Source organism: Oryzias latipes, chromosome 5 (assembly GCF_053564925.1).
Source record: "Oryzias latipes strain Hd-rR chromosome 5, Olatipes_Hd-rR_3.1".
In the NCBI taxonomy this organism is placed as follows: domain Eukaryota; kingdom Metazoa; phylum Chordata; class Actinopteri; order Beloniformes; family Adrianichthyidae; genus Oryzias; species Oryzias latipes.
In genome coordinates, this window is record NC_136241.1 from 19289703 (window position 1) to 19361220 (window position 71518).

Below are 71518 nucleotides of genomic sequence, written 5' to 3' on the forward strand. Positions count from 1 at the left end.
ACAAATCTTTAAACTAACAGTGGAAAAACAAGCACTCAGTGAAAACTTTCTAATTTTAAAATAGGAAAATCTGATTAGTGATAATAATCTTGATACAAAACATTAAGATTTGTGTTATGAAATGCAATATATAGAAACTGAAGGAAAACATTTTTTCTCTTTGTTTTGGCTTTTTTCATAAATACTTTTTTGTTTAATTTTAATCAAAAATAAAGATATGTAAAATTGTGTTGTTTTTCTCTCACAGGATTGTAATCATTTGTTGGCTCCACCCCTTCAGTTCCTTTTTTCCCAGCTTATCACAGTACAAAAGAAGTGAACAACAAGTTGTTGAAAATGGAGCTTTAACAACCATATTGAATGCTTGGATTAGGTTTAAACTAAAATCCATTTTCAAATTCATTCATTTAACAAATGGGTTTAGTGATGATGGATCTAAACTATAACTAAGATTAAGATCAACTTTATTAATCCCCGTAGGGAAATTCAGTTGTAGTAGCAGCACCATAAAATTTACAGGGAAGAAAAACTCTTGTATACATGTACACACATGGCTACCAGTTATTTGTAGAGTCTAATGGCTGATGATAGGAATGACTTCCTGTACCGTTCCTTAGCACAGCGGGGGTGAATGAGTCTACTGCTAAAGCTGCATCTCAGTTTGTCCACCACTTAGTAGAGAGGATGGGAGGGATTGTCAATGATCGTCCGCAGTGTAGCCAGCAGTCTGTCCCACACCACCTCATTCAGATTGGCAAGATAACAGACCCTGCCTTTTTAATGAGTTTATCCAGTCTGCTGGCATCCTTTGCTGGTAGACGGACTGGTAAAACATGTGGAGCCTCCTGCTGCAAACACTGAAGTCTACTCATGCACTTCTTGTAAACAGCCTCAGCCTCTTATCGAAAATGAAACAATATATTTGTTCTCAAAGAAAATAAATTGCAACTCAATGGACCATTCTTTCGTTGAGCCTAAACTCACTAAAAGCATATGATAGAATTCTAAAACAGAAGGGTCAAAGATGAGGGTGCATTCTGCAACAGCGATCCATACAAAACTTTTTCCAATGCATAAATAATCCTTATGTTAAACAATGTTTAATTTATTTTTCTTATTTAGTCGTGAACCTTAATTTTATTTACGTTTTTCTTACATTTTCAGCTGGATGATTTAGATGTGTGGTTTCAAAAGTCTGGCATCTTGGTCATTAAAAAACATTTTGCGCTGCTCTATTTTGTTTATTTATGAAAAAATATAGGATGATCATTCCACCATGCAGGACTTTAATTAGCATACAAATGTGGGCTACAGATTTGTAATAAGTGGCTTATTTGACAAAAAGGAAGATACATTTCTTTTCATAGTTTATACTCCCTTATGACTTTTCATTGTTATTGATGACTTTTTATTTAAAAACTCTATTCTCCAAGCGTGTGTGATGAGGAGCTCCTGCCATGTCTTTGAATTTGCTGATATCCAGCAAATAAACTGAAATTACCTGAGGGGACCCAAATGCAGCCAATCAAATCTCAATTTGTATGTTGTTCCACGCTGCTCGCAACAAGTTTACAGGAATGTAACTGGTGCAACAAGAAACAAGAACATCGATTTGAATGAATAACAACGTTCTGTCTTTGGTGTTAGGCTTAACTGTATCTGTTGGAACATCCAGATTTCCTTGCTTGAGGGCGGATCACCTGTCAAGGATGCTGACAGGTGTCGAATCGGATCCTAGGAAACGAAGTGCAGTGCAGACCTAGACACAAAATGCACCTGGGTACAGTAGCTAAAGGCCAGGCTTTGTGTGTGTGTGTGTTTATCTCCGAGTGAGATAGAACCAGATAGAAAAGAATTGAGGCAGAAAATAGACAGTGAATGAGATGCAGGCTGCAGTTGTCATACACTGGAATTTATCATCATTTGACATATTAACAACCCGTTGATAATTTCCTCAGTTGAAAGCTTCTATGCAAAAACAATGTCTTTGAATTTTAAGGAAAACTACATTCATCTAAATGGATGCATTTAATCAGCTACAAAAAAAGAAGACAGTGAGAAACACATCACCGAGATTACGGCACAGCAACAGTAGGAACAGTCATTTGTTCTCCTGCTCTTCTTAAGCCTCTTTTATATTGTGACACACTGAGGAATTCTAGCATAAAGTCTAGGTCAACCTCTTATCCATCTCATCCAGCACCAACAAGCCTCTGCTCCACAGCAATTATAGCTCAACAGGAACCTCTGCCAGATCCTGTGCACATCATCAGCGCTGCAGGAGTCTCAACTGCAATAACCAAGTCCCAAGAGGTTCCTGTGTTGAATAATTGTCTGAATTAAAAAGGGACTAAAAACAATGCTAATATTTGAAAAGGGGGCCAGTCATTTGAAGACATAAAAGCCATAAGGGATGTTAAAAAGTCATCAACAGCCTTTGCATGGGGCAAAAGTTATTTGGCGTTCAACTGTTCGGCAAGTTGTTCCAGTAAAAAGATGTGAGGTCTGTAATGTTCATCATAGATACACTTCAACTGTGAAAGACAGAATGTATAAAAAAATCATGAAATTACAATAAATTATTTAAAAATGCATAATGTTGCAGAATCTACGTACTAACAAGCAAAACTTCTGTCCTTCACAGATATGTTACTTCTTTAAGAAGACATTTTATCCTCCACTCTTTATGTGTGTTAATGGCACCTGTTTGAACTCGTAATATATAACAGACACATGTCCACTACCTTTAACAGTCAGACTGTAATGAGTTAAACAAATCTGTGTAAATTCTTTATTACTTTGACTAAAATGCTTGAAATAAATCAATATATCAAATCAAATCAAATCAACCTCTCCAACATTGCTAAGACCAAAGAGCTGTCCAAGGACTCCAGGGACAAGGTAGTACACCTGCACAAGACTGGGATGAACCACTCGACAATAAGCAAGATAATGAGAATTGATCAGCTGTTGGAGCAGGAATATGACAACAAAAGAAAATCTGATATCACTGACTACCTGAGGGCTCCATGCAAGTTCTCACCTCATGGGGTTCAAATGATGTTGAGGAAAGTGAAGAAACAGTCCAGAACTTCATGGGGGAACTGGTCAAAGAGCTGGGACCACAGTTACAAAGGTTACTAGTAAAACACTAAGTTGTCATGGATTCAAATTCTGCAGTGCTCCAAAGGTCACCGTACTTAAGCCAACACATGTCCAAGTGTGTCCAAACCTTGTCAGAGAACATCTGGATGATCCAGAGGAGGATTGGTAGAATGACATGTGGTCGGATGAGACCAAGATTTAGTTTAATAGCCACATGCTGTGTTTGGCAATACAAGGATGCTGAGTTGCATCTCAAGAACACTGTGAAGCATGGGGGTGGAAACATCATGGTTTGGGGTTGCTTGTCTCCAAACAGGACAGGATGACTGAACTGTATTAAGGAAAGGATTAATGGAGCCATGTATTGGTTTGATTCTGTACAAAAACCTCTTTCCATCAGTGATAGCACCGAGTATGAAACACAGCTGGATCTTCCAGCATGAAAATGATCCCAAACACATCACCTGGGCAAAGAAGAAGTGGCTACGTAATACATTTTTCAAGGTTCTTGAGTTTTCTAGTCAGTCTCCAGATTTCAACCCCATAGAAAACCTGTGTAGGGAGTTGAAAGTTTGTGTTGCCCAGCCCTAAAACATTGCAGCTCTTAAGAAAATCTGCATGGAAGAATGTGCCAAAATAGCAGCTGATTTGTGTGCAAACCTGTTGAAGACCTTCAAGAAACATTTAACCTCTGTCATTGACAGTAAGGTTTTATTGTAAAATATTGAGGAGAATTTTAGTTTTTGTGCAAATACTTATTTTTGCATCATTATACTGATTAATTCTTTAGAAGTTAGACTATGTAATTTCCTGGATTCTTTTTCTATATTTAGTGTCTCACAGTTAAAGAGTACCTATGATAAACATTATAGGCTTCTCTGCCAAATACTTTTTTGCCTCAGTGAATAGTTACAGTACATTGCCCAACTTTCAAATTGGCTGCTTGATTTCTGTAGTCTTATAATGTCACAGTCAACCAGGTTTGGGTGGATTCACACATTTCATAGTCACATCCTAATTAAACCTATCCTCACATGCCTTCACCAACACAAAGCAGTGAAACGTGATTAGATATTGGAACAAAAGCCAGGCTTTTGGAAACGTTTCTGCGTAAAATGGCATTAGGCAGGGTTTCATTTTGCACCATTTAGACGCTGCACATAATCAGGATTAACTTCAGCATGATGGAGGAGGAGAGGGAGCAGCACAGAAAAAGGCAGAGAGGGTCGTGGGGGTAGATGATTCCCAATCAAATATGCCCTTTTTTTTTACTGTGGAAAAAGATTGACACTTTCTATACATCATAACATGCTTCTGTTTCATCCATTATGTGGATCATTGTAAATGTAATCAGATCATTTATAATTTTATTCTAGAATATACTCCCCAATAAGTGAAGGGACCGCAGGATCAAAAGTAGCAGCGGCTCTAAAAATGATAAATCAGTTAATTTCCATTTTTATAATTATTTTTTTATGTCTCCGTTAGAGCTTTGCTTATGAAATACAGAAAATAATTATTTTTTTGCTTCCTTCATTAAAATGACCTTTTTATCTTGGATTAGTGTTTAAAACTCTATAGAGAAAAGATGCTTTTTACCCAGCTCAAGCAAATGATTCATTCTGGATAAACTCTTTTCTGTAAACTATTAGCTTCATTATTTCCTACTAGAAACATGTAAAATTCACCCTCAATGGAATAGTGTAACCCTTGTGCTATCCAAGGCACTTTAACATTGGGAGTTGGGTCATCTAGACCCACTGGACGGTGCGGTGTGTCCATGGATTACATAAATTTCTCTTCACCATTATCCACCTTTGTCATAGTAGGGAGAACACATCAATGTAAGGGAGGGGGGGGGGGGGTCATCTGGACCCCATAAGATAGCACAAGGAAACTTTAATGATGATTTTAATTGTTTTTATTGCTTGAGTTTTTCTTGTATTGATATGGTTTATGGATATTAAAAACAAATAAACTCCATTATACTATTTGTGCAAAGAAAATGCAATGCAGTTACATTAAAGCCCACGCCAATAAAAATTGAGGGTTTTGTTTTTTTAACATTCTTGTGGCATATTCGCATGAAGGACGTCATATATGAAGAAATTAAGATTGATGTAGCATTTCTGAGTATTTCTTCATTTAATTTGTCTTGAATCAGGAGCAAACAAAACAAAAGGTGTTTAAAGACATTTGTAGCAGTGATGTAGGCCCCTACAATCAGCAGGCCACAAGCTCCCTGCTCTGCTGCATTCCGATGCATCCACTTGCAGACAAACAGATTCATGTTCCTCTTTATTATTCTCGTCCGAGCTGGTATCTGGCTCAAAACTGTACGTTTGAACAGCTTCAATATTGCTCGCCATTTTTGTTGCATTACTAATGTTAGGTTGGAGTTGTGAGGGGCTGTAAGCTAGACAGTCCTGCACACAACTCAGATGTGAATTTTTAACAAACTCTGCAGAAACTATGTCCTAAAAAACAGCACAGGTTTTTTGAGTTGTGCAAAAACAGCATTATCATAATTAAAAGAGCACTAGGAATACTTTTAAAATACATGAAGAGATGATTGGAGTGGGGCTGTAAGACTTAAACAATTAATAATCCAGAGATCAAAACAATTATGTTACAGTTCTATGAAGTATGAAGACACATACTTGCAAACTAAGTTGTGCCTCGTTGGAGAAAAGGATGAACAGAAGGGTTTTTTTCACACTTTCAGTCTATGCTGTTTGTGTAAAGTGAGAATTTGCACAAGAAGGCTTTGCATAACATTGCATGTGCTGAAGTCCTTTTTGCTTTGCAGAATGTCCTCAAAAATTATGAATGAAATTCTCACTATACATTTAAAAACAAATGTGTTAGAGCACAGAGAGTTTTGCCAGTTACAGGTTCACTTTCCACAAAAGTCTTTATATCATCATAGTTGAGAGAACTGATTTAAGAGCTAATGAAGGACAAGAAATACAGTGATGACAGCCCTATAATGTGTTGCTAGGCAACTAATCTTGCAGGCATGGGATGACTAGGCCTTTATGTTATGACAATTATGGCCAATCATTGGACGACAATCTTTGAGCAAACGCTGTCCACTGAGCGCAGTGTTTACATGTTCCACATCCTGCAGTGGGATTGCACAATGTTTACTGGTGCATAGTGCACACTGAATGTGAAGTAAAAGTGATTCTCACTTCTGACAGCTACATTTCCCAAAAGCACACATAATATCGACTCACTCTTATAAGCAATGTTCGTATCTTGAGGCACATGGCTGACTGACAGGCCTTGTGTTACACTCTACTGCGTTCTTCACAAGCGACTGATGGGAAAAATGTTTCGGAATGGCTTTCAAAACAAGCTTGACTGATGCGGTGAGATACAGTGTAGGTTTTGGATGCTTCTGCTGACCTTTAGATATCCATCAATCAATTTTCTACACTCACTTTAGTTTGTTTACGACCGCAGTAAGGCTTGAGTCCTTCTCCAATGTCATCTGACAAGGAGCAATGAGCACTACAGACAGCTTGGTTTATTCATCACAGAGTAAAAAAGAAAAACAATCAGTCCATTCACAATCATTTTTTTATTTTCAGATGCCTTAAAATAACTAGTTTTAAGGATGGATTGACGCTTCCAGACTGTGGAAAGAAGCTGGACGTTATCTCTAATCTAGCTCCCTCTGTAGGATGTTTGACCGCATAGCATTAACTAAATCAACCAATTACATTCGAAGCAGAAAAAGTAAAGCTGACACTGAAAAAAAATGTATTAGAAAGTTGTTTTTAATCTCAAAATAAATAGGAGATTTCTTCATTTTTTGAATAATACACTTTTCTAACATTTAAAATAAATGACCAAGGATGTAAAAACTTTTTGAACACATATGTAAGAGAATAAGCCCAATAAAAATATGCTCAACAAGCAGCTGAAGAAACATTCTTCCCTGAGGATCACACCTCAGCAGGTGACTGTCTTCAGATAAAATCTGTCAAACAGTTGATATGGAAAAAAACTGGCTGCAATTTTAACAGAAAGAAAAATTAGTAACTGTACTTGTGAAATCAGTAAGCATTTTTTTTTTTACAATTAAATGACTTTTTTTTTATCTCACCTCAACAAAAGCAACCATTCTAAAATGTGGAATTAAAAAGATTATCTGTAAATTGTTTTTTTAAAGCAATAATTCCATTAATTTATTAATTCTATGAACTTTGCATTTTACTGCTCCATTTCATTATCATTCTGCAGGGTTTTCATAGCCAGACCCCACAGAGTTACACTAGAGATAAACTGTCCTTCACCTGATCTATACTGCCTGCTGGAGTTGGAGCTAGTGTCTGCAGGAGGCAGGTACGGTTTCCCCGGTGCGTCTTTGTCTAAAGACATACTACCATTTTCCACATAGGGAACATACAGAGCCTCTTGAGGCCCGTGATGTTTGACAAGTTTTATGCGGTCTGTGCCAGGAAGAGCTGAACTTCTCTCCTGGGGGTTAGATGACAGAAGGTGATGGGGAACCAGTGAGCGAAGCTCAGGAAGAGGGTTGGATGCTGGGCTGAGGTGCGCGCTGGAGCGTGGAGTTTGTATGTGTGGAGCTGCCAATGGGGGTGAGGAAGAAGGTGATGAGGGTTTCTCTAACGCCTGATTTGGCATCATGATAGAGAAGTGCGGCTCCTGTGTGACCACTGCTGCTCTATTGTGGCGGTCGGGTTTGGAAACTGAAGTGGCTCCGTCCGTATTTTGTGGTCGCTCAGGACTCACTGTTGCCAAGTTATCGACAGAGGGTCCCTTGCAGTGCATATTTCTGTGTCGCCTCAACATGGCTGATCGGGTGAAGCTCTTTCCACAAGTGCTGCAGATGTAGGGCTTCTCTCCAGTGTGTGATCGTATGTGCCGCTGCAGATCTCCTGAGCCAACAAAGCATTTGCCTGGACAAAACAGCTGAATGAGCAACTAAATCAACTACAACTGAGAAAAATTAGACTTATTTTGGAATACAATACAAGACCAACAATACTATTTTAAATTATATACACACACACATATATACTGACCATTTCCAAAAAGTTAGAATATCATGGGAAAGTGTGTTCATTTTCATAACTTCGTTCAAAATTTTTAACTCGGAATGTGATGGTTTTGGAAGCTCTTCCTCCACCTCATTCTACTCTTTCTGGATGTCTGCAGGTTCTTGAATTTTATCCTTTTGATAATCCACTGAAGCCCACGGTCATCTCTTTGCTGCTGCATCTTCTCCTGCTACATTTGGTCCTTCCTTTAGACTCTCCGTTGATCTGCGTACAGCGTTCTGTGAACAACCAGCCTCCTTAGCTAGGAGCTTTAGTGGCTAACCCATAACTATGGAGGGGATCAATAATGGTTTTCTGGGGAGTGGTCAGGTCTGAAGTCTTCTCCATATTGAACCAAATTAGGACAATTGAACCAAACTGAACCAATTTAAATACATTTGGATAACCTGTGATTTGAGGTTTGCACGTGAATAGTTGGTGAAATTCAGTTTAAACTAAAGTATTCTGTTTTTTTTTTTTTGCTTTTATGAGCTGGAACCCAAATCTATGTCAAAATTAACTAAATAAATACTTGTAATCAATAAATGAATCTATACTCAATGAAAGTTTAATTGTTTTTTCATGAAATTATGGTATTCTCATAGTATATTCTAATGGTATTATCATTCATTCATTCATCTTCTTCCGTTTGTTCCCTTTCGGGGTCACTGGGCTGCTGGAGCCTATACTGGCCACTAATGGGCGAAGGCAGGGGACACCCTGGACAGGTCGCCAGTCTGTCGCAGGGTAGAGTGTCCACAATCACACACCCACGCACACTCACACCTAGGGACAATTTAGATAAAATCTTTTGGACGGTGCAAAACCCATGCATGCACGGGGAGAACATGCAAACTCCACACAGAAAGGTCCCCCGTTCTGGTTCAGGTCCCCCAGCAGGGATTTGAACCTGGGGGCAAGAGGGCTAACCGCTGCTCCACCGTGCAGCCTATGATATTCTCATTTGTTGGAAAGTCTATGTGCATATGTGTGCATTTAAAAAGTCAAAATAGTTGGTTAACTAGTAAAAATGTTTGGTGATAAAAGCTAAACTGGGGCCAGACTTTGAACTTGAGCATATCTGGCTGGCAGAGCCAGTGTCAAACTGTTTTTTTTTTTTTTTTACTCTCCAAGTTCAGAAGTATCCCAAATGATCAATAAAAGTTTCTGCCATTGACAAACTAACTGTGAAAGAATTATAGAAATATAGACTTTTTTTTGTAAAAAGAAAGTATAATTGGCAATCAAATATTGATTTGACATGCAATCAATGCTGGTGTCCAATGATCTCAAAAGGTTAGGGATCTAAAGTTAGCCCAGAAATGCAACAAAACTAACTGTGCGTCATTGTCTGTTTTCAAAACTGATTAGAATACGGAATCATCAAACTATCTTACCACAGGTGACACAGCAGTGTGTTTTTTCCCCGGTATGACGGACCCTGTGCTTCAGAAGCTTTCTCTGGGTGTTGAAGGACTTGCCACACTGGTCACAGGTGTAAATCTTGTCCATTGTATGAGTCCTCTTGTGTTCCTTCAGATTGCCCAAATTGTTAAATCCTGAACAGAAAATCTAAAATTAAAAAACGGTACAGCTTTTAGAGCTCAGATTAAGTTGATTGATAATCCATCGGAACAAGTTTTAAGTGAAGCCTTTGACTGATAGAGATCACATACCTCGACCACATATGTCACACAGATGTGGCTTCTCTCCTGTGTGAACTACTTTGTGACGATTAACATCCCCCGCTGCAGTAAAGCTAAAAAAAAACAAACATTTGATTTTGTGCGAAAATCATAAAATGGCTAAAAAAAAAGGTATTTTATCTCCTTTTTCATAGAATTTTCTTTTAAACAATTTAGGATTCCTTTAGTTAGTTAGATTAAACCATCAAAAACAAATTTGTCTTCAAAATGAAAACAATTATATATGTAAAAAAAGCTTTTCAGTTGAAAAAAGGCAGCGTGAATTTAATATGCATTATAAAAGAAGTTTACTACCTTTTACCACATAATTCACAAATGTATGGCTTCTCTCCAGAGTGGCGCCTCAAATGAGTCTGTAAATTCCCTGCCTGCAACAGAAATGTAAATAATAATAATAACAATTTAAAAAAAAAACAGGCTGAGATTTGAAAAATAAAACACAATTACCTGTGAGAAGTTTTTCCCACAAATGCTGCACTGGAAAGGCTTTTCACCTGCAACAGATTAAGAAAAAAAGAACTATATCTCAAAAAATTGACTATTTATTTTAAGAGACTTCATGTAATAACAGGTCATTGGTGTCCAAATTCAGCAGAAACAGGTTATACCAGTATGTGAGCGCTTGTGCAGCTCCAGGTTACTTGGATGTTTGAAGATCTTCCCACAGACCCCACAGCAATACTGCTTGTGTCCTGGCTGCTGTGGAGGCTCTGGCAGAGACTTCAGATTTGGCTCATCTTGGCTTCCAGGCAGATTGGAGAGCTGGACCTCTGCTGACTCTGAAACCTCCTCTCTCCTTGCGCTGCTGATTTCAACGGGAGCTTCTGAGGTTTCTGTCTGCACCACTGATTCACCTTGATGGTGTTCTATGGGGCTGCTGATAACAGGTTCATTGACTGACTTGTTGCACATTTCCTCAAGAGCCTTTTGAGAGCGGAGGTAATTATATTTCTTCAGATACACCGCTTTCTTTGGGCGAACTGGCTTATTGCTCAGAGAATCAGCTAAATCTGTGTTAGGAGTGTTTAAATTGTCTGAGGGCATTAAAGAACGGACATCCTTTCCTGCCGATGCAGATGGTGGCTGAGAACTTAGTGGGTTTCCTGAAGTCACAGAGGTATCACTAGCTCTGGGGGTAATTCCGAGCTGACACGCTTGTTCCTCTGCCATCATCAAAGGGCCTGGGACTTGATTTGAAGCAGCATTGTTAGTCTGAATTGCACTTAGCTTGAAGTACTGCTTACTGTAGAAATTACGGAGCTTGTATCCATGGTGCAGAGGCTTTTCTGCAGACTGGGAGCTGCTAGACATGTCACAGTTAGAGCTGCTGTTGGGTAAAGAAACCGGCATTCTTCTAGTGTGTTCCGTATCACTGTATAAGTTAGGCCGTGGAGGTTCTGTGGGACAGTGCAGGTTAACATCGTGAGTCAGGCTGCTTCCCAGAAGGCAATCGTGCTCTGAGCCTAGCATTCCTGGGAGAGTGAAGGAATGCATTTCCACGGGTGGGGGGCAAGGTTTGAGGAAAGCATTACACAAATTCTGAACGTTTGGAACTTGTAAGTTCTGTGCTATGTCTAGAAGTGCCTGTACATTCTCTTGGTTAATGTCCAGGTGGGATGTATACATGTAGTCCAATATTTGGCCAATGCCACTGACATCTTGGATAACCAAGTTAAAGACGTCATTCTTCTGACTGGGAGAATTTTGGAACAAAGACCTGAAAAACAAATGTAAAAAATGGTCATATCTCTTAGGGTTCACAGCAACACCTCATGTGGATATTCTGTTGTCAAATAAATGCATAAAAGTACCTAAAGTAGGAACTAAAAGCAGCCAGAACGTTTTTGTGAGCTTTAAAACAGACTCCTTTAACCACCAGCATGCAGTCACAAAGCAGCCCTTGGATTCTTTGCTCCTGGAGCTGCTGTAGGAGGTAGGAGCTGTGGCTGGACAGGGTCTCCATTTATGATCACTCAGCTTCCCCCCTTTTCAAAGCGAAACACACAAAAATCACATTTAAAACAACAACAACAGCCTGAGTTTACACGACTCAAAAGTAAAAGTTGATTACGAGTCAAAAGTAAAAGTTGATTAAAGGGTTGAACTCTAGTAGTGAGCCACACACCGCAGTCCATGTATAAATATATATATATATTTTTTCAAAAATAACTGTCATGTAGCTCAAGAATCGCTACAAGACCGTCCATGCAAAAATTTGACCTGCTACTAAGCTAACAGCGTGGCTATTCGAGCCATTTACAATGACAACTAATAAATAAACAGCTGACCTGTCTTAATTATAAAGGTGTTTATTTATATATATTATTTTACTATTGTCGATATCCATTCAGAGGGGTCCCAAAATCATTGTGAAGTGTTTCGTCTTTTATTGGGATGACGGGTCACTCGCGCTTAATAACATTACGTAACTTCCTGGTACAACGCTTATTTTGTACCCCTCGTGGGAAAGAAATACATCTTATACTAAACCCCCAAACAGTGGGACTATATACATTTCTAAAGTGCTGTTGAAATCGTAAATATACCTCTTTGTAGTATAATTATTTTGTGTTATGAAATGTAAAAAAAGGTTTTCAGGAAGAAAAAAAAAGGTCTGCGGAACTGGTGTCTAGTTAAAATTTCTATACGGAGAATCAAGACTGTAGCTTCAAGGAATGTAATCACGTGTCTGTTCAAAAGTTTAGACGGGAGAAACTCAACCCGCACGTTTACGCTCAAATTAAAATTTTAAAGAGGTTAATTTAACGGGCTCTAATTTTTGGGTATTTTTAAAGACAATGAAGGTTTTGTTCTTTGTCATGCGTTTTTTATAACTTACTAGAAAAAACGTTAGCTTGCCGTAGGCAGGTCTCTAGTCAGTGCATTAATTGATGGTGTTTAAAGTGGTTTAACTTTCTGTCGTTTTGCTGGTTTAATCTACATATTGTCTTTATTAATTTAGAGAAAGGTTGCTTCTGTGGATAAAATTGATCAAAATGGTGTTCTTCACCTGCAATGCGTGTGGCGAGTCTCTGAAAAAAGCCCAGGTCGATAAACACGTGAACATCTGCCGTGGGTGTCAGGTGTTGTCCTGCATTGACTGCGGAAAAGATTTCTGGTAAGACCAATTGGGTTATTTCTAAACATTACAAAATATCGTCGGGAACAAGTTTGTTTTTCCTCCAACCGGTGCCATGGTACTAGGCTGCAGGTTACCGTAGTGCCCTGTAGGCTTACTTGATTTGTTTCTTTCTCTAAACTGATTTTGATTGCCTTGGGCTTCTTTTGCGTTGTCACGTGCCTGCTAGCCCTAATTTGACTATTTCCCACCACTTCTGGGTCTGAAGTGGGATACGGGTGCATCGATCAGCTGTTGTTGCTTGGCAACAACAAAATTCCACCAGAGAAGTGACCGGAGATCGAAGGAGAGGCTGAGGAGACTGGGGTCTCTTCAGAGTTTACAGGACTCTTAAGATTTTTTTTTATTGTGGCGAAGTCCTGGGGCGGTGGCGGATGCACTAACTGACATAGGAAGAGGATCAACAAACTGGTATGGAGATACGACTCCATTCTGGATGTCCCTTATAGAGTCTGTGACTGTGGAGGGTCACAGGACGATGTTACAGAAACTGAAATGCATCATGGACAATCCTCTTCATCATCATCCTCAGCATGAAACCATGGACTTCAACACCTTGTCACAGAATTTTCTTTCTGTTAGCTACTAGACTCTACAACACCTCATAGACACTGGATGTTGGAGCCAAATTCACAGTTTATATTTAATAGTTATTTTTGGAGCCAAATGCACTGTTTTGATTTAATAGTTAATTTAAATAATTATTGTTTGAACTTCCAATTAAAAACCCTACGTCACAGAGATGCTGTTAGTGAGACTCATTGTTGATTGAAGCCGGAGAAAGTTGGAAGCGATATCGTTTTTTGACTAAATTGTAGTGGCACTCTCTCTGCGTGTCTCACTCGCGTTTCAAATAACAGTTGCCGGACAGACGTCAAACGGTGGAACAAGAGAAAGACACAGAGAGAGTGCCACTACACTGGGGAATAATCACTGTTCTTCATTTTTAAGTGTATTTTTTAGTATTAGTTATTATCTATCTGCTGTTTTTTAATAGAGCTATGGTAACACGGAAATTTCCTTTTTGTGGGATCAATAAAGATTTATTCTCTTATACTCTATTCTAACGCATAATGAGCTCTGTGACTGACCAAGTAACGCATTCAATGTGACTCTTTTCTGCGTATTACCTAGGGACGACGACTATAAAAATCACACTAAGTGTATCAGTGAAGACCAGAAGTATGGGGGGAAAGGCTTCGAGGCCAAGGCAAACAAAGGCGATGTCAAACAACAGCAGTGGTTACAGGTAAACATCTTCCCAAGTTCGATTATATGTGAACATTTGTTTTTCTTTTGGATCCTGACTTGTGTCTTTTCCTGAAGAGAATCCATGAAGCCCTGAACAAATCAAGCATCAGTCCCAAGCTGAGAGATGTGCTCAGGCAAGTCAGTGCATACGACAATGTCCCCAGGAAGAAAGCCAAGTTTCAGGTTGGTGTTACCAAAACTTGTAAGAAGGGTTTAGGCTTTTACCAGGAAGATTATTAAAATGTGTATTTACTTATTACTGTTAATGTTTTTTCTTCTTTCAGAACTGGATGAAAAACAGTCTAAAAATATCCAACACAAGCCTACACGAGGAAGTGTGGAACATAATTGCTGCTGCCGTCGATGTAAGTAGCTGTTTTGTTTGTTAAAGTAAATATTACACTAAATTATTAGCTGGGGAGCCTAAGCTTTAATGGAAATCAATGGAAAATAATATTAATGTGATATTTAAGGGCTGGAAATGTATTAAGTGTTGTGTAATACCGTTCATTCTTTCACTGTACTGTTGTTTTGCTTATCTGTAATCTTTTGCACCCCAGGTTCCAGAAGATACACAGCAGCACATGGAGAAAGAAGCTGAAGTCCAAGCAAACACTAATGGAACTCAAACTCCGTTTGGCCACGAAGATGTGAAGAAAAACAAAAAGATGAACAAAAGAGAACGCAAAGAGGCCCGGCAGCAGAACAACGGAAAAGCTCCAAAACTATATGACGAACAAGTCACACAAGAGCAGAAAGAAAGCCAAACAGGGAAAAGGAAAAAGGATGGAAAAAGAAAACACAAAGAAGCAGAAGATGAAGAGCAAAACTGTGATGAAAATGAGATATCTGCCAAGAAAAGGAGTAAATAACATTTTTTTTTCTTATTACAACACTTTTTTGTTTGTTTGATAAAAAGGATGGTTTTTGTGTTTAAGGCCTGTGTTCCTGTTTTCTTTCAACCTTTTTTCCAGTTAAGGTTGCAGCAGAGGCTAATGATGCTGAGATGTCAAATGAGGCTGAAGATCAAGCTGTTCCTCTGGGTAAGTTAACTCTAGACTGACTTAACCCAGTGGGTTATGGTCCTTAAATGATTGTATTTTATTGGGAGTCCAGTAGAGGTCAGTCTTGTTCTTCATTATATGAAAATGTTAATTTGGTTGCTCATTTCTTTGGTTTTCCTTACAGGGAAATTCCACTGGAAGGAAACCATCATGGCGGTTCTCCGTAAAACACCTGACCAGGAACTGCCCATCAAAAGGCTCAAGAAGAAAGTGAGGCTTATAGATGATAGAGTTGTTTGTTTGCTGTTAGATTCCTGATCTAAAATATTTTCTTGCTAGTTGAATCTTGATTTTTGGTTAATCCCGGCTTTCTTTACATTTTAGGTTTTGGCAGCTTATTACTCTTTCACTGGCGAGAGGAATTTTAAAACAGAGGAACAACTGATTTCTACATTCAACAAAAAGATCAGCAAAAATCCGAAGTTTAGAGTTCTGAAAGACCAAGTGAAACTTGTCAATTAGATGCTCGTGTATTTTGTAAGATTTTAAAAATAAAATCATTGCAACTGTCGATAATTATTTTTTTTTTTTTACAGTAATGGCAAAGGTTCAAATTAGGGATGTCCAAATTCTGGCCTCGAGGGCCGGTGTCCCACATGTTTTCCAACCATCTTGCCATTAAAGCTCCTTTTTGGCTAAACTCACCTGATCTAGGTAATCAGCAGCAGATGAGGCAGGATTTCTGGAAAACTAGCAGGAGGCTGGCCCTGGAGGCCTGTATTAGGGGACCCTTGGTTTAAATGCTTCATAGTTCTTTGCTGAATGAATTGTTTTGCCCTGAGATATTTTTTAGTTATTTATTTGTTTTAGATTTACTCTGGTGCGTCATTTATACAAGTTTCCATACACCGTGCCAGTTATAGAAGACTGCCCCGTTGCACATTCTGAGCTATTGGGGATGCTGGGAAATGGCACCTTATCTGTGGGATTGGATGTTGAGAGTTTGGGTGGGAAGGAAACGGGAGAGGTCCTCCTGAGGTGAATCTGACTCTTACCCAAGATGAAGCTAATGCGCATTCCTCTGCAGCCACAATGGGGTTCACTTGGCCCGACACACACAAGCTCCATAGAAGCAGGACGCTTGGTGTCAGCCTCAGGTGAAATTTGAATGCTTTCTGATTTTCCACATCTCGAAAGAGCAGTCTCTTTCCTCGATACAAACAAACACACACACAAAACAAGGAAATCTGTGCACCTTTATGAAGCTCTGCTTATCCTAGAAGGCCTAACACTGATGCTATTTCCTTGAGCTGCTCACCTGTAAGAGGAAATTGCACACTCTGAGCTTAAGTCATTCTGTTACTCAGGTTTGCTTGCATTAAAATATTTTTTTTTTGTCCATTGGGTCAGCGTTGAATTTTCTTTTTCTATTATATTACAAAGTGCATAAGGTAGTAAATGTCCCTACTATGTCAAGTTAATATAAAAACTTAAAATGTTTATTATTAGAAGCTTTTAAATTAACTGTTGCTAAAATATTTTTAAACACAGTAATCTACCTTACTCGCTTGATTAGCTTCATATCATTCTTCAAAAAAGCTTGATCGCATGTTATAGATAATATTCAACTTTAATGGTATTTTCACACTTTTCATGTCAAAATGTAATTTTTGTAATTAATATTATTGCATCTATTTCGTTTGAGTATTTTGAATTGACTTCTAAATTGAGTTGCAAATTGGTTTAGTTATCTAGAAATTATTGACACAATTTTAATGGCCTATTGGCATATTAACTCCATAAACATTTAAATGATAAAACATGTTCTTTTTCTGTGTATATAACAACGACCTTTCTCTCAGAAGCAGAGCAGAGGTATAAAAAACGTTCAAATCTCACTTTTAAGTGAACATTTGCAATAAATTCAAACTAAGTTCTGACAGCTTAATTTTTTGGACACTAAATCTGCCTTGAATGCATTAAAAAAAAGGTTAAATACTACAAAAATATAATAATTCATTGTGTTGAAATGTTTATATGCTTATGTGCTAAAAACCTGAATCTTGATTTTGTAATGGCCAGTTTTATCTGCTACCATAGCTTTTGTTATATGTTCAACATCGATTGAAAAAACATTTAAAATAATCTGTTTTACACAACTTTTACGCTAAATGTGTTTCTATTTTTTATTTTAAGTGAAACGATAGCTGTCTTGTGTAACTTAGTAAAGATGTTACAGTGATCAAATGTGCTGACACATTTTCTGCAGGTTCTGTTGTTTAGAAACTACACTCGTCGCTCGGGATTACGTCACAAAAGTGCGACTTGGAGTGTTTCAGCAAGGGACGCTAGGACTCGTAGCTCGCAGTGCTAATCTGAATTGATTAGCATCAAAATGATCGATGCCAATGAGCTGTCAACCCTGAGGAACAGGTTCAAGAGAGATGCAGACCTTTTTATGCAAAGAACAGCATCAAGTGTCGAAGACGAAAAGAGTAAGTTATAGAAACGTTAACGGCAAACTTGACAGCTAAGTTTTCTGTCAGACTCAGAGAAGTCGACGCTTTTCCTCCGCACATATCTAATTGTTTTAGTCCTCGCTCTTTGTGTTTTGTATTTTAGAAAGTTGCCAATTTTTTACTGGTACCGTTAGTTGGGTAGAATTATGACTATAGAAGAAGCAGTCTAAAAAAAGGTCGTGTCTTATTCCACCTGACCTGGTAGCAATATTTACTAAGCGAGGAAAGTCTTCAGGCCTGCAGTGGCAGAAATCCAACAGTTCTCGAGTGTTTTGACAGAACAAACGTTTGCTCAGCTTAGAATCATCACAAACTGCTTTATGCCAACACACATTATTACACTGACTGTGTGCAGCTGCTGGGCAAAGTATTGTCCTAAAACAAGACATTAAAAATAAATATTATTACAGGCCTTTACAATGAAGAAGATCATTAATAGTACAAAATAATCCAACTATGATATATTTTTTATACTCCCAGTAATCAGGAATTATGAGATTTTGCTCGTGACACACTTTTAAAAAATCATAAGCAAATGAGGCATGCTTTGTAAATGTGATGTATGTTTGTGGGCTCCATGATAAGTGTGTTAACATTGTAATTCTTTTTTTTTTTCACTTGAATGATTGAATTTGACAAAACATGGCTTAGTATACAGTAAATTGATAAATAAAAAGAAATAAATAATTGCAGCCAGAAGGAACAAATACAGAACAACAAATAATGGTAAAACAAAATAATCACAGATTTAGTAATGCAAGGCTAATTTTTTGAAGGTTATATCGGTAGAGTTTTATCTTAAATAACTTTTATTCCAACTGTTAAAGAATTAAAAGGAAAATAAAATTACATAAAACAAAAGTAAAAAAAAAAAAACATATAACGTAATGCTTAAGGGTCAAATTAACTATAACATTTGAATATACATTTATATATACCACATATGTTTTAACTCCCATCAATTGGTAATTCTGCACTTTTTTCACAAGTGTTTTGATATATTTGAAGGATTTAATGTACATTTCCCGTTTGTTTAGACTTTAAATTGATGCATGTGGATTGCAGGAATCCCATCAGTGATTAAAGTGCATGTTTTAAGGCTCCATTGTCAGACAATGCATTTTGCAACTGGACAACGAAACCCAAAAGTTGCAGAAAGGGTTGATGAGGACTTATTATTGTCCTGGAATGTGCAACAAACTGCCCTTTTCTGGGGCTTTATTGTGTCATCAGAGACTTACTAGTTTTTCTAGGGTCATTCATCTGTATGAAAACAAATTTTGGAAAAGCAGAAAAACTGTCCAGCAAAACATTTGAGTCCACTTTTGGACATGCATTTTTCTTATTTTCCCTACATGGCTTTGGAAATGAGGACGTTTCTGCAAAATCAGCCCACACCATCACACAGATATGCATTACTATGTATAGCTTTCATTGCATTTGTCTAAGGCGCCGAGTTCACGCTGAACTCAGAGCAGGGTAGTCCAGCACGCTGAGCCACTTCGGCAGCCAATAACAGCTTCTGATACGTTTAATCAACCGGAAAATGATAGAGATTAATAGCTTTTCGAAGGGGAAGCTTATCTCAGAGAAACTATTAAATTCACCTGTAAAGCAGCTTAAATCTGCAAGGATGAGGTCTGCTCATTAAGGCCAGAATAATCTCCCGTGCGGATGTGAATGTGTGTGTGCGAGGGGTGGGACCGGACTTGGCAACTGGGAAGCCAGGTAACCGTTCCTGTCATGCTATTCCCCCTTTGTTGTTTTTGTGTTATTGTTAAGATTATTGCTGTTTTTTTTTTTGGTGTTGTGTGTTAGATTATAATAGTCAAATGTTTCATAGGCTTGACACTTTTTTTGAATTTCTAATGTAAATACCTTTCTCTTAAATACACAAAATCTTTTAGAGACTGTGATTTGTTTGAACTTTTCAGGCCAGGAGGAGAAAGATTGGAAACCCCTTCCCCGCATCAACAAACACTCCGTTTTCTGGATTGCGGCATCTGCCGGTGTGACTTACTATGTAGATTTCTTCCGTGTCGTTTTGGAAAGTGATGAAATCAAAAGGTGAGTGCTTAAAGAAGTAGACATTACAAAGAAAAGAAGCTAGAACTGTGCTCAGCTCTTACTTGGGTGTACAATAAACCCATTGTGGGTTTATAAAGCTTCATTGTCACTGTTGTCTAACCCTCTGTGACGTAAGCCCTTTTTGTGTTATTCAATAGACAGTCAACAATTGTTGTATAAATGGCTCTCACCTTGTGTTTCCCAGCTGGTGGTTCAATGTTGGCTTGACACTCCTTGGGATCTGCTTGACTCTAGCAATGTTCTGCATTGTGTACTTGGAGTGGTTCAAAGGCATCCAGCACTACGACCAAGAATACCCCGCCATTCCCCCCATCACCACTGCAGCCTTTATCGCTGCATCGTGCAGGTAAACCTGAGGGATAAAACCAAAAAACCCAAACAAATCGACTGCACACGAGTTTAATGTTTTATCATCAGAATCATTTGATAAAGAACTTAAAGTGCAGACGTCACTCAAGTTCTCCAGTTAGCACATACTGATTGTACAGCATGTTTCTTTTACTCTAAATGTGTTCACAGTTACTGTTATCTTTTTTAAGATGAAACAAAAATCCCTGATTCTGAAGCAACAAACAAAAATAACTAAAAAAGGATTTGCATCTATTGCTTCTATTTGAGAGTTAGGTCTTTTGCAAATGAACCAACATTAAAACCAAAGCAGTAGTGAGGATGAAGGTCTGCTTTCAATATCACCATCATTTAATTACTTTATTTTTAGGAATATAAATTGTTAATTTGAATTTTAATTTAATTTATTTTTTTCATAGTTTGGCCAGGGATGTGACAAATTTAGGAAAAACTTTTATAAATAGGCTTATAAATTTGTTATTTTTCCACTAACGACCACTAGAGGGCAGTGTAGGTTTGTTATTTGCTACTGACAGCTACACAGAAGAAGAAGCGCCATTCAAAACAAACATGGAGGAGAATCTGAACTTTATAAAATTTTTCTTATTTGCATAAAGGTATTATTATTCTCGTTTTTATTTTTTCCGTCTTTGTACTAATGCGGGACAGCAAGTCATCAAACTGGATCACAGAGAGGCGGAATGTTGCTGAATGTACCGTCATTCAAACAGTACAGCTCCTGCAGTAGAAGATGGACCTCACTGAAAAAAAGATCTTAATGAAAGGATGTCATGGACCCAGACATGGAGACGTGATTACCGATGCTTTTGTAGAGCTCTTCAAAATAAAAAAACTTTTATTTCTCACAGTTTTCCGTGTCTTCCGAGCATCGTAAATGAGATACAGGCTTAAGAACGGTAGCATCTCCTACACGGGACGGGAGCATCTAGTTTATAAAGACATTTAAAAAAAACAAAACAATCAGCAGCGAATTTAACACGCGTCGAAAGAGAGGTGGTGGATGTGCATTGGATGCCTGAATTGTGCTCGGTGGGAACACAGCATTACTTGATGGACACATCAGACTTTTCTCCCAAAAGTGACATTTTTTACATGATTTTTTTTCTTCTTTATTATTTCTTTCTTTTATATATATATAATAAAGAAAGAAATAATATATATTTTAAATACATATATATAAATATATATAATAAAATGTCTTCTTTTCGTTTTGCTTTTGTAATCAGAATGAAAAGGTAACATAATATATCAGCTCTCTCTCTTTTTTTTTTTTAAATAAAAGATCTTGTAGAGAAAAAAAAGCTGACTCTGATAAAGCCCTCAGCTCAAACAAGGATAGAATCTGAGCCTTGAGTCATGTAACAGCAGTTCCTGTTTGATGTGTTCCTTCTGTTCTGTGAAGAGATGCTTAACAGAAACAAAAAAATTACATGACCTTTTTCATGGAAAATTTAAAAATGTGATCATATAGAGATCATCTTTACTGCCACTATGTAAATCTCCATCAGTGTCCACACACCTGGGTTTTTGACAATAAATTGGCCCATCCCCTGAGGGGAGTGCTGGACTACAGTCACGGCCGCTCTCAGGGAACCAGTTGGGGGTTTAACCCTCCAATGAAGCATGTGAAGCATTCAGGGAAATTAGATAAGTCTTTATATCTGAATTGTTTCGCAGAGAAGACAAAGTAGGTACTGCATGGTGGAGGTGGAATTTAAATTCAACCAATTAGATTTATTTTTTTACATTATTGTTCATTGTACTTTTTTTTTGGTATTCTTTATTTGATTGTTGTGCTAAAGAACTTTAAAAAAACGTTTTCGTTCTGCAAGTAATGACAGAGTGGAGCATCTTCAGTTAGATATGATCTTTGTTATTAGAATTGGTAAATGAACTACTGTCATTTACCACAAACTGAAATGCCTTAGCCTGCATAACAAGAGGTTGTTAGTCATTTAAAAAAAGTAGATTTTTTCCTTTATTTTGTACTCATGCAAGACAAACGGTTTCCATACGGCAATATTTAAAAAATGACAAATATGGACAAAAATCTATTGTGTCACAGTAAATGTAATGTTGCTTTTTCCCCCCCCACTCCTGACATTAATGCTTCTTTTTTTTTTTTTTTTTTTTTTTTTTATCTTGCAGCTTTAACATTGCACTGTGGCCTGTGTGGTCCTTCTTCACTCCCGTCATTCTCTTCACACAGTTCATGGGTGTAGTCATGTTCATCTCTTTGCTTGGATGAATGGAAAAGGAGGGCTTCCAGTGGATTCGATTGTTTTTTATGTGCCTTTTTATTTATTGAATTGGCTGTAAATGTTTTGGTTAATTACACCAAATATTTTACCCAAAAAAAGTTAACAATTACTCAGAAAGTAGGTTAAAAAGGGGATTTTTGTAATTTATAACAATAATTCAAATTTTTATACATGTAAAAATCCTTTGAAACATTGTTTTAACTGCTTTTTTTTTATTTTACAATTTTAAATTTCCATAAGTGATCTTTATTTCAGTAAATTGTATTTGTCAGCAGGAAATAAAAAGACTTAAGGCTAAGATATTAAACACATTTCTGTTTTTAGAAAAAGGGGTTTGTTTTAATAGATTCAGCTGTGTCAAAACCAAATTCCTCCAACTATTTTTTGCTTTGTTACTACGTTTTCTTTAACATCTACACTGTCCCAATCGAGGGGAAGTTTAAATAAAGAATTTTCCAGCATCATGTCTGACCTCCATAAAGTCCTTGTGTCAATTTCTCAGAAACCTTTGGAGTTTGTAAACTCAAGAGCATAAGGACGGTGTGACGCTCAGGTGTTGCAAAACTGAACTAGCTTGGATACCTTTGAGCAAGGCATGTCTACGCAGCAACTCTCTGGGGGTTGTGTCCATAATTGCTTGGTTTTTTTACAACTTTTTTTCCACACCTCCATAAGTCCGAGTGTTGACAGGAGTTAAGACGGAGTCAATGTTCCTACCTGTGTAATCCTGTTCTTGTAATGAAAATGTTGTAACATTTTTCTGAATTTGTGTTGAAGTTGTTCCGATCATAGATTTCAGTCAACGATGAAATGTTTGTTACAAAAATTTGTTTTGACTGTCGTGCTCTCCTTTAAAGTATAGATAACTATACTGTACAGACACTTTATTTACAGAGTCATAGTCCAAACACAAGACTAAAAACTGAATAGATAAGCAAAGAGAGAAAAATATGAATTAAACAAATGTTTGTAATTCTCAACAAATACTAGTGTTAAAAGCAAACTTAGTAGGACAAAAAGTTCTTTAAGCAAAAACGTCACTATGAAACAACAAAAAGGTAAGATTTCTATTCATTCACTCTCTTGAATCCAGAAGTGATGGAGGCAGCATAAAGGTTTAGAAAATCTCACTTTTATGGGCCGGAAACTGAATCTTTGTGAACTATCTCATTTACTCTGTTCCTGTTCAAGTTATCTGCAGATTTGGCTGAAGTTGGGCCTCGATTGTTCTAGTTGGAAAGATTGCCATCAATACAGTAAACCATTGCCTCGTGTCTTACTTGTAACAGATTTACACATGTGGCAGTCATGCTCTCGCAGGAAACTTCTATAGAAGCAGCTAACCCTTCCAGGACGCTAACTTTTTTCTCTCCATATCCTTGTCTGCTCCGATAGTCTTTAACTCCTTCACACCACATGCCACTAATTTGCAACGTACCATTTAATCCACTCAAGCATCACCTTGAATGGAAAAAAAACACTTTTTTAAAAATTGGAAATGAGTTCAGGCATGAAGGGGTTAATATTCTCCATACTTGAGCAACATGTTACTTTTTGTTGTGTATCGTTACCTCTTTAAGTACAAGCTGTCCATCACCATCTTTAGATAAGTTAAAATTTTCTCTAAGATTTCTGGTAAATCGCCTGTCCGTCCTGGGGGAGGATCCCTCCTTCATGTGGGCACCCCTGAGGTTTCTTCGTTTTTTCCGGAATCCGGTTTTTTTGGGAGTTTTTCCTTACCGCGAAGGGGGGTCTAAGGGCAGGGATGCCAGTATAGCTTAGTCAGTTTGTTAGTTCATTTTAGTATTTTTCTTTTGAACTCTTTGTATTCGTGATCCTTTTGATTTCATGTTTTACTTCGAAGCCCATCGAGACGACTGTTGTTGTGATTTTGGGCTATACAAATAAAATTGAATTGAATTGAATTGAATTCAGGATTTCAGAGCAATATTCTTTTTTTTATTTTTGAAGGTGGTTTCCCACCTTGAATGTGGGACTTTCAACCCATACTTATAGACTATCCCCGTGGTTCAAATGTGGGGCTCTCTTTGTTTTAAATGTCACGGTCATGTTCTTTGTTCTTCCGCTGAAATCCTGTCTGTGTTTATGGGGGCATCTTTTCACACCTATAAACCTAAGATCCCGTCTGATGTTGGACATTCTCTGTCATTAACACCAACATACCTTGATGTGTATTATTTTTTTCTGTATCAGAAAGGTTTTTGTAATGGATGAATGAATTAAAAACCCACTTTGTTAAAAATCGTGTTTTTAGTATTTTTAAAATGTTCTTGTGGCATTTTTCTGATGATGATAAAATATATACAGAATATATACAAATATACAGAAAATTAAGAATAAAATTGCATTTCTAAGTATGTCTTTGTGTAAATTGTTGTGACTCCGAAGCAGACACAAAAAAGTTGTTGGAAAAGCTCGAAGGTTTAACAAAGAAGCTATTCTGATGAATCCACTTGCAGACAAATAGATCCATGTACCTCTTTTTCCCCCCTCATTTGGCTCAAAACTGCATGGCTGGATAGCTTCAATATTGCTCGCCATTTTTGTTGCAGCAGTAATTTAGGTTGGGGGTGAGAGGGCTGTAAGCTAGTGGTGGAGAGTGTAAATGGGTGGATGGTTGGAGAAGGGTTTTCTCCACGCCAACAGTCCCGTCCTAAACTCGGAGGCGACTTTCTGAGTTTGACTTTCTGAACTTTTTACTGCTACTCTGCAGAAACTATGTCGTAGAACACAACAGTTTTTTTTTTAAGTTTAGGCTAAAAACTGCATAATCACGATTAAAAGACCACTGGGAACGCTTTGAAAATAGATCAAAAGATAAACAAAGCAAGAATCTTCATGTTAAAACTGTAGACAAACTCTACAAATAAAGTAGGAAACTATGAAAATATGGAAACTCTTCACTTTTTTGCTGACATTTTGAAAATGAACTGGCTTACTGGACTTGTATCTTACGAGGTTTCTTTCCACAAAAAGGTGTTGGATCCAGTTTTAGCGAATAAAGCAACTCATTGTCTCTCAGTGAGTCACTCCAAACACACCTGCTGAATGAAACCTGCATGCGGTTTACAAATCCGCTGTTGGATTCGGTGGATTTTTCTCTCCACCGGTTTACGTCACGGCAAACTACTCCATCTATTAAGGGCATCCATCTCTACAGCAGCCCTTTTCTATCATGCCACAATGTTTCTGAGCTTTAGACATGAGACGACTTCAAAAACTAAATAAACTGGGTTTCAACCTTGATGGTATATAGGTCTTTTTTAGACCTTAAATCAAGACTGCCCAATCCTGATCCTGACAACTTCCACCTGGTTGTTCACAGCTCTGCTCTCTTTGATGATAGCTGGTACATTACTTTTTACAATTTGATTGAAGGAACACACCTTTTTACAGGTAATCAGTTAGCAATAGGGCAGCCTGGTAAAGGAAAAAAAAAAAGCAGGGTGGTAGCTCTTTCAGACATGGGATGGGCAGACTGGTCCTAGAGGTGATTAATGGGTTAGCTTAAAGAAGTTAAACAACAAAGCTTTCATTTGCAAAAAAAAGATCAGACAAGAACTACACTGAACTTATATAATGCATGCATTATCTGCCTTATGTAAGGTTTTCCAGAAAGTATTTTACAATGAACTGCTCAGAATTTTTTTTACATTATAATAAGCCTTAATCAAAAAGTAGAACACATTAGAAGAGTAGTTGCATTTATATGTGTGAGCTGTGAATGGCTCTTAAGGACAAACAGTAGAGATAAAATGAGAAAAGTGTCACAACTGTTATTGATGAATTAATCGAAATGAGTTATAAATGACAGTGTGTACAGTTTCAACTTAATTTTTATCAAAATGATGAATTTTCACATTTTTATAATAGTAATACATGTTTTAAAACCGTCATGATTTTTTATTTCAGAGATAAAAATGTGTAGTGTCTTTGGGTTTGTGTTGTTTTCTGGATGTTTTCAATCAACGCGCACTTTCAAATTCGATCAAGGCGTTCAAACGTAACCCATTAACCACATTGATAATGAATGGATCTCCTCCTTTTGTTATCACTGCAGTTACAGGTGATTAGGAAATCAATAGCGTGCTGATTGATGTGGAGAGTTGATCATCTTTGCAGTCCTCGTGACGTTTTTTTAAGGTGAGTTTGGTTCAAAAGATGCAGACAGAAAAAAAAAGATGCAGACAGAGGGAAGTGAGGTTTTTCCACATCCAGAGCGCATTTTGGCCCATGCGTCACATTGCAAATTAACACGCCAAGCCAGATCTGAGGATTTCATCGTCGGAAATGTATAAAATGAGCTGAGGCGGAAGTTGGGGGATGAATGTTATCACTTGGATCAGATAAAATCCACAGGTCAAGAAGGGGAAGAAAATTTACACACGAGAACACTGGTTTCCTTTCCTCTTCTTTTTTTTGTCATGTGGTCACAGCTGGCTGTGAAGACGTTTTTCAAATGACTGCTGCAGTTCAAGACTGCCGTTCATATCTGATTACTGTCCTTAAGAAGTCATGTTTGTTCTCTAAATGGACCTCAGTGATTAGATTGTTCTTTAAAAACGTTACTCAGCCGCTTTCCAGTTTGAGTCTTCATTATTACTCTACAAGCTCATTGTTACCTCTTTGTAAGTTAAACGTTCTAATTTCTAAAATGATGTTCAAATGTTAGAACTGCTCATTCTGTATAAACATATGAGCTAGCGGTCTTCAGGTTTCTTGTATTTGTTTTTGGAGTTAGAGCCATTTGTGGTCACAGGACTAATGTCTGTCTGTTAAATTGTTTAGTTTGTGACCCCCCCCCCCCCCCCCCTATGTTTTATCTCACTCAGGGGTGAACCTTAACTCTCGATAACAGGCTGAAAACGATCTCAGCAAACCCTCTCGGAGCGCATGGAGGGGTAAGGTTGAGCGCCGTTGCTGTTGTTGTGGATATTCCTCGCTTTGAGATCCCGTTCGTTTCCAGGGTGACTGGCTGGCACAATCAAAGCCCCACCAATTTCTCTTTTACGCATGTTAACTCAAAGAGGGCGGAGGCCTGGGATCACAGACGTGTGAAACGCGATCGTGTTCCCTCCCTGTGACTCAGCTCGACCAGATATTTCAGTTCCATGGATACAGGTGAACGTTGGCATGCGTCAAGCCCATCCGCAGCGGGACTGGAACTCTAAAACTCTGCAGAGCCACTGAGCCAGATCCTGAAGATTAAATTCATGTTTGGCACACTACCTGTCCGTCTGAATCACCACCTTATACCAGGTTACGGAATTAACATTCCTCAAATGCACTTATAGCGCACCGCGTTGACTTGTTTCGCAGCTTTGCAATTACTGCCAAGAAGAGCGCAGAATGGAAGGAGACGGCGGCCTGGACGTTAGCTGTCTGAACAAGTACTGCAACAGCTCCTCGTCCTCCTCATCCAGTTCGGAGCAAGACAGAAAGATTTTTATGAAACTGAAGCTCAACTTGTCCGGGGATTATCCGAGAAAGAACGCAGAGTTTCTCAGCGGGCAGTATGGGATCAATTTGTTTCTGATCGGGGTGGCTGTGATGCTGGCCGTTGCGGGTGATAAGCCCTCTGTGGAGGAGTCACACCTGCTGGCCTTCGTCACCTGCCTGATGGTTCTCCAGCTGATCTGGATGATGTGGTACATCCTGCTCCGAGAAAGGCGCAAGAACACCCGAACTGAGAGGGATGTCAACGCTACCACTTCTTGGATAAGAGGTGAGCTTCCCATGGAACTAATGCGTAAAAACGCACGTGCGTAAAATTAGTTTGCCGGTGTTTTGCAAAGTTCTGGCTTTCCAAAGTCAAAACCTAACCATCAGTTAGTTACACCGTTGGGTTGCAGTTTAATTTAGAACATCTTTAAAGGATCTAACTTGATGATAACTCCTTATTTTGCCCTGTAGGTGCTTTGACTGTTCTCGCAGTCCTCTCACTTGTCATGGACTCCTTCAGAATCGGGTATTTTGTGGGCTTCTCGTCTTGTTTGTCGGCTGCTTACGCGATATATCCTGTCGTCCACGCAACCCACACCATAGCACAGGTAAGCGGACAGACAGTTTTATTTCAACAAAGTGATAATCTTTAATCAGTGCAGGGACCGGGGTCATTATTAGCACTGGACCATCAAATTACCATGAATGTGAATGTGCTCCTTGTTGAAGCAACAACATAATCCTATTATTGACCTTAAATCCAAATTTATATGGCACGAAAATATCAGTGATAAACAATCAAGTTCGGATTAGGTAATAAAATAATGAAAGGTGTGTGTTTTAAGGCATTTATACATTTATTTTATTTATTCTTTTTCTGGTTTGTTTCTAGGTACATTTTCTCTGGTTTCACATCAAGGATGTTGTTAAAAGTTTGGAAACATTTGAAAGGTATGTACAGTTCTGTTTATGTCCTATAATCAAAATTCATGGATCTGAATATCAATTTTCTCTACTTCCTCTCTTCTCAGATTTGGCGTAATCCATGCAGTTTTTACTAACGTCCTGTTGTGGTGCAACGGGGTGATGTCTGAGGCAGAGCACTTCATGAAAAACCACGTCAGACGACTTTCCTCCCTGGATTCTGAAAATATCACCATAGGTAAGAGCCAAAAGGGTCTATCGCTAATTTGTAGCTGAAAAAAGCACAATAGTCCACTTGAGAGCTGGTTTCTGTGGATGAAAGAAAAACGAAAGTGGGGGAAGCTTTTCTGAAGGGTTGGGGGTGAGGTATAGGCCTCCCTTGTTTGTTTCAAGGGATTCTATTGGGTTTCAACAGACTCACAAATCTTTTGGTGGTCTTCCTGGCCCTTTAAGCACATTTCAGACATAACCGCCCTCCCTGCATGACCTCAAGACAACTTTGTCACTGAGCTACTCAGTCTCAAAGGTGCTGCAGTTACAGTCACTGAGACATCTAAGCCTGAGGTTGGGGTTGAGGTTCAGCAGCAGCGCTTCATATCCAGCCAACTGTCGGGGTAGCTGCACCCTAACTTTTGCTTGAATTAAAAGGTGTCGTGGCATAATGGTGGCCTAATGGGGGTAGAACTTAGATGAAAGGGAAATGACCTATGGTGGGATTTCAAGGAGTTGTTCTTAACATAACCAAAGCACTCTTTTTTTCCGAGGGTGACCACCAACAATGTCAGCAAAACCATAAAACAATACTTTTTTTTTAAACTACTTCGCAGACTGTTTATTAGGCACGTGACACAATAAGAGACAAGACATAGTTCTACCTGAACTGTCACAGGGCACCTAAAATCCAAATTATGGTTTAATACACAAATCTTCACATTTAATATGCAATTCCATCCATTAGTGACCTGAGGAACACAGGAAGTGGGACTTTTGACATACTTTTTCTTCTATGAAGTGCAGCAACCCTTCAAAATGAGACTTTTGACATTTAAGCTGCTCTCAGGTGACCATTTATGCTATTAGAAATCCAGATAAAAATACATTTATAGGTTGGTTTTGAGTCCTATTTTTTAAGTGTAAGAATTTAAATCTCAAGCTAAATAAATGGCGGTGAAGTCCCGTGTGAAAATTCTTTACTGGAACGAACCAGTACTGTCATTAACAACATGCAATTATGTATGTGACACCGTCAGGCTAGTGAGGCATCAGTGTGGACACACTGTTCTCGCTGCTGCAGGTGGAGCTTGCTGGAAAACTTGATCCGCTCTTTTATCTGGATGAACACTAGATGAATCTGAATGCTAAACAAAGTCTTTATCCACCTGTGAGTTATTCAGTTACTTATTCTTGTTTTGACAAAATTTAGTTCAAAGATTTTTTGAAACTCAACCATATTACTATTTAGTGAAGTTATAAGCAGTTATTAAAGTACTACATTTCTGATTGTTAAATATTGAAAAAAAAAAACCTCCACAAAATGCTGAAATTCGCAGTTGTTTGAACAATTTTAAATGTATCTTCTCAAGAGGAAATTGCCTGTTACTATTTTCATTTTAAAGAGCTTTAGTTTAATTTTTATTAAATTAGATTATTTGTGTAGATTTGCCTTGTATATAAGGAAAACCTTTTTAATATTTTTCGAAATTCTTTCAGAGCTGTCCAAAGGAAAATGGTTCTTTTTTGTTTACAGTTTAAGTTATTATTTTCTCTAAAAGATGCAAATATCTGTATTTGTTTTATTGATTTGTTAATGAATAACATAAAACAGCTTGGCACAAAACATTGTGCTGATTTTTTTTCTAAATGAAGGATGTTTTATTTAGGATCTCATAAAGTGCAGCAGTTTTCCTGCATTACCTACTGTCTTTATGTCTAATACTGACACCTACTAAACGACAGGCAGACAAAGAAAACATTGATGGAAAATAAAGACACGTCATCAAAATGTCTACAATAGTTCATAAAGAATGACATTATTAGCATGAGCTGAGTCATCTAAAGGCACGGTGATCCTGGTGTTGGGCAACAGGCAGCGCTTGCAGTGCTCCGCGTGCCCCGTTTCACCTGGCAGCCTGAGCCCACACTACCCCTCCCCTTTCGTTCTCACACACCCCGCCGCGTGTGACAGGAGACGGGAACGGGCAGCTGCAGGGACGTGAATTCACAGGTTTCAGGCTGTTACAAACTCTGTGATTTAACAGACCAGAGGAACCGAATAGTGGCGCAGCTGCACTGAGCTGCTGTCACCACCGCCCCCACGTTAAATTTGTGCACCGGACAATTGCCCGTATTACCTGTGCCTAAAACCACCACTACCGCCCCCCCTGGCATCGCATCGCGCGCCCCACTATTTGAGAAGCACTTGTCATGGTTTCAGTTTGTTGTGTCTTGTTTTTCGCTTTAGTTCTTGTCCTGTCTTGTTTGGTTCTGTTTCCTGTTTTATTTTGAAAGGTTTCCTGTCTTGTCATGTCTTGAGTTTTACTTCCTTTGGTCCCCATCTGCCCTGATCGTGTTCACCTGTGTCTTGTCTGCCCTGTCTGTATATAAGTCTTGTCTCTGCCTTCCTCCTGTGTTGGTCCATTATTCCTGTCTGGTGTTCATGTCATGCCATGTTCCTCGTTCCTTGTTCCTTGTCTCATGCCACGTCACAGTGAGTTTTGTTTTTTGGTTTTGTCATCCTGCTCGGCAGCGCCTTTTGTTTGTAATTAAACCCCTTGCCCTGGAACTGTGTGCCTCCGCCTCTGCATTCTGGGTCCTACCGGCTCTCGAGCCACCCCACCATGACAGCACTGGGTTAAAACAACCTGCAACATCAGAATAACATCATAAAAAAAAAAAAAAAAAAATAGAATAACATCATAAAGAATGAAAGACAACAGACCAAAGGTACCTTTAAACGAGGAGAGCGAACAGAGATAATCCCCAGCAACAATCTCTCTCCACTCTGGCGTATGTTCTGTCGCTTCCTCCTTTATTAAGTTTGTTGGGTTTTTCCTAAGTTAAACATGCAAAGGGAGGGGGAAACAGAAAAGCACAGTTGCAGGGCGATCAGAAAACATTAATTGCGACATGTCTGTCTTTTCACAGCCATCACACATCATCTTCGGACCAGCAAAGCCTTTTCTCACGGATAACTAACACAGAGCGTCCTTCGATTCAGGTCTAGACACAGCTAACACGCAAGTTCTCATGCTAATGCTGGGAAGACGCAAAGATAGTTGGTTTACCCCCAAGGGTTTCACCTCCACCTTTCTGTGAAACAGAGTTGGACACACACACTTCTGCAAACATGATTATATCACCTACATGTAGCTAGGTAATGCATAAAAGCAAATATGAGATAACTTGTATACATTATTCCAACAATTTGTCCCTAGCAATCATCAAGACTAGAGATGTTCAACTCCAGGCTTGTCCTGCTTTTTTTCTGGATATTCACCTGCTGCAGATTACCTGGATCAGGCGTTTCCCACCAATAAAATGCTAAAGGTTTGCAGCCTTCAAGGCCTATTTGGACACCACTGACCAAACCCATGAAGCAGTAAGCATCACAATGACAGATATCCAAGGAAAACCCCTTAGACAGGAAGAGTTGAACTGGATGTTTTATTTAACTAACACACTTTGCTTAGCTGCACAACTGAACCGTAGGTATCTGCTATTTGTGACTGTAGCAAAAACCATGAGGGTTATTTAAGAAAAACTTGTGAACTAGTTAGTCTGGGAGGCAGCAGTGACCCAATGAGGATAGAAAATGAGAAAGATGACCACCCATTTTGGAGGGAAAGTGTTGACATGACATGTACTTCTTACAGATTGGAGGAGAGGATGTTGAGAAGACCTATTACAAAAGAGCTACCCATGTAAAAATAAAAAAGATACAATACAATACAAAGACCCAAAATAAGAAGAGCACTTTTTCAATCAAAATGTGCTTTGGTGCAACAGAACAGCCCTACCACTTTCCATTATTATTATCATTTTTAAAGTTATAAACTGGAAAACAAAAATAGAAGAAAATACAACCCAGTCTCTTTTTAAAACGCACAACTCAACTGCTGCTCTGGATTGCATTGTATGTCTTACAAAGCCTGGGAAAGTGGCTGAAGAGACATGAAAACAAAATGGATTTAAAATAAAAAATAAAAAAACTTGAGTTTTACAGAATCCCATCTTTTCTCGAAAACTTGATCTATTTTTTGTGGTTATTTTATCCTCTGCAAAAGCTAAAACTATTTTGTTTTGTCCTAATTCTTTATCAACTAATTCCATTAAAAATGATCATGATGCACTGGATTAATTTGGTCTCAGATGCTAACACTAAAAAATTAAATTTTTATTTCTTTTTTGTAGCCATCTGATTGCAAAACGGTAAACATTTTTTAAAGAAAAACACAATACAGTTTAATGCATGTGTGTATCTAAACAATGACTTCTTCCGTTTGCAGGTTTTAAATGTATTGTGTAATAATTGCTTTTGTTAATTGCTTAAAAAATATTTGAAATTATTTTTTTGCACAGAAAAATAAATAAACTACCAACATTCTGATGAACTCACATGCTTTAATAACTCTCAAAGTAAGAGCAGTTCTTCATATACAATATTTTGCACACAAAAATATTAATTTTTCAAGGTGCTTGAGACAAAATCCTATAAATATGTACATGTAAAAGGTTTCATCTGTAACATGGTTAGAAAAAAAGTTGTCATTTGAGGCATATCTCAGATTTGTTCCTGAACACCACCCTGAATCAATGGTTACATCACATCCAATGTCCAGAACTCAGAGTTCACACAGTGAACGTTGAGAAAAAGATATAATTTTGTCACAAACGACAGTCAGTCTGTCTATAGGCAGCATACCCCCCCCCCCCATGCTGACCCTCTCTCTTCTCTCTTACATCTGCAAAGTAAAAAGGTTCAATATACATTTTTGTAAACAGTCACCAGTTTTCATTCTTTTGCACATTGTACTGAAGCCGTTTCCAGAGGAATCTCTTTGATTGTGTAAATAAGATTGTGCTGCAGAAACAAATCTAATCTGCATTCCTAAATTGTCTATTTTAAATATTGCTGAAAGTGCAAAAGCAACATCTTGTTTTTTAGGTTAAGCAGTTTAGCTTCAGTGCTTACCTAACTCTCCAGTTTGACACCTAAAGATCTGTTCAGATATACTACATTCATTCGCTTGCTCCAGTCAGCAGTACCAAAAATGACAACCTGTACACTATTTTGTAATTCAAAAGTTCAATTTGTTTTAGACATTTTGTTGATTTCTCAAGTTTGTTCTTCTTAGTTCTCATATCCTAAATCATGGAAGTTGGTTTTTGAATCCTCTTAAAAGAGCGGATCAAACAACATTTTTTGTTAAGTGTAAAATTAACTCACATTTATGCCTTCAAACAATTTACTACTTTTGTTGTTGTTTTGTTGCCCAGTGTCCTCAGAGCCGGAGTGTAACAGCAGCACAACCTCAAGCACAAGCTCCCTCTTCTCCAGGGGCCTCGTCTATCTCTTCCCCTTCAACATTGAGTACCACATCTTTGTCTCCGTTTTGCTTTTCGTCATGTGGAAGAACATCGGACGCACTATTTCTTCAAACAAGAAAAGTTTGGTTACGAAAACCCAGGGCTTGACCTTAGGACCCATTTTGGGTCTTCTTACAGTGGCCAGCACAATTGCAGTGTTGGTGGTCTACATTACCCGAATAGAAGGGGTCCTTGAGATGCGCCAGTCAGCTGTTTCTATGTTCTACATTTATGGGATTGTCATGTTGGCAGTTATGTGTTTTTCTTGTGCTTCAGGTCTGCTCATATACCGAGCAGACCACATGCCTCTGGACACCTCCAAAAACACTTCCAGACAGCTGGACACGGAGCTGCTCTTTGGATCCTCTTTAGGCTCCTGGTTCCTGTCCTGGTGCAGCGTTGTAGCTGTGTTATGCACTGACAGCAAGGTTTCTTATCGCTGGACCAACTTAGTCTACTCCATATTCATTGTGTTGGAAAAGTATCTCCAGAACCTCTTTATTATTGAGTCTCTTTATCGCAAGCAAGAGCGAGTTGAGAGGTCTGACCCAGAGCTGCCGGCTGTGTCGGAAATTTTCTCAGTGACTTCCTCCATGGCTCCACCGTTCAGCGGTATCATCAATCGAGCTTACGAGACTCCAGACAAGACCCCGGAGATGGAGCAGGAGGAGAGTAGAGAGATGTACAGATGTGAAGAGCAGCCAGAGGAGCCACTGAACATGAAGAGGCTGATTCTGAAGAACATTGCTGTTTTTCTGATAATGTGCAACATTTCGGTGGGTGTTTTTGTTTTCATCATCAAGAGAACATATCGTTCATTTGTCAAAAATTCACCTGAGTCAAATCGGTCCTTTCTTTCTTTCAGCTGTGGCTCCTCCCTGCATTTGGCTGCAGACCACAGTACGACAATGGGTTGGAGCAGGACATTTATGGCTTCTCTGCGTGGACCACGGTTCTCAATTTTGCTATTCCTTTGAACCTTTTCTACCGCATGCACTCCGTTGCCTCCCTCTTTGAGGTGTTCCGCCGAGTTTGACGGAACCGACGGACACGGGTCACGCACATGGGAACACCTTAGCAGCTCTGGAGGCGTCTCACAGCACAGGTCGGCCCAGTCTGTGACAGACTTTTTGCAGCGGGCAACACAGACAAACACAATGCTCCTTGCTGTAGAGACACCATGAAAAAGATGAACCTTTTACCCTGCATTCCTTGAAGCGGTCATGTGTAACAAAGCTTCCAAAAAGGATTCATCCGTGATGCGCATGTTTTTCTGTTTCATAGTAGAGACAATATATTGAAACAGACTTTAACGAATCTGATTATACAGCAAAGCCACTAAAACTGATCAGTAATCATGTCACATGTTTGCATTTTTAAAACCACCTGTGCTGTGGCAGCAGAAACCATAGGAACACTGTTGTAACACTCCATTTTATAAACGTAAATATGCATACCATCTATAGATAAAGTTCTCATCTCGTAGAATGGGAGTTCAGTTAGATAATGGGGACAGTAAAACACTTGACATTCAAGCTGATTACAATGCTATAACTTTGATATCTTAGTTGGAATTTAGTTCTCAGACCCAGTTAATTTCTTTCTTAGCCACCACAGATTCATCAGTGGCTATATAAATGTTGGTCTTCTTCTTTTCATAGCTAACTGAAAGTTATATTCAGTGATTTATCTGAACAAGGTTCTTTTCTTGAGTCACGGACCGTTTATGTTGCTTAACATGTCAAAACAGACACAACCAGTGATCTATGTGAAAGCACACACTTCTATCATAACAGCTCACTGCAGTTTTTTTTTGTTTGTTTTTCTGAGGACAAGTTTGCACTACATAGTTTTAAGATCAAATCTACAGACTTTTTATCCGTTGTCCAGCAAGTTCTCAGCCGCGTGGCATCTTCTCTGGGTTTTCTATGTGCCAAGTTGAAGGAAACAAAAAATCCTTTTAATTTTTCCCTCTTGTATTGTTTTTCTATCTCTTTATATATAACTATCCCAATCATAACTATTGTAATGATTGAATAAATATTCAGATAAATATTTTGCTGATGCAACCTTGTATGCATTCGACATGGATGCGGATTATTGTACCTATTGAAATAAAAATTAGATGAGTTTTTTAAAACTCTCGACCAGTGACTGTTCATGAGTGCAGTAAAAACGTATTCCACTTGATGGAGCCATGCATTTATTTATGTTTCAGCAATTTTTAAAGTTCTTGCAGCTCTAAGTCAAGGAGCCATGGTTACTTTTTTCTTTCAGACCTGCCTCCAACAAAGCTGGCAGCAGTGCCACAGCAGTGACAAATTTACCTATCTACACACACACACACACACACACACACACACACACACACACACACACACACACACACACACACATCCACACACAATGAATGTAGTGACAGCCAACACGCCACAACCAAAATATTAGGAGATATAAAGCCCAAGTTTCAGTTGTAACTTATGTTTATAGATAAAAACTAATTTAAGTGAACTTCATAGAGGATATTTAGCATATTATCCATTAAAAATGGCTTTATTTGCGTCCCTGATGACCCTGATTCTGAAACATCTGCGTACATCTGCAAGTGAAGGAGGAGCGTAAACGCTGCACCGCACTAATGCGACATGATGCCAAGATTATGGTTCAGGCTACTCCAGAGAATTTGGTGTTTGGAGTCAGGGGATTATTACAACGTAGTGTCAGAACGATTTGACAGGCATGCGGACACATCTAAAAATAGCCATGACGTTTCATAGGCAGAGACCATGCTGCTGTTGCTGCTGCTGAGGAGCACGATGACGGGGAGCTCCTGGCTCTACATGCCCAGCGAGAGTGTGAGTATGACTCACCTGCTCGAGATCGCCACCAAGGGGATGAGCTTTGACCCCAAAATGGTCATGTTGGAGGGCAAAGAACCACCTGTGTTCACTGCGATTCAGAGGAAAGCTCTTTATTTTTGAGGATGGAACAAACAAACAAAATAGATAGATAGATAGATAGATAGATAGATAGATAGATAGATAGATAGATAGATAGATAAGCTTTAAACTGACTTCAGCACCACGGACAGCCGCAAGAGTCTTTCCTGAGCTGTCCCTGGTGCTGATATTGTTTCTCTGTCTTGGCGCTCAAGAAGGAACACAAAACACAAGTGGTTGTTTTTTCCACAGAAAAAAAATAGGAAAAAAACAACATAACATATAATAATATGATATAATATAATGTAATATAATATAATATAATATAATATACAAATAAAAAATGCACTTTTAATGAACTCCAAACTCTCCACGACCCCCTTTCACTGCATGGCAGACGCAAACACGCATTCCACGTGTGCTAAAAGTGTCTATGGAATCTATATGAGATCCTCAACTTTCTCAGAGTTTCTATCTTACGCAATAAAGCAACATTCCAATGAGGTTTCCTCCCAATGTCGTGCGTAATAGCGAGAGGAAATAATGCGTAATGCCTGCCGCGTGCGCTCAGCCACGTTTGTGCGTGTTAGGCTGCAGGTACTCCCTCACCCACACTGCGCTCTGGATATCTTGGTCTGAGATATCCACAGAGGCAGCCAGGTCAGACGACCAGACCGACACGGTTTCAATATGCGCTCGCTAATGCGTGCTGCGTTTCAGTCCCCGAGCGCATCCGGCACAACGCTCGATTTTGGTTTGACGCACTCGGTCCTCTGTTCTCGGCTTTTTTGTACTACACAAGCTGACAACCCAGCGGGTCACTGGAGACAATTCGGTGGCTGGCTGATGACCAAACCCGTCCAGGCGCACGCAGAGATGGACTGCAGTTGTACTTGAAGAGGAGGATGGAGAATCCAGCCAAGTATCTCTCTTCGGTGCAGGGGGTTGATTCTGCGCCGGCACCCCTCGGAGAGATTATGTGGAACAGCACTGGAGCGGAGGCAACAAGCGATGCGGGGAAGGATATGGTGGTGCGCACGGTGACGGGCTGTCTGTTGTCCCTGCTCATCCTCTGGACCCTGCTGGGGAACATCCTGGTGTGCTCCGCGGTGCTGCGCTTTCGGCACTTGCGGACCAAAGTCACTAACATTTTTATCGTGTCCCTGGCTCTGTCGGATTTATTTGTCGCCGTCCTGGTGATGCCATGGAAAGCAGTGGCAGAGGTGGCAGGGTACTGGCCGTTTGGCACTTTTTGTAATGTCTGGGTTGCTTTTGATATCATGTGTTCCACTGCCTCCATCCTTAACCTCTGCATCATTAGTGTGGATAGATACTGGGCAATATCGAGCCCTTTCCGTTACGAGAGGAAAATGACCCAGCGAGTTGCCTTTGTTATGATAAGCATCACTTGGACGTTGTCAGTGCTCATTTCATTCATACCGGTCCAGCTAAACTGGCACAAAGCCAGCGCTGAGGATAGGGCGCACAACTCCACAAGTTGGCAGTTTGAGGAAAACTGCGACTCCAGCCTCAGTAGAGAGTATGCTATATCCTCCTCCCTGATAAGTTTCTACATTCCTGTAGCAATTATGATTGTAACATACACGAGAATCTACCGGATTGCACAAATTCAAATTAGGAGAATAGCCTCTCTGGAGAGAGCGGCAGAGCACGCGCAAAGTTGCAGGACCAACCGAATCGAGTGCCAACACCACACCACGTTAAAAACGTCCATAAAACGGGAAACCAAAGTGTTTAAAACTTTGTCGGTGATTATGGGCGTCTTTGTTTGTTGCTGGTTACCTTTCTTCGTTCTGAACTGCATGGTTCCTTTCTGCGAGAGGCGCGCCACAGACCGGGACGCGGGTCTGCCGTGCGTTAGCGAGACCACCTTCGACGTGTTCGTGTGGTTCGGCTGGACCAACTCCTCCCTGAACCCCATTATTTACGCCTTCAACGCCGAGTTCCGGAAGGCCTTCGCCAGTCTGCTGGGCTGCCGTAATTTCTGCTCCAACACGCCCGTGGAAACGGTCAACATCAGCAACGAGCTTGTCTCCTACAACCAGGACACCCTGATCCACAAGGAGATCGCGAACGCTTACGTCAACATGATCCCCAACGTGGTTGAATGTATAGAACACGAGGAGACGTTTGACAGGATCTCACAGTTTTCCCACAACATAGACAACGCCACCGACTCCGTCTGCGACTTGGAGGACTGCGAGGCAGACATCAGTCTTGACAGGATGTCCCCCTTCACACCCAATGGATTACACTGACACTGCGTCATCCCCGTGCGTGACTGGATGTATTGGTTATAATGTCATTTAGCTTCTAAGTCCCAGACACTCCACTCCACATGGGAGGCCAGAGGTTCTGAGTTGCTGATGAGGTCCTGGCAAGGGGTGTTGGGGGTCCTTCTGTGTGTGTGTGTCTTGAGGGTGTGTGACAAATTAACAGAGCACAAGCTTCTGCAGCCACAAGGCCACCCTGCCTCCACTTTGTCTTTTAAGAGATGTGAAGTTATTGTCATGTTCTAAAAAAAAAAAAAAAAGTGATGTGTTGGTGTTTCTTTACATGGCAAGTGAAGTGGGTGTTCCTTTGTTCAAAGTTTCAGTGTTTCTAAAGCTGTTGTTTACTCACAGGCTTTACTCTGAGCACCTGTGTGTCAGTGCCCATCCATTAGGAGGTGTTTGTAAAGGACAAAAAAGAGCAACCATTAAGGAAACCTTTGCTGCTTAATAACCTCACGTGTATCTAGTGCCCGCCTTTCCGCTCAGAATGAAAATTGAGAGGCAGCCTTACAGACAGCAAAGCTGAGTTAGTTAAATGCAGTTACTTCATCGCCTTACAGCAAACTGAAGGAAGACTTCTGAGACTTGCAAGGAATGTGTCCTTTGGAGTTTAAGTTACATGATGCCAAAATGCATTATTGAAGTGTTTGACCGCTTCAGCCACCCCTGTGACTCTTTCAGCTCACTCTTTCCTCCCCATGTGGACAGTTACACAGTTCAGTCTAGACACAGAAAACTGCCAGCTTTGATGAGGTGAAAATGACGCAAAAGCACAAAATCTACAGTGATAAATTTATGAGGCTAGACTAATGGAATCTCTCATCCAGATGAAAAATCTGTGAATTGACTTTTTAACCATTATATTGTGTTTGGGTCAAAATTGACCCACGGGTCAATATAAGGGTTAATTACTTGCATTTATTACTCTTTTCTGATCTCTGATTTCATATCGAGGCCAAAACTGAAGTAAGGGGTTCAGCTTTACCTGCCAGAGTTGGATCGTACTAAACACAGAGAGAAGGGGGGGGGGGGGGGGGGACAAATCAATATTGTCTTACACACGACCAAAGACTTCAAGGGGGAAATCAATAAGTCAGACACATTAGATTTGCTGTGATCAGGTGAGGGAATTGTTTCCACAGAAGGGCCCAAACACTTTAAAGTCCAATCGGGGCCAACAGAGCAGGATGTCATGTCACCTGTTTTTAGCATCTTTGTACTGTGCAGATGAACTGACCTGAATGTACAACTGTCTTTTAAATGGTGAATTGTGTCATCATTTGTCTAATAAAATACAGTCATGGAGACAGGAAGATAGAGCTCTGAGATCTTCCTGAACATTTTTGTGCATGAAAATTGCAACCTGACATCCTATTTTTTCCCCGTAAGTTGGGAAAACAAATTGCAGTAATTTCATTTCACCGACTTAGTAAAAATGTGTAGTTTTTTTGGAGATTGCAGCTGGAAACATTCACAGGAATTGCCATCAGGGGGGCAGAGGACATGCTGCAGTTTGTGAATAAATTCACTGTAGAGTTGTGCTCAGGAGAAAATGCAGTTATTCTTGTGGGTTTTCTACAAGTGCAGAATGCTATTCATCTGGATGACAAGTATCACTTCTAGAAATACTAAAGGCAAAGTTGTGTTCTTGGGAAATGGCAAACCACCTTTTGTATTTGCAAAAGATATACTGGAACATTTTTGCCATAACAAAAACAGAATTAACAACATGGAGGTCAAACTAGATATTTATTTTTTCTAGTTTCTTTTTACTAAAGCATCTAAGGAAATTCTTTTTAATCTTTTAATATTTACTCTATCTGGTTGACAAAGGGAAAAAAACAATAATTTATATTTCAATTTTGCAAAAAGATGTATTTAATACTGCAATAATAATAATAATAACCAGCATTTCAGCTCTTCATTCAATAGATAGGAAACTAAGAAAAACTGAATAGAAAACTTTGAGAACTAAAAGAAATGGATAAAATATTGTGTACCTACATAGATTTTTGTATTCCTTGCATAAATAAACAAACAAAGACAACAAAAGAACCTTTAACAAATGGCACAGATATGACCTGCCAACTCAGGCACTGCAGTCATGTACTGTACATTAAGTCTGCAAACTCAGAGGAAGCTATTGACAGCAACATTTTCATGTACAGCATGAAAATATTCTCAGGAAAATAACCTTTTTTTTTTTTTTATACTTCCTTTGTGGAATCACTAATGGCAGTTTGTATTTTAGTTTCTCTGTTCCATTTGATTTTTTTTATTTCTGGCATCCTGTGTGATGGCAAATTGTATGCATTTATGTAACCCTTTTTAGTATTGTTGAACACTTAGAGTACTTTGACAGACAGGCTTTCACATTGATGCAACAAATTATGCAGAGTACACTTCTTCAGTGCGGGGCGGGATGGGGGGTAGAAGGCTCAAGGAGACTTTGATATTTAGACCAGAAAAGAATGGAATCAAACTTCTAACCTGGTTCAGTTGAGTTAGTTCTTAAACCACAGCCAGAGGGAGACAGTTTAAATATAAAATTTACAAGGATTTAATGCAATCAAACAACCATTTAACATAATAAAAACACTTTTTTAAAGCAAGAACACTTTTTTAAAGATGTTGAATTAAATGTTGAAATATTAAGAATTTAAAACTCAAATCTAAAAGACGTGACATTAAATCTCAAAGTTCTTTGGACAAACTAGTCAAAGCTGCTTTTTAACAAAGTGAATTTTTTTTACAATTATAAATGTAACTCAGTATTGTGCTAAAAAAAAGAAGAGTTTAACCAAAATGCATGAACTGTCAATGACCCACAAATCTTGACAGTGCTCTTTGAGTGATAACAGGAAATCCTCTCAGGTAATGCATTCAGCCCTTTTTTGTAATTTCTTTTCAGATTTCTCAAGACTTAAGACTTAGCAAAAAGAATAGGCAATGAATCAAAAATCCATACTGTTTCATAGAAACCTTTTTTCATTGTTAGCCTTAAACTGCTTTATTCCAATTTTTAGAATTATGGTTCAGGGTACACTGTAGTGTGCACTGAGAAATTTATCGAGGTAAAAAATAAATGAAATGCATTAAGATTACATTTTAAACAATTATTTTCATACATTCAGATTCTTTCAGACTTCGCAAAAGTGAAATCTCAGCTAGTTTGGCTTAAATTAATTAAAAAAAACTTTTTGTAATTCTTTAAATAGGTAAATAATGTATTTAAAATAGAAGATGATTGATGGGAATCCTACACAAAAGCAAACGTGCATTTAAAATGTTTCTAGCCCTAAATAAAAACAGTTTTACATCAAAGAGAACATTTTCTTTCAAGAAGAGAAAAGCTTCTTAAGCAGATAATCTAAAGCTGTCCCTCGTTTCACTTCTGATTACTTATCAGTGTTTTTTCTCTTGGGAATAGGGACATGAATAGATGGGAACTGTTAAACAAATTGAGTCTGTCAGACCTAAAAGATATAGGTAGAATCTCTGACAAGTGGCATAAGTATGATTTAACTCCAGATCAATTGTCAGATTAGCAACGTGTTTTAAGAAGCCAAGCCTGGTGATGGTTTAATTAAAAAGGCGAGGTCACTGCTGTTGATTTGCATCTGTATGCTGCTGCCCAACCAGTTCAAATGAGGATGGATGGTTCCTCTCAAGGGGACTTTTACTCTCAGAATTTTTTAAACAATTATTTTAAAATGTGGTAAAATAGGAGCCCTTTCTGTGCATGCCCTGTTGACTTCCTCTCTATGTTGTGTCCTTGTGGTGTGGAGCAGATATGAGAGGTGGTTTGACCTCGATATTCGTCCATGACAGGAGGGCTGGAGAGGATGAGGAGGCAGGCTTAGGGGGGCTTCTCTATCCGTCAGGATGCATTTATCAAAATCACTCTTTCCTCTGCGCACACATAAACACGCAGGCCGATGCACGCAGCACACCCTTCTAAAACCCACAGATTTACCATTGTTTTTCAGTTCTCCTTTCACCTTCTCCACTCAGCTTTCAGCAGGTTTCCCTCTTCCTTCCTTCGTTAAAAATTCAGCAATTACAGGCAAACCTGGGAACTAGTTCAATGTTGGTCTGAAAAGCCAACAATTGGCTTTTTATCTCCTTCATTGCTGCATAAAATAAACATTAGTTTCATCCAGACACTTTTTTTTGTCCAGACATTTTTAAAAACACAGGGATTAGAAAATCAAAGCCAATACAAACATCTCTCCTGCTGCATTCTTCCAGTAAGTCACCAGGGAGCATAAATCTTAATATATAAAAGTCTAAGGGAAGAAAATACTAATGCTTACTTTTCTCATCAATCTAATAATATTTTGGTACTTACAGCATATTTAAGTGGTATTTACGTGGTGGTCACTTAAATACACTGTAAGTACTGTATTGTACAGGAAAGCGTTACCTATGTTTTGATAAAGAGATACGTCCAAAATAAATTCAGGTTTCTGTCTTTTGCACTGACTCTTTTGATCTACAATGCAGTTAGTAAGAGTAACTAACTAACTAACTAACTAACTAACTAACTAACTAACTAACTAACTAACTAACTAACTAACTAACTAACTAACTGTATCGTGGAGACAGTTAGTTAGTTAGTTAGTTAGTTAGTTAGTTAGTTAGTTAGTTAGTTAGTTAGTTAGTTAGAGTAAGATGTGTCTTTAAGAAATTGTTTTTAACATAAATTCACAAGACCTGACACAAGCCAGAATAGAACAACAAATACCGTGCATGCCCTATTTACTTCCTCTCTGTGTTGTGTCCTTGTGGTGTGAAGGGATGTTACTTTTTTATCTGTATGAAGCACATTACAACAAAGTTTGAATAATTTTGTTTACGCATCATCTGTCTAACTCCACCCACAGTACAAGTGGATTTGATTTTAGCCTCAAACCTGCAAAGGGAAAATTTAAGGCACAGTGGAATTAGACCTTGAGATGTGGCACGAGGTAACTGCTTCTGTTGTGGGGAATAAATTAGTCAATATTCAGGCTTATATACACATTAATTCGCTGACAAAGCACAGTGCCAGGGTAGATATAGCAGCCCAGTCAGCCAAAAGGGATGGATAGTGACAGGTTTATGCAATAAGCCTTAATGACATTATTAAGAATACAACATAATCCATATACGGGACTAAGAAAAAAGCATTTCAAGTTCTGTGAATATTTTTAGTCAGTAGACTTATTAAAGCTGCTCTATTTACATTTTGTTAGTATTTCTTTAACCTGATGGATAAACTGATTGATTAAAGTGTTTTCAATTTGGACTGGTTTTATGAAACACATCCACCTACTAGATTGTTGCTCTGAACTTTACCTGTTTTTGAATGATTTCATATTTTACCCTAAGAGGGATAAGTATTCTGTCTCATGAACTGTCTTTTCTTCTGCATCGCTGAAGAGGAAACTTCCCTTGGATCATTAGAATCAGACCTTCCTCTCTTTTAAACACTGCAGCTTTAAAGATCTGAGATGTTGCTCTTTAAAACTCTTTTTGCTTCTTGCTGCCTCACTGTCTGCTTACTGCACATGCAATCAGAGGGTTTGAGCTTCTTCCTGTGAAGTTGAATAGGGAAATAGGGTGGTGTCTCATTTCCCAGAAGGCCAAATGAGGAGGCCTACATTTCTTGTGCTCATGTGAACAGAATAAAAAGAGACAATCCTGGTGAATCAGAGTACGATATTTTCTGCACAATAGGGCACACTGAATTATAAGGCACATTGCCAATAAATGGTCTATTTACAAACGTATGTCATAAATAAGGCAAACTGAACTTTAAGGTGCATTAGGCCCGGTTTATACTTCAAATTGCTTTGTAATTGCTCGGGTTGCATTGGTCACAAGAGCGGAATCGCCTTGATCACTGGGAAATTTGACACCTGCTGATGACATCATCTGCGACTAGTATGAATTAAAAAGTGTGATTGTGGATACAATTGATTAAAATATTTCTGATTGCTAAGAAGTATGGCCTATAAACCAGGCTTTAAGCGAGATAAAAGAGTCAGAAATAAGGCTGTCAGTCAGTCAGGCTTTATTAACTGCATTCACAGTAACTCTAGAAACTTGTTTGTAACACGCCACATATTAGCTGCTTTAGAAGCATTAACCACAGTAGAGTATTCACAATACCTGTAACTCCTAACCTTGTTTGAAACCTTGTTAAAAAACAGACTGACACACCTAAAACAAACACTGCACCACTGACACCACTACATGTTAGTGTTGTCGCAACCAAACATTTGGACAGATTCGTGTACCTCTCAAAATCCCTTTAACATTAGTAAGCACAACCAGAATTAATTCATACACGAGGCTCCCCAGATTATAAATAAAACTGTTGGGGTTTTTTTTTAGGCAAAAAAAAAAGACGTGCACCTTATAGAGTGGTAGATAACGATAGTTAAAAAGATGATAGAAAGCAGAAAAAACGAGTGATAGCAGCTATTTTGTTTAGTTTAAAAATGGAAATTAACAGAACCCGTTACAATTCCCATTCATTGAAATCATTACAGAGCTGAAATGCTGTTGTTTTTCTAGGTGTCAGTCTTGTTTTTCCTTAGAAATCTCCTGTCTTTTTTATTGTTTGGGAAATCACACCAATACAAAGCTCTCCAACATGACCTTTTTTGCTCTACAGGGGTTACTGTTTGCATTTTACTCTTGTTCTTGTACATGCCTTAAGGAAGACCTGAAGCTAAAACTAGCCTGCAGTGTTTTCTGTCAACAGATCAAAAACCATTCTGCTTTTTCCCTCAACTTACTCTGATGAGTATACCCCGGATATTTGCTGGAACCACTGAAGAGTCTGTGTGAGATGTCAAAGTGCTAGATTTGTGAGTCAAATGAAAAATGGATTTCTACAAATTTCTTTATCATAAATTCTCAGTTGATCATCAAATCTGCAAATGGGAAAAAGGTGTTCATCAGTATCTTAATTCACATGAACAAAAGGTGTAGTTAAAGGCAAAAACTATTTTTATTCTGAAGCAGGGTGGGGTGAGATGTCATCTTGTCGAGGTAAATGACACGGTCCTTTATGTCACAAAGGGTCATCTCGTTCAGGCTGACTGCACAGACAGACAATTCAGCCTTGCTGAAACAAGACAATGACAAATTTGACAAGGACCACAACTATGAAACACAATGAATAATTACCATGAAAGCCATTATCTCAGCGCAGACCTGCATAAGTCAGTGTCTCTTTGTGGTCAGACACAGACACTCCTGTGGTGATGAACAGATGGATTAGTCTGTGTGCATTAGAAAAATGTGAGTTTCCAGAGTGAAAAATTAATACTTGGTCATTTTATTTAATGATTTTGCTGACATTGGTTAGGGACTTTAAAGGGTCTATATCGTACAAAATCAACCTTTTGAGTTTTTAAGTGTAGTATTATGTTAATTCCTCACAAAAAGCAACCCCAAAGCGGTATTTTGCTCTTTTCTAAAGCCCTGCTCTTTGACCACTATCCCCTCTCAATCCACGAAAACGAGTGGGTCCTCACACTGTGACATGGATAAGTGAGAAAAAGCCCCTTCCAGGAAGAGTTTGAGCTGCCAGCACAGCCCCCAGGCTAACATACACACCCACTTTTTCTGTTGAGCTTGTTGTCATTGTCAAAACAGTTTCATTTTTTATGCATAATATCCACATCCATCTTTGTAAAAGTTTGGATGTTGTTTATTTTCGTGGTTGAAACGCAGATACGCTGCCAAGGCCAGCTCTAGGTTGACGGCATGAAATGGGCACGGGGGGGACACGGAGTGAAAGCCGGTGCCTCAGAGATCGAGTCGTCTTCTGGGTAGGAAAATAAGCTGCAAAAATAACTAATATTTCTTTAAAAAAATCATTCTCTAGTGTGCCAAATTATCATATATATGGATATAGTTTACTCTGAAAGTCTTAAGAATAGCATGAAAAAGGCCCTTAACAGGGCTGCGCGGTGTTGTGGTGGTTAGTACTGTTGTCTCACAGAGAGAAAGCCCCATTTTAAACTCCAGCTGGGTCCTGTATGGGTTTTTCTCCAGACACGCTGGCTTCCTCCCATCCTAAAACATGTTTCATAGGTTGATCGATGACTTTAAATTGTTCCTTAGGTGTGAGTATGTGGCCCTGTGATGAACTGGATAAAGGTCATGGGTGAACTCCAACTTCACCTTACAGTGGCAGGCGCCAACTCCATTATCCCATGTGACCCTGCACAGGACAAAGCAGGAAACAACAATGGATGGAAGCTTTAGGAAAGTCAACACAGAGTTTGAAGCTGATCAAAAACAACCATCTATGTTTATTAGTTATTCATACTAAGTTATGTGCTTCCACTGAACGGGAATGTTTATTTTGCGTCAAATGTGAGCAAAAACAATAATTAAACACTTTTATAACAACTAACTAAAAAACGTGTTATGCACCTAAAACCTGATTAGTTATGGCCACCATTCAATGGGTCTTTTTCATGATCAAAAAAAGCATTAAGCAAATTAAGATTCTTTGGATGACAAAACAAAAACTCATTTGCGTTGTTTAGTTTAGCCTGTAATGAACTGCAGCCCCCCCTTTATTTAAGACAGAATCACTTCCGGTTCCCAGTGGTCTTTTAGTTATGATTATGCAGTTTTTAACCAAAACCAAAAAACCTGTGGTGTTTATTAGGACATAGTTCCTGCAGAGCGGCAGGAGTTCACTGCAAAAATGCCTCAGAGATGTTGGCACGGAGTGACCTCCCCCATTTTCCATTATTCATCTGTTTACCTGCTCTACTGTTAGCTTGCTGCCCCTCACATCCCAACTTAACATTACCTGTGCAAAAATAGATGGTTAGCAACATCAGAGCTATTCAGCCGTACAGTTTTGAGCCAGACGTCAGCTCGGACGTGGAAAACAAAGACGTACATTGATCTAGTCGTCTACAATGTGATGCATCAGTATCGAGCTGGGAGCTTGTGGCGCGCTGACTGTAGCTTCGACGTCATTGCTACAAGCTTTTTCCAAGCATGTAATCGTTTGTTCCTGATTCACCTCAATCTGAAAAGAGAAATACTCAGAAACTCTGCTTTAAGCTTAATTCTCTATACATATGTTATCCATCATCGTAAAATGGCCACAAGAATATGTTAAAAACACAAAAACGCGATTTTCATCATAGTGGGTTGTTAAGGCTATCATTTAGAAAGTTGTCCGTTTTTCCTTCCATCACTTACATTGTGTCAAGTCACAGATCCTTTTCACAAGTCAGTTTGAAATGTTAAATCAACTGATCTGAAACCTCAAGTGACATTGGAATGTTCAGTTTACAGAACCAAAACGGAATCAAAAAACACATTTGAGAAAAAAATGACAATATTTGATCAAATTTGTGGGCTCAAAATCCTCCTTTGTTTGATTTTCAATAAAGAGGACGACAGGGTTTGACTTGAAGAGATTTGCAGACTACACGCCTGTTATTATCCTCAATAAAACAATCTCATGCCCAACAGACATTATGTCCGTGTGTTTCCATGAACAATTCACCAACCAAAAAATTCACAGACAGCCTTTAAAGCAGGTTGCATTTCTGACATCATCTGGAGTTCATGGTGTTGGTAAGAAATTTCAGATTTTGCCTTATGCGGATGGATGCGTGCGGGAGCTAGGTCAAGTGTTTCACAGCTTGGTTTATTAATGTTTCTGTGATAGTGAAAATAAATTGCTCTAGATCATTTATATAAAACTTTTGGTTCTGAATGTAAATTATTTCTCTGAAGAAGCTGCATTAAGTAAAATCATTAACATTTTTCGGCATTGCTGCATCTCACTTTCTTCACAAAAACAATTTGAACAAGTTTCAGTAACTATTCTGGTGTTTTTATTACATTCAGGAGAAGTAATATTTATTTATTAATGTAAAGTTCAGAATAACTTATTGATGACTATTGCAACAACAGGAACATTCCTTATTTAGCTCTTAAGCATGTTGTGAATAATATGCTGTCATTGGCAGTAGCTGCTGTCCCAGCTGGGAAAAGGACCAACACGTTGCTTGCAAATTATTTTGTGAGATATATTTTACAGTCATCTTTTTACTCAAAAAACAAATAAACAAAAAATAAAAAAGTTTTTAGTTTACACAAGAAGCTATAAAACTTTGTTTACACACCATTCATATCAGTACTGTACAGGGGGAAGTTTAGAGAGTTTACTATGAGATTATAAGACTAAAAAAATCTACTTATTCAGACGAAGATTCTTACATTATTTACTATTACTATGACTAGATATTTACTATTTTGTAAACCTTAATACAACACGGTCCCTGCAATACCTGTTTCTTGGTTAGCATGGAGGAAGGATATTGTGTTTGATACTTTTTTTTTTACCAGTTTTTTGTGGATTTGCTGAAGAGTATGAAGATAAAATATTAAAAATATGGAGAGAATATGAACAAAAGAGGAAGAAAACCTTCTAATCTCACTCTTTCTGCCCTCCACTTCTTGCTCTTTTAACAGCCAAAAACATTTGCAACACTTATTTCAAATAATATTTTAAAAATTTCCAAAAAAAGTTAATGTGACTATTTGTTATATTAAGGTAACTTTTCTGTGTTGATGTTTTTTGCTCCTCCATCATGGTGGTTATCACATCCACAGGAAAATAACAGTTATGCATGGTGCATGAAGCACAAACTCTAACAACTAACCTCAGCTTGTGGTTTTTCCTCATATGAACTGACAGCAGGAGCTGCATGGCAAGGCTTTGGGGGGTAATGTGGCGCACAGCAGAACTTTTACTGGCACGCTGATGTATGTTGAGGTTCATCCTTCGTTTTTTTGCTCTTCTGTTCTATTTTACTGTGCTGTACGTTGATGCAAATACAGTGGCAGTCAGTCCCATGGCAGCAGCTGAAAAAAAAATACATCAAAGGAACCAATTTACCGACCAAAGTAAGTCATTCTGTAAAATGATTGATGACAATGTGACTCCTTTCTGGTTGTCTGTAATTGGCTTTTTTACTGTTTGACCTTTTCATATCACAGGGCAAAACAAACTGTGACCAGTTCTGTCATTAAACTGGCACGAAATAGAGTTGGTAAATTGGACATCATTTACAGGTGTACAGTTTGAGTTTCCTGTTTGCTTTTCCCTGTAGGTGTGTTTTGCTGGCTGGTCAAAACTGAGGATGTAGATAAGCTATTGTGGGTCAGTTGCATATACATTAAAGCGCGAAATGGAATGAATTCAGTTTGGATAACACAAAACTAGAGTTTTTTTTTACTTTTAACTTAAATATTTTAAATGTCTACCACAGTTCATCCTCATGGATTGAACCTCACTTGAAGCAATTTTAGTATATTTATTCTTTAAAGGAAATGTTTTGTTCTCTGCAGCAATATCTATTCTCAAAAATAATGAAGTGACGGACAAAATTCCTCTAAGATGACCTCTGCTTGTGCCCAAATTATACTGCTAAGGTCAATAATTCTCCCACCTCAGCAGAAGAGCTGCTGATGTTTTGCAAAGTGTTCTTTTCCCTGAAAGGAAACTAAAAAAAGGGAACAATTGGATTTTTAATGGATAAGTGTCTAATGAATAAGTGACTAATGCTTATGATTTATTACAACGTAACTGTTTATTATGGCAGGATTATAAACACAAATTTGATTAAAATTTTGGTTTAAATGACTGGTAAAAACAGTTTATAAGTACATTTTAAATCAGGTAAAGAAATTATCTCTATTTGTACACGTTATATGAGAAAAGCCTTTTTTTTAACCCTTGTGCTATCTTAGATGACCCCACCCTTACAGTGACGTGTTATTCCTACCATGACAAAAGTGGATAGAGGTGGAAAGATTTCATGTAATCCATGGACACCAGTGAGGATCACAAATCATTGAAGAAAAAAAGGTTCAGAGCACTGTCTAGTGGGTCTAGATGACCCAACTCACAACGTTAAAGGGCCTAGGATAGCACAAGGGTTAAATGATCTTTTAGACTGTTGAATAAATCCAAATAACATTTTTGACAGAATATTAATTCAGAGCTTTTCATACCACAAAATTGAATAGACACAAAGAACAATTCTTGCTTGGATTGACAAGAATATATTCAACTGATGGTTTTTAAGTGTAAAGTTTGCAGTCCGAGTTTATGATTAAACCATGCTCTGGATTATCTGTGGTTTTATAAGCACAGGATTCCTCGTCAGCAGACAGGGCTGAGCAATCACATAATCTTGACTTCAATTCGGTGATCTCTGTCTAGACTGCCAGCCAAGCTGTTCCCACTGGGCAAGTACAGCTTTTATTACATACATGTCAACAGAGGAGTCAAAGTTAAAAACTTAACTTCCAACAAAAGCAACAAAACATGAAGACACATTTCAGATCGGAGTGTGCCAAAATGTCCCAGCAGTGCCTTTGGAAACAAAAGTTAATGTAGAATCCAGCAAAGACGTGACCTTTTGCTTTCCAATGATACTGTCAGTTAGGCAGAGGATATATTTCCTAACTGTTATTGTCTGACATGAACATTCAGGTCTGGGCTCTGTATGGAAACCAAAAGATGTACAGTACCTGATATCTTTTCTTGGACACTCACAATACATGACAGTATTCATGCAATTTTTTTGTATAACAAACAAAAAGAGAAACTGATATTCTAAGAACAAGATTTTCATCACATATATGTTTTCTTTTCTTTTATTTAAGTCCTTGAAGCTCTCCAAAGCTATAGAAAAAGGGAAAAAGGCACAAAAAAAGCCCATCATTGAGTATAGATTATTAATTATTATTATTAATTATTTTACGGCTAGAGAAAATTGTTAAATGTCATTGTGATAACTCATAATTCTTCTCATAATTCTTATTGGCACATCTAAAAATTCCATTAAACCAGATGCAGTCGCTGCACTTGTTGCTGGGGGGAAGCTGAAGGAGACTGGGGTTTAGTAACTAAAGCCGTGATGCAGGGCTGTCTCTGAGTCCTGACCTGTAACGACACTGAGAGTCAGCCATGTTTTATTGGAGACAGGCGGGTGGAGAGTGGCTCGAGCTTTGATACCTTCTGAAACCCAGGAATCGGGTTACAAGCCCTGTTAACTGACACAGCAGCAGACATTGTGCATGCAAATGCGTGTGCTAGCTTGGCTGTGCTTAGGACCCACTTGAGGAGAGACGAAGTTGTTTGTCTTGATTTGCACTCTGAGAAAAACATTATTGAAAATGTGCAGTGTGCTGCAGGTGCTTCCTTCACTTAGTGGTGACTTGAGATAAGCTGGGAGAAGGTCCATGTGAAAAGTAACTTTAATAACAAAGAAAATTGTTACTTGGATTTAAAGTTAGTACATAAATAATTTTACCTTTCCAGATAAAAATCATAAAGTGCTTTACAGAGAGCATTATCTAAAAATCATTTAAAAAATAAAATGTAAAAGCATTTTAACTAAAAAAACATGAAAGAACAGATAAAAAAATACAGAATTAAAAACTGTCAAACTTCATCAGCTTGCCTGTTGAAGTTGCATCATCTTAAGTTGCTTTTTAGTATCCAAAACATATTGGCAAGGACACGCTCCACAGCTTGAAGAGGTTTTGAAATCGAGAATCGGACAGAAATATAACAGAATAATAACAGAATATAAGCAAAGTATGGGAAATATTTAGGGGTCAACACAGAAAGTCAAAACTAAAATGTTAAAATTTATTTGGATTTTGATTTGAAGTCAGTAGAGAAGATCAGAAAATAGCAATTTAGCTGCTGTTGTAGTTTAGTTTAGGTCAAAAAAATAATTGAAGTTCCTCATAATACAACTACTAACAGCAGATGGTTCATCAATCTTTTTCCTGCCATGCAGGAATCCAGGGTTCGATTCCCAAAGGGGAGTAAACAGTGGTACTGGGTGCAATTACCATATCAATGGGGAGCAATTTACAACACCCAGTGGGGGTCCTTGGGTAAGACCCTTAGCGCTGTTAAGGGTCAGACTTTTCAAAGTTAAATTGATGTTGTTATGTATTTTCCTAGATCTGGCAGCTACGTGCTAACATAGCTCACCGGCGACTATTCATGATGTCATCGAGGGGTAGTGTCGTCCGAATTTGAAGACACAATTTTTCCATAACCCTCCGCTTGAAGGGATTTAGTACTTAGTGTAATACCACACAGTAAATAAAAATTTGAGATTTGATTAAAAATATCAGTTTGAATGAAATTTGACAAAAAAATCCTTTCAAAGTAACACTTTGCAAACACTAAACATTGTTTCTTGTAACATCCATGTTATATTTGATTATAACTACATACTGTATATGTTACTGCATATATTGACACAGACTAATTAAGCTTTTGAAATAATCAGCAGTGGCCATACCAAGATTTAGTTTCATACCACGTGACTGCAAAGTTGAACACAAACACTCACACAATTGTGAGCCTAAATGAGTTACTTGGTGAATGGACAGAGGGCCACTTTTTCTACAACGTCAGGGACAGGAATGGTGATCAGAGTGTAAATATTCATCATCAATAGCAGCGAAAGAAAAAAAAAATGAACGTAACAGGAAAGAAACTGTCATGAATAGCCCAGCAGTAGTCTTGTCTCAGCAACAATAAAGATTACAGGCTCAAAATCCATCTATTGATTGAAAGTGAAAACACTTTGTCACGGGGAAATGTTTCAAATCAGTTTATGCAAATTCTCCATATTATGAAAATGAAAACTGATGTACTTCTATCTTGCAGACAAAGCAAATAAATGGCTTCCCTGAATACTGAAAACCATTGTTTTGCCATTTATCAAAGAGGACATGCTGATGAACTGATAAGTACAGCATTACTTTTGCTTGTCAAATAAACAAGAGTATGTAGCTTTTTTGCCAGAAGCAGACATCCAGAAATGCCGTTAATAATCTCCTAATGGACTGACAAGGAAAAACAAAGGGCTTGGGTTCAAAGTCGACTTTAACTCGAGGCTACATAAAACAGAAAAAGAAACAAAAAAGATAACACAGTCTATGTAGAATAGATTTTTTTGTCTTTAGATACAGCCCAAACAGATCTAACAAAAGCTGTGGTCACTTGTACCCGAATGGGGGTTGACCCCCATGGATGGAGCAGGTTCTTGGGGTGCAGCCCATGGAGGGTTGTTGAGAGGAGAAGCCAGTTATAAGTGCATCTTAAGGGGAGCACTAGTGTGTCTTGCAGTTTCCTTGAGGCTCATTGAAAATTGAACATACGATAGCCTTGCATGTGGTAAGTGTATTGTGACGTACTGGTAAGGCTAATGTAAGTTGCACTCACTTATGATATATGGAGGACACAGTCATATGGTGCCCCTAATGCCACACTCAAGTCATTAAAAAAGAATTAGTGACAATTGGCCTTAATGCTAGGTATGAGCTATCTGTAGGCAAAAACTGAACGAACCTGTTTGTGTCACACTTATCCTGTAAAAAAGCATTTGCATAGTCCACAGGGTTTGGTAAGGTAAGGGAAAAAAATTCATACAACACGCCTACCCTTGAATGTTGTATATGTGTAACCTGTTGTGTATCTTGTATAACCTGTTGCTCACAGCAACCCCAAAGATGGACATTTTCGCCCTACGGGCACACCGAATGGTCTACATCCTTGATTTCTTTTTAGGTTTGCTCATTATTACCCTGCATGCAGCACATATATTCACCTGAAGTTCTCTCACTGCAAGACACTTGAGTGAGTATTGAGGCTTGCCTGCCTGGAAAGACACATTTCAAAGAGATGTGTGCTAGGTTGATTTGTGTCTATAAACTGACAGTAGAAGTAAACTTTAGAATGGATAGGTGCTTGTCAGTCTAGAGGTGAACCTCACTTTTTATGGTGCCAGCAGTGGCTTCATCCAAACTACAACCCTAAAAGTGATAAATACGATGCAGAAAATTTATGAATTTATATTAGCAACGGGGGATATCTCCAATCGCCACGGCTACTTGTTCACTTTTACACATCCAAAGCACCTCAGTCAGTCTCCCTGACACCCATTTCTCTGCTGGTTATGAGTCTTGCTATTACACATTTGGCCCATTTAGTTCATTTCATCATCATATTGTGTTTCACAATCACATAGGCAACATTTTGGCCAGCATTTGGCTGGAAATATGCTCAGTAACTAAATCAATCTGGTGCTGCTGCTCTGCGCTACCTTCTTATCAGTTCGACAAACTGTCTAAACCAGATTCCTCATCAGGAGCCAATTTCTGCTAAGGAGATTGAATTATCTGCTCAATCAAAATGCTATTTCCAAACCTCAGTGAGGGGATTTGAGTACGGGAGGAGTATTATTTTACTGTTTCTCAATATTTTGGAGTCTTCTCTTCTTTTTTTAAGTGCAACTAACTGACACTATCTGTCATTCTGGGTTAATAATTCAGAGTCAGAGAAGATACTAAAAGGCAATCCATTTAAAAACAGTTATGCTATGTAACAGAGTCTCACATCATACAAACTTATGATCAACACATTGGTATTTAATATTCCGATGGTTTTTTCCCAAACATTGTGTCTCAATGGAATCCTTCTGATTTTGCAAATCAGAAACACAAGACTTCATCTTTGAATTGTCAGCTGTTTGCTGATACTTTGTATCCCTGCATGTCACGTGAGGACGTTTTAATCACGACCTTCTACCAATTTTAGCAAGCTTTAAGATTTCCTTTTTGTTTTTGTCCCATCTGGCTTCTTTTATGTCTGACTCCTCCAGGACTTCATCCTCCTATGTCCACACTGCTTTTGAACTTTTCCGATTATCGGTATTTCATAGCCTTTAATGGGCTTAATATGTATTGATTGCTTTGATTCATATGTTGTGTTTTCAGTATTATTTTATTCTTTTTGCATTTGGTTGCTGTTGAATTAGAATGATGTTGCTATCTACACAAACATTCAATGCATGGCTTAAAGATAACACCAAAGTTTATCAATTTTTCAGAAAAAGAAGTTTCATGTCACTACAAACCAGAAAAACATTTAAATCCTTAGTCAAATAAAGAATGTTTGGGAATGAAAATGTCAACATTTGTTATCACTGTTAGCATTATTTAACCCTTGTACTATTTTGGATGACCCCAACCTTACTTTGACTTGTTATTCCTACCATGACAAAGGTGGATAAAGGTGGAAAGATTTCAAGTAATCCATGGACACCAGTGAAGACCACAAATCATTGAAGAAAAAAGGTTCAGAGCACTGTTCTAGTGGGTCTAGATGACCCAACTCCCAACAGTAAAGTGCCTAGGATAGCACAAGGGTTACACCAAGCCTAAAGAATCACCTGCTGGACTATAAACTCCTTTGACTGCTGCTGAAAACATTATAAGAAACCCAACTCCTTCTTTCTGTTTCCAAAACGGACGTTGTTGTTCACCTCTTAGCATATCCCTTCAGTGATCGCCACAGTGAATCAGCTTTTACTGAGTCACAAAGGTGGTTTAGCAGAATTTCTTTTTTTTATTTTTACGTCGGATGCCCTTTCTCACACAACCCTGTATTTCATCCGGGCTAGGGACCGGCACAGGGAGACCCAGACTTGGGCTCCTTTGTGGCTACATAGTTAGGCAGTAGTGTGAAGGGTCATGCCCTATATGCAGCCAAATGGACCATCCAGCTGCCCATTTCCAAATTCAGATAAAATCAGCAAATATCACATGTTGCAGTTCCTTAAATGACCAATAGTGGCTGGTGGCATAAAGGATGATTTTCTCTTTGATGCCCATGTCAAAAAGTCTTATTCTGCATACACAAACAAAAACCAAACATGAAGTCTGGTTCCAATAATCTATTTTGATGTTTTTAACTTTATTGATGCTAACAGGATAGAGGGGTGAGGTGTGGGGGGGTAGTTTGGTTTTCTTTAAACTGAATTTATGATTGATTGATTGATTGATTGATGAGTTGACCTGTTGAAATCAGCAAAACCTGTTTTACTTTGTGTCACCCTGTTGGCCACTTTCGGAATATTCAGGTTGGTGGAGCAAACTCTGATCATCGTGCTTGTCTTTTATCGGACACAATGGATGACACCAGAGATGATTGGTTCAGTGTGTCTAGTAAAAAACCTTCACATCATACAGTAGACTAACATGACACCCGTATGTCTTGTATGCAAGTGTTATTGTTAAAACTTAATATGTAGCATGAGAAATATCCACAGACCCATGACACCATGCACCATAAATATTAAATGGATCCTATTTCCAACAAACAGTAATCAGTTGTGGATTGGAACGCAGCAACAGCTAATTTTCCCCAGAGCATCACTGGCGTAAATGAAATAGCTATACACACCAAGCATGATAGCCCGAGATGGTGATATTAAAAGGAGATTAGAAACAATGTGAAATACAACCGGTAATACATTTGTAGAACCCTGATGCTTTTGGCTTCAAAGGCGCTTATGCATTATTTATGAAAACCAGATTGCTACTGCTTAACCTTTAACCTTTAAACTGGTGTAAAAGTAAGCATTTTTTTCAAACAGGAGACATCATGTTTGTCATGGTTTGCAAAAGTAACTGTTTAAGTATTTACCTCATCTGAACTTTCTTCTTCCACATTATATATTAAGGTTAGACATGTGAAGTATTTATTGTGTATATGAATCTGTGTGACCTTTGCACTTGAATGAAAAGTAAAACATAAATGGACAGACAGATGGACTATTGACAAGAATAAATGGGTTTAGTTTTGACTAAATATCAACATAGTTTATTGAACTGAGGGATAATAATAACTGCATATAATTTAACAAAATCAACAAAGATAATAAGAATGTCCCAAAAGCCAAGTTCCATGACCTGGGTTTGGGTCGCCGAGGCATCCGCCCTTGACTGCCACCCAAACCACAATGCACCGGCCCCTTTTAAGGTCTCCTACGGGTGGTGGGCCCATGGGAAAGTGGTCCCACGTTGCTGCTTCGGGCTGTGCCCGACCGGGGCCTGTGGGAAGAGCCCCGGTCACCAGGCGCCTGCGAGCCCCAACTCCGGGCCTGGCTCCAGAGTGGGGCCCCGGTGACGCCAATCGGGCGACGTAATCGGTTCCTTGATTTTTCTTTTCATCAGGGGGTACTGAACCGCTCTTTGTCTGGCTCGTCACCCAGGACCTGTCTGCCATGGGAGACCCTACCAGGGGCTTAAGCCCCCGACAGCTTAGCTCCTGGGATCACTCGAGCTCTCAAACTCCCCCACCACGTTAAGGTGGCGGTTTACCTTATCTCTAATAATGTATCCCTAAATATGTATGGTTAGCAGAATGCATGATGGTTAGCTCAAGCTTGTGGATGGAGTTCACTCTCGTTGTCCTTACACCACACACACGGACACACACCCACGCACACACACACATACACACACACACACACATACACTTTTCCTTTTTATTTTATTTTTTTACCTCCTGTTTTTGTGTTAGTATTGACAGTTGTCTTTGTTAGTCAGATCTGTTTTTCCAGTGTATTTTCATATGTTTGTTGTTGTTTTTTTTCCTGTTGTCTCACATAAATAAAAATTAATAAAAAAAACAACAACCAGGAAACAGTTGACAGCTAAAGTAGCTAAAGCAGTAAGCCAAATATCTTTCTACAGTAATCACAAGCAATGGCTTCTTCATTTTTTATACCCTATTTTAAGTCTTCCTGTCTAGACACAATACTACACAAGTCTAGTACTGTGAGTCTTCCATAGTATTAAGTCACACCAGCCAAAAAATGCATAATAAAGAAGGAACATCCTGTATAAGTCACACTGGAATACAGGCTGCACTTTTGTGAGAAAAGTTTGACGCTTCTGAGCAACTCTGCCTAGACCTGTAATGCTGCGTTCATACTGAACATGAACCCGCCGCCTTTCTTTCGATATGCGTCAAATATGCTGCTGGACGCTTGTCCACAAATGTGGTCACAAACTTGACGTGTGTGGGAGAAGCCAAAGTTTTTAGTCTCATCGCTACATTTTTTTTTAAATGGTTTATTTCAAGCAATTAAATAGAAATAATACACAAAAACAAACAATCATCAGTTATACATTCATGCAGTAACTAATCAAAATAAGGATAATTAGACATATTAATAAATATTGCTTGAAAGGGAGTGGAAACATGGAAACATCGACTGTGTATCTCATTTACAATGCATGGCAGACATGAAAGATGTTGAGATATCAGGCTTATTTATTTTGAAGAGCTCTATGAAATCATCGATAATAATGTTGTTATATCTGGGTTCATGAAATAATTCAGAGACTCTCCCAGTACGGTGAGCTTCACTATTTACTGCAGGAGCTGTGTCTGAATGACAGCTGCTTTCAGCGACCACATGAAGAAAATTCAGCTGGTCCATAACATCATTCATATTCAAAGCTTTTTTTCATTACAAAGAATTTTCCTTCTTGCAGTTGGCACAGGACCTGACTATCAGTTATTTTTGTTACAACCCTCAGTGTTTTGGTGGGTCAACCAGAGAAATTCAAGGCCAGTTCACTAAAAATGAATAAGAGAAGTGGTGTCTCTTGGGCTTTTATTTGAGCTTGGGCCTCAAAAAGGTTCACTCTGATGGTGTCAAAGCTCGACAGAGAGAGGAGTTTCAAAATGAGAACAGAATTATTTCTGCAGCCTAAGACTCATTCCCTGAGGCCACCATAATTCCAAATGGAGCAAGAGTCAAAAAGATGACATAAATCTGGAAGCTGGATACCTGCTGGAATCAGAGAGCTTCAAATGAATAAACGCTTAATGCACACCTTACACACAAGTTTTGTCATCTTCTACAAAGTACAGTCAAAATCTTCAAAGTATGTGAACTTAAAACTGACAGATTTAACTTAATACACAAGTAAAGAAAATAACAGATACCCCTATAGTCCTAACCTGTAGACGGGCCCTGTCTCCAATGTGGTGCTGATGGAAACTCACACGGACCAGTGAGCACTTCTACATGGAAAAAAATTGTTCCAGTTGGATGGAAATCTGCCTACAGGGGCCCAAGCTGGAGAGTAAAGATTGCCCTTTGTTATGCTATGCACTGTGCTGTTTTGCCAGAAAAACTTTTGCCATCTGGGAGTAAATCCTAGCTTCTTTTTTTTCTTTATTCCAGCGTTTTTCAACCAGTGTGCCGCGGCACACTAGTGTGCCGTGGGAGATGGTCAAGTGTGCCGTGAGAAATTGCCCTCATTAACTGATCTAAAAGCAATTACCATCTCCAGGAAATCAGCTCTTTGTTCATCCAAACAGGCCCTGATAAAACACTGAGAAGTTAAGAATATGAAATATCATAAAATTATTTTTTCTTTGTGTTTATATGATGCTATTAAAGACATTTTGATAAGAATAACGGGATACCGCGATTTGGCTGCAGCTGTAACTGTAAGGAAAAGTCCCGCCCCTTTAACTGTCTCCACCAATCATTCTTGAAGGCTTAATCACATGTCATCAGTCTGACCAATCAGAAGTGGTTAAAGTATTCACTTCCTTGTTTCGATTTAGCGCAAAAAAGTCTCTCTGTTCTAACAAAAATACCAGCTAAAGCTCGTCTTTAGCGGTGTAGCTTTCCACAGAATCTGGTATCAGACTGGAACAAGTGAACAAAACCATGAAGCTCAAAGACGCTGGTCTTTCTGCGGTCGGCGGATTACGGGCACTACATCTTCCATGATGCAGTAAAGTGACTGTCTTAGCGCACAATGAGTCTCTCCTCTCAACGTCTTAAAACAACGAACACATATCAAACAGTTTTTGAATCTTTTGACTTAATTTTTAATACATCTTTTAGAAAAAACAGCTGCAGTTTCCAGCGTTTTCTGCAACAATTATCACAAAAATGCATGTGAGATTGCAGAGCGGCTGTAGATCAATACAGACTGAGCTTTTTCTTTTTCTTTTTTAAATTTATCTATTTTTTTGGATGCTGGTGTGCCGCGGGATTTTTGTCAAGGTTAAAGTGTGCCGTGGCTCAAAAAAGGTTGAAAAACACTGCTTTATTCTATCATATCCATTTTCTAATACATTAAAACAAATCTTTCAACTTGTAGTGGTTTGTGCACATTGTTTTTGGTTTCAGTGCAGGTTGATAGTAGCTCCTCCCAGCCCCTCCCTCTACTGTGGTTTTCCTTGGGTCAGCCACAGCTGTCTGCACTTAGTCATTAGTGTGTATATTATAAGAGTCTTGTCTTAATTTTTGTGTTGGTGCCTTTTATTTTGAAGTTTTCTTGCACTGTTTCCAATTTAGTTATTTCCTAAGAACGTTTGAGTTTTGTTTCTGTAAAGTTTTTGGAGTTTTCCCATTGACTGTATGAGAACTGAACTTAGTGAGTGCGACTTAAACCATAGAACAAAGCTAATTTCCAGCTCCAACAAAATTACGTCAATCCAGGTGGCAATTTTTCTCAATATGGATGCCTCCATGTTGAAGCCAGAAGTCGTCGGTAGGCATTGATTGGTCCTTGTGAGCATTTCTATGGCAACCAATAAATGTATTCACACATATTAACGCGCGACATAGCACAAAAATTGATGGAAATTAATTTTGGTCACACGTCATACAACAAATGTAAATGAACAAATGAGCAACAAATCAAAAGGTACTGTGTTTGATGTGTTTGTTTAGGGAAGTGAGAAAATTTATGGATAACGTGAAAGGAGAGAGGGACGAAGTCACATTTTGTAGTGATAATAAGACACAGACATGCTCAGATGATGAGTTAAAGTGCTGCCTGGTTTACAGTTTTAGTGGCATTAGTGGCTGCTTTTGTATGTGTATTAAAGCAGCAAAGAGCGGTAAAACAGCTGATCTTCCAGCCAGTACGGCGTACCTCAGCCAGAACTTAAATCGATACACTGTACCAGGCCGTGCCGGCTTACTTTTAGCACTGGCTACATTAATGACACATCTGCATTCAGTAGGATTAGACCAGCAGTCACTGGCTCACTCCAGTCTCTAATGTGGTGCCAAGGAAAATGTGCATTTCAAACGTGCTGCCTGGTTTCGGTTTTGTTTTTTCCTGAGTGTAACAGAAAGCTTCAAAAGAAGAGGAAGCTTTGTTTTTATTCCAAAAAATGGCAATCTCTCTTTATATTGTTTAATCTTTTGCACACAATCACAACAGCTGTCCAATGGGTTCCTCTTAAGCCGTTTGTGCAAAAACCAGATCACTTAAACCTCAGATGTTTATAACTGATTGCTTGCATTTCCTCATGGCATGATGCCAATTCAACTACCCATTGATTGACAGTGTTTACCCATCAAAGTTATCCGTTCTGTTTTTAGAGGTTACATTTTTAAGGGACAGTGATTCTCAACCAGTTGTGTACGCGCAACTAGTTTTAAGAATGACACACTTACTTTCCTCTAATAGTATTTCTTTTACCTGTCACTGCTTTCAGAGGGCAGAAACTTTTACGACAGAATAATCGCCACAACCATAAAGTGCAGCAGAGACTTAATTTCAAGAAAACACTCCAAACTCACTTTTACCTACCCATTCTTCCTCTCCTCTGCCATTTTTGCAACCATACGCTCCCATCACCTCCTGGACACACAGGGATGTTGCCAACAGCCATACTCATGTCTACTCAAGTGTGTGTGTCTATGAAATGTAGAGTTTTTCCATCATTATTGAAATTCAAATGAGGTAGAAAATGTTTCCCACTTACCTATAGGCTGCTGGCAAAAGGAGAACAGGAAGATCTTTCAGAGTATTTTGCTTGCAGATATAATTTCCCATTGGCATCTTATTGTCTTATAGGGTTACTGGTATCAGGCAGTTGAGGTCACACACTCAAATTACACCTGCAGAAGTGTATTGTTTCCCAAACTCTGCAGCAAAGATCAGGAAAGATTTAGAGTGACCAAGACTGTCTTGACCCACCCGGCTGTGGGTGCTGAGTATGTGCCAAGATTTGGTAGAAGGGACAAAGAAAGGTCTGAATCTGAACTGATGGATCAATCCCTAAAGTTGAAAAAGAGGGGATTGACCCCTTAAAAGTAGGTCAAGACATATACGAACAGTATGTTTCAAAACCCTTTATATCTGAACTTTAGTTACAGATTAACTATAGTCAAGTTTCTAGGTCTAAGATCTACAGCCTTGGTCCTATTCTTAAGTAGTATTAAGATGATAAAATTCTATTTAATGTCATTACATTCATCGTTTGACCCACTTTCCATTAGAGGTGAAGTTTGCATTTGAAAATGCAACTGTGAATAATTGATGTTCTTTATTTAAAAAAATCCCATAATTATTACATAGCTTTCTGTAATCATGCATATTTTTATTTTTTAAATGTAATGCCAGAAAGAACAATTTCTGGAGAAATATTTGCACAGAAGCAAACTGATATTACGTTGAAATTCTGTTTTGCAGAAATGATTAGGAGCTACATTACCGGTAATCTCCTAATGCTTCCACAAAAAAAGTCTCCTGATAATATAAAAATATTTTAAACAAAATAAATAAATAAAAAAAGTTTAATTAAACACAGTAAAATGGAAATTAGTTGAATCCATAAAAAAAGCTTGGAGAAAAAACCTACACAAACATATGACAGAATTTTGCTGTATTTTTTGAATGCTTCTCTGCAGAAGATGTCTTTGAGAAAGTGAGCTCTAGCCTCATGACAGCTCAGAGACCTCCTTGCTCTGCTGGCACAAAAAGAAAAAAAAAAGCCCATCATGCAGACCTTGCAATAGACAATGGGTTCAAAATCACACAAGCCCCCCCATCCAATTTACTTCAGTTTCCTAGAACTAAACAGCAAAGTGAAGTGTCCGTGTGCTCAACTTGACATTCAAGCAGTGCTTCTTGGCATGTAGTAGAATATTAACTTTTCCCTCCAAACCTGGAAAACAGGCAAACACCATTAAGGTAGGGACGAAGTGATTATATTTTTGCGTACTGAAAGACTGATCACATTGTGGTGCTCAAGGGTGTGACACAAGGTATACTGAAGTGTCCATTAATAATGCAAACAAATTGCATTTTCACTTGTGGAGTTAATTTAAAACTAAGTCTGGCTTTAACAGGGCTATGCGTGACTGATTTGATGGAAACAACTGATTAAGGTAATGTACAAAGTCAATCAGAGGCAGTGTGAATACAATTTTAATCGGTTTACATTAGTTTACCTAACTGTGGGTGTCCTTCACATGCACGCCATTGATTGTGCACAACATTTGCATTGCAAATTCAGATGTCTAGTGTTTTTCTATAGAGTATGGAGGTCAGTCTTATGTTTACTTGGCTGCTCTGTGCATCACTTTGGGTGCCAAGGTGCTAGACCATAAAAAAAGGAAGACAAAGGATGACAGGGTTGGGAGCTGTGCTCACCAGCAGACATGGGACGAGAATGATGCCTGTGTTTTGGTACAGCATGTAACACTTCTCGCAGGTGGCTGAGACTGTCACAGCCAGATTAGCCTGGGATCAGACTGTCAGTAAAAGCATTACATCAACTATTCTGAGGGGAAAGGACATTACAGTGGGGAGGCAATACACGAACCTCGTCATTACGAAGATGAATTCACGTGTGAGAGCTAAGCTGTGCGGAAACTACAGGCGCCGTCAACCGTGATGTGTATAAAAGTGATATGTTGAGATGAGTCATCCTTTTCTATATTCTTCACAAGTGAACTGCGTGTGTTGCATGCACAAAGAGAACAGTGCAGCGCTTTCACCCTGCAGTGAGGGAATTTGGTGGCTTTGTATACTGTTAAGGTGCATGTCACTTTGGTGTTAAATATAGTGTCCCACGTTTCATGCAAGGCCAGTGGGCTCTTCTTTACAGAGTATAAACCTTTGAATGGAGCTAACTCTTTTGTGAGGCTGACCATCCAACTTGTTCACTTGGATCAACAGGAATCAATGCAAAGTTGTTGTGAGAGATGACCTTTAGTATCTGATGGAACATTTCAGTCACAATGGGAGTGATCTCTCCCTGGATGGCAACAGCTCATTCCTCAGAGCACTGCAGGTTACAAACTAATGTGGTGAGAATGGAAATTATGTGAATCATGCTGTAAACCTCTGCCCACACATGTTCAGCAGAAATTAACATCTGTAATTATGAAATCATCTTTGGTACTTGGCTCAAAACCCCCCTTCTTTCGGTTTGATAAAAAAAAGCCTCTAGAATCACTCCAAAGTAAATCAAATGATGTTGCCTTTGTCACACATGTTGGTGCACAAATCCCTCGTGAAATGACGGTTATTGGCCTTTGTTCAGATGTAATTGTGCAAACGTTTTTTTTGTATGCCATTAAAAAATTACCATAACATTTGCATTTCCAATAAAGAGACTGTAATTAGTCCAAACAATAACGAACCTAAGAGAAATGTGGATCTTTTGACCAAAATGCTTTTGCTGATGTTCAGAGACTTCATTTGTTACTATTGTGTGGCTTTTGGCTCAAAGCAGGTCAACCCAATTTCTTATCTTTCACTCACAAAAAACACTCCTGAAAAAGAAAGTCCAAATTACACCGTTTTTGAGTTGTACATGAATGAAAGGAAAACAAACTCTGTTGTGTTATAAAACGTTTCAAGTGTTTTTTGATGGATCATCTACTCTTTAATAGTTTAAAGTCATCCAACATTTCAGTCTCCATTTAATAGAATTGATTTGCTTAAACTTTCTGGAATAATCTCAAACTGAAACCCATCAAACTACATTTTATTCATTCATTCATTCATTCATTCATTCATTCATTCATTCATTCATTTTATTTATTCATTCATTCATTCATTCATTCATTCATTCATTCATTCATTCATTCATGAATTCATTCATTCATTCATTCATTCATTCATTCATTCATTCATTCATTCATTCATTCATTCATTCATGAATTCATTCATTCATTCATTCATTCATTCATTCATTCATTCATTCATTCATTCATTCATGAATTCATTCATTCATTCATGAATTCATTCATTCATTCATTCATTCATTCATTCATTCATTCATGAATTCATTCATCTTCTAAACCTGTCTTTTCCCTTTCGGGGTAACGGAGCTCCACTCCCAATGGCAGTTATGTCCAAGGCTTCGTATTTGTCCTTAAAGTTTGTTATCTTACAACTTTATTATAGTTTCTTATTATTATTATATTTTATTATTCCACTGGACTTTTATATTTGGTCTATTTAAAATAAATAACTATTTTTCTTGAAATTACAAGTTTGGTCCGAATCCCGCTTCACTCGTCTGTGACGCCTGCAGCGTGAGAAAAACATATTTTCTCACTCCCACGGCATTATTGAAGAGGACTAAATCTTTTCACCCTTCTGTGAATTAAATTTATTTCAAATGTTCAGAATGATTTGTGCATATTTTGGGTCACTCTAAACTACACAAACAAATCGGCTGGAATTTGTCTAAAACAACTCTATAAATTACACATGAAGCATTTAATAATGTTTTCCTGTCAGGCAGACAGTATGATGTGTTTATTGTTAAAGATCTTTTTTTCCATGCATGCAAAGCTTAAATACATGTGCATACACAGTCTGTTGTGCACATATTAGGTCATGTTTGTGCACAGCTTACATGTGAAGGTCCAACCATCTTTACTGATGCACAAATGCGTTCTGCATTTAGGTGGTTTGGGAAGGTTTGGTTAAAACCTTTAATGCTACTTAAAATTGTGTCTCTACTGTTGATCTGACTAAAAAATAAATATTTTAATGAATAAATCGGTTAGGCCCATCTTTGCTTGCTTCTCTGAGCAAACCCTTATGAGCTTAACATTCCCAACCATGAATTTATTGAGAGAACATCAAAAAAGTGTTTTTATATTATTATACAGTTAATCTACATTATTTTAAATGTGTGTAAAGTGTACAAAAAGGAGAAACAGAATCTTCTCAATTTGCATTAGTGTTATATTTTGACCTAATTCTGTGTGAATCAAAGCAGATGTTCTGGATGATATTTAATTGTTTGGACAGCACATGTGCTTCTTCCACTTCCTTTCACATCTAGTAATTTGCACGACTTCTGGCATTTCATTTTCTTTTTTTTTTACTTAGCTCTTGTAGAACACTAGGCAAGATACTTACAGATGACTCTGATTTTTTTTAACTTTTTTTTTGCTGGCTTGTTTCCCTTTATATAAACAATTTCATCAAGAAGATTTTTTAATACATTACGAAACATAACAAGCCCTCTCAGCCTCTAAGTAGTCTCTTTTAAAAGTGGCTGCAAAAATGCCCAACCAGTAAAAACACATTAAAGCTTTGTTGTCAGGACTTAAATGGGTTGCATCTAACCAAACCTCTTAATATTATGAAAGGATTGTGTCTTTCCTTTCACTTGGTCAGTTGTAAATAATTAATTCTTCATGAGCATTGATTTCATACCAAAGCCTGTTTTTTGCTGATTTGGGGTAAAGTTAGGTTCAGTGTCTTGATGGAAAACAATTTGATGTGGGTTTCAAGTTGGAATGTGTATGGTGGGTATATACTGAATCGGCCTTCCGGATGTCAGCTTGAAGAAAGCACAACTACAGTAAGCTTGCAGTAGAGGAAATGAACCGGTATGTGGATGGCAAAACGCATGAAAAACCTGTTTGCATTTATTCATACTTTTTATTAAAATGTTGCAAAAAACACTCAAAACTAAGCTTGTATTCTATACATTTAGCATTTTTACCTGCATTTTAAAATATTTAAGGTTGTGTAATTTCTTGAGCAATTTTTAGTTTTTTGTTTCCTTTTTTGGACTTTTTTCACCAAGACTGCAATATGTTTTGTGAATGTTGACTGCTTGTAACATATGACTATGGTTGGTTCTATTGTCATTTTTGAGCCAATTACACTGTGCAGCAGCAACAGTGTTCTCTTTTGCTGTATGTTCAACACTCTGTGTGGAAACCATACTAGCACTAGACAAGTGCATTGTATGATTATCTTAAGGAGATAAATACTGCTACCAAGATGCAAAGTCTTGATAAAATGGGACTGCTGGCTTAGTATTCAAACCTAGTGACAAAGTTAAAAGTTAAAAGTTAAAATAAATAATAAAAATAAAAGAAATGCTAAATGCTAAATGGTGTATCACTCAACCTATGACAACTGCTGCAGCTTTAATCTGTATTTAATGACTAAATGCCGAAAAGTCAAAATCTATTGTTTTATTTTTTTAATTTTTTACTTTTTTTATTTAAGGGTGTTTCCCAAAAGACTGTTGCCTACAAGTATAAAAAAAAATCCTATCCTTCAGAAGCTTCCTCACTTCATTCATTGATGTTTCTCTTAAAGGAAAAACTTTCCTCCAAGGACTTTTGACATGACATACGCTCTTCTCCCAGATGAACGTCGGAGCAACTTCTTGAAAACAGGATGACACAGCTCGAGGTCTCAGCCCAAATACTAGAAAAAGAAACACAAGAAGTAAAAGAATCAAGCACTACAACCACGTCTACTAAGACTGAGTTTGAAGCAACTGCTTTGATGGTCAAAGATGTACGTGCACCTGAAGAATGAAAGAGACAGTGGAAAAGAGGAAGGATATAGTCGGTTTGGAGGAAAGAAACAAGATGAAGCCTTTTGGAGCCTCAAAAGCACCAGAGTTCAAAGTACAAATAAAGTCCAAGATATCTTCATAAAAAAACTGAACAGGGAGCCACAAACAGCGGAAAATGGCCTGACTCTTTGCTGAACACAGTGAAAATATTCACACATCTGACTGTTAGAGTGCTATCTACACCTCTTAATCAGATTTAAGAAATTATACTTTGGTCAGTTATGGATTCTTAAATAATAACAAACATGTTTAATTGTAAATCTTAGATTTGTAGTTGTTTAGTGAATACCTCTAAAAATAAGGAAGTAGTCAATAACCACACATGAAAGAGAGAGTTGAGCACAGAGACTTGAGGGAACTTTGTGAAACCAAAAGTGGTGAAAAAGAAAACCTTCTGGTCTCACACATGACTCTTTTCAATAACTGACAGTGTAAGGGATATTATTTTTATTTCTTGCAATCCAGAACAAACACAAAAGCTCACAACAACTGATTGAAAAATTTTACGCCAACAACCTTTAGACTCTCTCTTGGTAATAGAAACAAAAAAAGCAACGGCTTCAACTGCTGCTGGAGATTGTGACTAAGAACGAAAGGGTCTTTTTACTCTGATATATTCTGATATAAATACTCACTCTTGAAGATTCATTCATTTCATATCATGCCAACATGTTTCTATTTTTCAAAAACAGTCCATCTGTAAAATAACTATTTCACTTTTAATGTTCAACCTCTCACTTCTTTAAATACTGCATTTTCAACACTAAGGTACACTTAAAAATGTATTTTCTACTATTTTTAATGACTAAAATATGTCTTAAGATGCTGCTTCAATCTATCCATATAATTTATTTTCTCATTTCTCCTTATTTCATAGATTGATAGATCTCCAAAGCTTATAATCAACCCTCCTTTGTCCTCCAAAAATATACATTTTACCCAAACAGAAAGTCACATTTCTCAAAAATAAAGACGGCCATATATTGTCAATCCTGCATCGAGTGAGACAGTTTGAATAAACTGTCGTTATTGGACCACGAGGATAAATCTTTTCAACTTTTTTTTTTTTGCCATCTAAAGGCTGTTTTAGCACAACAGATGGTAGAACTGGCCCCTCCATGGAGTGGCAGCTTTTAAACTTTTCTTTAACTGTGTTGGAGTGAATAATTTTACACCGTCTGACGTAAAATGTGGAAGGAAACTTACACATTTTTAATGTGGGATGTTTACACTCATAACTTCATGAGAAATACAACCTTATATAGCAAGACACTTGCTAAAAATAATACCATTGACTTTTGCAACGATAGTTTTCTCTGAAAAATATCTTGAATGTACCTTTCATGTCTATTATGTTCACAGTATGGTCGGTTTCAGGCTTTAGGGTCTGGTGATAAAAAGACACACAATAGATTAGGGGGCCATGGTTAAGGTGGAGAAATTTAATAAATAGAACAAAATGTGGCCTTACTGTCCTGTAAACAAACCAAGAAAATAAAAGTCGTCCTGTGTTCTCTACAAAATTTGAAAACATACAAGAGGTGGCACTGACAAACTTGCTTAGTGTGTATAAAGATGAAACTACTTGGGATGTGCAAGACACCCTGTCCCACCTGTCCACAAACCTCCCACACCCATTAGCACACAGATGATACTTTACTGCTCTCAGATATTGCCTAAAAGAGGATCATGAAGGGGACTTCCCATTGTGATCCAGAAAGCAGTTTGTGACTTCTGATTGGTCAGCTTGCCAGGCCTCCATCAGGTGTCTTCACTTACATCATCTCATATCATGACAATGAGAAATAGACAGAAAACAGGGATACATACACACACACGCACATGCACCCCCCCCCCCCCCACACACACACACAAACTACATGTAACAATATCTTATCACAGTTTATTTTTGTTGGAAAATGTTTTCAATTTCAGCCCTACTTAACATAGTGAACACCATGTTTAAATGTACTCCGTACCATGTACTTTTAAAATATTCAATAAAATATCATTAATCAAACTCGTGTTTGGGCCATATTCAGTTCTGTTATGTAAAACTGTAGTGAAACTTGAAAATAAAGGAAGCACCCTTCAAGAAAAAAAATCAATTAAAAAGATAAGAAAGAAGAAAGTAAGGGTGCTGGTACACCACTGAAAGTAATTCTTTATATTTAAATGTTTATTACAGTTTTTTAATCAATGTGAATAGTGAATAAAAGTGCTTGTTTGGTTAGTTGGTTTATAGAT

General features: G+C 38.3%; 5 protein-coding genes across 6 annotated transcripts; 4 read left to right on the forward strand and 1 right to left on the reverse strand.

Moving 5' to 3' along the window:
• Positions 1–6674: 6674 nt before the first annotated feature.
• On the reverse strand, positions 6675–12323 carry zbtb49 (zinc finger and BTB domain containing 49). 2 transcript variants are annotated; one of them, XM_004068968.5, is made up of 8 exons: positions 12172–12323; positions 11695–11868; positions 10492–11600; positions 10331–10377; positions 10178–10251; positions 9854–9936; positions 9575–9736; positions 6675–8036 (listed from the first exon to the last, which is right to left on the reverse strand). In XM_004068968.5, exons 2-8 carry the CDS (start codon positions 11844–11846, stop codon positions 7327–7329), a joined length of 2337 nt encoding a protein of 778 aa, XP_004069016.1. In that variant the 5' UTR covers positions 11847–11868; positions 12172–12323; the 3' UTR covers positions 6675–7326. The 2 variants fall into 2 exon arrangements, with proteins under 2 accessions (XP_004069016.1, XP_078804144.1); XM_078948018.1 differs by having other exon boundaries at positions 11955–12243.
• A 202-nt stretch (positions 12324–12525) lies between these two features.
• On the forward strand, positions 12526–15853 carry lyar (Ly1 antibody reactive homolog (mouse)). Its single transcript, XM_011475090.3, has 8 exons — positions 12526–13001; positions 14157–14271; positions 14349–14456; positions 14558–14638; positions 14834–15137; positions 15248–15316; positions 15462–15547; positions 15662–15853. Exons 1-8 carry the CDS (start codon positions 12880–12882, stop codon positions 15797–15799), a joined length of 1023 nt encoding a protein of 340 aa, XP_011473392.1. The 5' UTR covers positions 12526–12879; the 3' UTR covers positions 15800–15853.
• A 1723-nt stretch (positions 15854–17576) lies between these two features.
• Positions 17577–22978, forward strand: tmem128 (transmembrane protein 128). The gene is made up of 4 exons (XM_023954998.2): positions 17577–17772; positions 19731–19863; positions 20069–20230; positions 22402–22978. Exons 1-4 carry the CDS (start codon positions 17673–17675, stop codon positions 22499–22501), a joined length of 495 nt encoding a protein of 164 aa, XP_023810766.1. The 5' UTR covers positions 17577–17672; the 3' UTR covers positions 22502–22978.
• A 955-nt stretch (positions 22979–23933) lies between these two features.
• otop1 (otopetrin 1) lies at positions 23934–36627 on the forward strand. Its single transcript, XM_004068970.5, has 6 exons — positions 23934–28260; positions 28449–28585; positions 28870–28928; positions 29009–29139; positions 34398–35263; positions 35353–36627. The coding sequence occupies exons 1-6, from the start codon at positions 27885–27887 to the stop codon at positions 35521–35523; spliced, it is 1740 nt and encodes a 579-aa protein (XP_004069018.1). The 5' UTR covers positions 23934–27884; the 3' UTR covers positions 35524–36627.
• A 1412-nt stretch (positions 36628–38039) lies between these two features.
• Positions 38040–39971, forward strand: drd5a (dopamine receptor D5a). The gene has a single exon (XM_004068861.5). It carries the CDS (start codon positions 38332–38334, stop codon positions 39703–39705), a length of 1374 nt encoding a protein of 457 aa, XP_004068909.1. The 5' UTR covers positions 38040–38331; the 3' UTR covers positions 39706–39971.
• The last annotated feature ends 31547 nt before the right edge of the window (positions 39972–71518 follow it).

Excerpts from the sequence above, each read along its gene's own strand:
- drd5a (XM_004068861.5), top strand. The coding sequence starts at position 38,332 with ATGGAGAATCCAGCCAAGTATCTCTCTTCGGTGCAGGGGGTTGATTCT.
- lyar (XM_011475090.3), top strand. The coding sequence starts at position 12,880 with ATGGTGTTCTTCACCTGCAATGCGTGTGGCGAGTCTCTGAAAAAAGCC. Across the intron at positions 13,002-14,156 it reads GACTGCGGAAAAGATTTCTG|GGACGACGACTATAAAAATC; the intron begins GTAAGACCAATT and ends CGTATTACCTAG. Across the intron at positions 15,138-15,247 it reads GATATCTGCCAAGAAAAGGA|TTAAGGTTGCAGCAGAGGCT; the intron begins GTAAATAACATT and ends CCTTTTTTCCAG.
- otop1 (XM_004068970.5), top strand. The coding sequence starts at position 27,885 with ATGGAAGGAGACGGCGGCCTGGACGTTAGCTGTCTGAACAAGTACTGC. Across the intron at positions 28,586-28,869 it reads CAACCCACACCATAGCACAG|GTACATTTTCTCTGGTTTCA; the intron begins GTAAGCGGACAG and ends GTTTGTTTCTAG. Across the intron at positions 35,264-35,352 it reads TGATAATGTGCAACATTTCG|CTGTGGCTCCTCCCTGCATT; the intron begins GTGGGTGTTTTT and ends TCTTTCTTTCAG.
- tmem128 (XM_023954998.2), top strand. The coding sequence starts at position 17,673 with ATGATCGATGCCAATGAGCTGTCAACCCTGAGGAACAGGTTCAAGAGA. Across the intron at positions 19,864-20,068 it reads GAAAGTGATGAAATCAAAAG|CTGGTGGTTCAATGTTGGCT; the intron begins GTGAGTGCTTAA and ends TGTGTTTCCCAG. Across the intron at positions 20,231-22,401 it reads TTTATCGCTGCATCGTGCAG|CTTTAACATTGCACTGTGGC; the intron begins GTAAACCTGAGG and ends TTTATCTTGCAG.
- zbtb49 (XM_004068968.5), bottom strand. The coding sequence starts at position 11,846 with ATGGAGACCCTGTCCAGCCACAGCTCCTACCTCCTACAGCAGCTCCAG. Across the intron at positions 10,378-10,491 it reads GCACAAGCGCTCACATACTG|GTGAAAAGCCTTTCCAGTGC; the intron begins GTATAACCTGTT and ends AATCTGTTGCAG. Across the intron at positions 8,037-9,574 it reads ACACTGCTGTGTCACCTGTG|GCAAATGCTTTGTTGGCTCA; the intron begins GTAAGATAGTTT and ends TGTTTTGTCCAG.